Source organism: Xenopus laevis, chromosome 1L, assembly GCF_017654675.1.
Source record: "Xenopus laevis strain J_2021 chromosome 1L, Xenopus_laevis_v10.1, whole genome shotgun sequence".
NCBI classification, from domain to species: Eukaryota; Metazoa; Chordata; class Amphibia; order Anura; family Pipidae; genus Xenopus; species Xenopus laevis.
In genome coordinates, this window is record NC_054371.1 from 215,898,208 (window position 1) to 215,970,296 (window position 72,089).

A 72,089-nucleotide genomic window follows, 5' to 3' on the forward strand; every position below is an offset into this window, starting at 1 on the left:
ACCTCCTGCAGTTTCCACTCCAGTCATAGTGAATGACTTGCATGCGTATTCCTCTTCTGCATATTAGATGAATATTATGCAGAGATGAGAATACACAAGTGACCATGTAAAAGTGGTTTCTTGGAAATGCACCAGCGAGCGGCAATAAGTAGGTCGGGTTCTGTATAAGTCACAGAAAATGAAAGGTACTGAACTCTGACAACTGAAACCTCTTGGTCACAGAGTTCACTGTCTCACTTTTTTATCATTTAAAAGTTTGATTTGGGGAAACAAAAACAAATATGAACATTAATAAATAGCCCCCCAAAGACATATGCAGAGATGATAGTGTCTATGATTTACTTTCACTTTTACATGTTTTACCTGTCACTTGTACTGCATACTGAAATAACAAAATTAAAAAAATGTCAATTTGAACGGACAAAACAAGTGCAAAAAAAATCTTCACATGCACTGTTTAGTAACTTTTAATAAATCAATATACTGAACCCAAAATTATAATACTTTTTTACATATAATACAAAAAAGCCATGAATATCTTGTAAATTATATAGTGAATAAAGTACCCCCTCTTGTAAAATATAAGGATATTATATTACCGAGGAGTATCATGACCATATAAAAGTACGAGGCTGAAGGTCGAGTGTTTTTATACAGGTCATGGAACTCCGAGGTAACTTCTAATATCCTCATATTTTGCAACAGGGGCTACTTTATTTATTATAATACACAAGTTTCAGTAAGTCATGTGACAGAAATAACATCACTACTCTCCGTTTATAACTGATGACATCACTACTCACGGTTTATAACTGATGACATCACTACTCACCGTTTATAACTGATGACATCACTACTCACAGTTTATAACTGATGACATCACTACTCACCGTTTATAAGGATATGATTTACAAGATATTCATGGCTTTTGTGTATAATATCCGTATAATACACAAAAGCCATGAATATCTTGTAAAATATATCCTTATAAACGGTGAGTACTGATATCATCAGTTATAAACGGTGAGTGGTGATGTCATTTTTGTCACATGACTCACTAAACCGTGTGTATTATAATAAATAAAGTACCCCCAGTTGCAAAATATGAGGATATTAGAAGTTGAACCTTGGAGTTCCATGACCTGTATAAAAGCACTCGTCATGGAACTCCTCGTTAACTTATAATATTGATTTTTACAATATTTTATTCACTATGTCCAACATGCTATGCTGCACTTTACAGACATTGTTCATCATTCCCATCAATGGATGGGAATGATGGAGTTTAAAATCTAAGGTCCCTATCACAGCCACACAGTAGGGTCAGTTTTATCAGGAGCCATTTAACCTGCCTGTATCTATTTGGAGTGTGGGAGGAAACTGGAAAACCCAGGGAAAAACTCACGTACAAACTCCATGTAGACAGTGTCCTGGTTTTAATGAAACTCAAGACCCCAAAGCTAATAAGTCAGCCACAGAACTGACCATTATTTTTATAATATGCACTCAGCTTGTATTGAACATCAACAATTATGAACTATATATATATATATATATATATATATATATATATATATATATATATATATATATATATATACACACACAGGTATGGGACCTGTTATCCAGAATGCTTAGCACCCAGAGTTTTCCAAATAAATCTTTCTGTAATTTGGATCTGCATACCTTAATGGGCAAGTCAACCCCTAAATAAAAAATTACCTAATAAAAGAAAACATAATTCTAAGCAACGTTCAAATATACATTTGTCAGTGCTTTTAAAGTTATAAAAACGATTTCTATTGAAAGCAGCATTTTCTAAACTGCTGGGTGTTACCTTTTAAACAATGTTGCAAAAGTCTTAATTCCCCAGCAAAGACAGTTCTGTTAATTAGCTGCCTTGTCTTACATTGAATGAGCCATCAGGACAGATAATAGAAAGGGACAAACACTGATTTCAATAGTAATACATATACATATATTTTAAAAACCTAGAGAATTTGTAATGAATGTATATTGAAAAGTTGCTTAGAATTATGTTTTCTTTTATTAGACAAATTTTTATATTTCGGTTGACTTGCCCTTTAAGTCTACTAGGAAATCATGTAAACATAGGCTGGTTTTGCTTCCAGTAAGGATTAATTATATCTTAGTTGGGATCAAGTACAAGGTTTTGTTTTATTATTATAAAGAAAAAGAAAATCATTTTTAAATATTTGGATTATTGGGATGAAATTGAGTCTATGGGAGACAGCCTATCTGTAATTCGGAGCTTTCTGGATAATGGGTTTCTAGATAACCAATCCCATATCTGTGTGTGTGTGTGTATGTGTATATATATATATATATATTGTGTGCCAAAAGAAAGTGCATTTTTCCATGGCATTGTCCCTTTAATAGGTACTTGCCCTTTAAATCATGTTATTGTTTTTGTAGCAATAAAAGAAATATATTTTAAAACAAAGGAAGAGAGAAGATAAAAAGAAGTTCAGGTGACAGCCATCCTCTACCTCCAACCTACCAAAGAAACTTTATTACTTCCTGAAACAACAATTTACTTGCAGTGTCAGGAAGTGGGCAACGCAGCACTACTATTGTGGTAAATATTTTCCAAACAAGATTAAAAAGCTAAAGCGCCTGTAAACTTCGCGTTTAAAGCTATATATATTAAGCTATATATACCTAAGCCTGCACATGCATTTGTATCTCAGCAAAGAGATGCATTTATAAATACACACGTATGCAGCTGTATATATATATAGATAGATATATATATATATATATATATATATATATCGTTTTTATTACTAGTCGTATCTGAAGTATTATAAATGCTTTTTAGTATCAATATTCTGTTGTTACTTGTTTAATAAGGAGGCTTGTGCCTGAAATTCATGGTTCAAACTCCCCTCTTTGTATTTCAGTGCTGTTCCCCTTACCAAAGAGCTTACTAAACACCCTCTTGCCAAATAGCTCTGTAATTGGTTCATTTTTATGCTACCTGAAACCCCAAATTTCACAGCAGATTCTTTTGCAATCTCCATTAGACTGAGCGGTGAATATTGTAGGTTATTTAAGTCTTTTACAAATAGCCGGTTTCATAAGTGCTGTACTGCGGGCCATGTTAAAGGGGTGGGTCACCTGTAAGTTACATTTTAGTATGTTATAGAATGGCCAATTCTAGGCAACCTTTCAAATAGTCTTTATTTTCTCTATTTTTATAGTTTTGCCTCTTTCCAGCTTTCAAATCAGGGTCACTGACCCCATCTAAAAAAAACAAATGCTTTATAAGGCTACAAATGTATTGTTATTGCTATGTTTTATTACTCATCTATTCATTCCCTCTCCTATTCATATCCCAGTCTCTTATTCAAATTGATACATGGTTGCTGGGGTAATTTGGACCCTAGCAACCACATGGCTGAAATTGCAAACTGGAGAGCTGCTGAATACAAAGCTAAATAACTAAAAAAACACAAATAATATAAAATAAAAACCAATTGCAATTTTTCTCAGAATATCACTCTCTACGCCATACTAATTTAAAGGTGAACAACCCCTTTTAATGCATGGTGTAAATCAGAGATTGAATGAGTAGAAAACATTTGAGATACAACCTTCACTTAGGGGCAGATTTACTAAGGGTCGAATATTGAGGGTTAATTAACCCTCGATATTCGACCAGGAACTAAAATCGTTCGACTTCGAATATCGAAGTCGAACGATTTAGCGCAAATCCTGCGATCGAACGATCGAAGGATTATTCGTTCGATCGAACGATTAAATCCTTCGAATCGAACGATTCGAAGGATTTTAATCCAACGATCGAAGGAATATCCTTCGATCAAAAAAACGCAGGCAAGCCTATGGGGACCTTCCCCATAGGCTAACATTGAGTTCGGTAGCTTTTAGCTGCCGAACTAGGGGGTCGAAGTTTTTCTTAAAGAGACAGTACTTCGATTATCGAATGGTCGAATAGTCGAACGATTTTTAGTTCGAATCGTTCGATTCGTAGTCGTAGTCGAAGGTCGAACTAGCCCATTCGATGGTCGAAGTAGCCAAAAAAACACTTCGAAATTCGAAGTTTTTTTAATTCGAATCCTTCACTCGAGCTTTGTAAATGTGCCCCTTAGTATTTATATGTTGGTTATATAACTTAAATTCTATGTCCATAGGATGGTTAAATGCATAAACTTTATAAACTGAATAACTCTCTGTGTCTAGGTAATATGTGGGTCTATATAATGTAATTGTTTGGCTGTGTCTATAAACTTCGCTTAGGGGATTGGACAAAGAGGGGATTAAAGCAAAAAGAAAGATAGTCGAATATTTTGCCATAATGGCAAAAATAGGGGTTCTAAACAATTATGTTTAAAGTACAAGGCATGATCCCTGTCCCAGTTCTGTTCAGCTGCACCAATACCTTGTTCCTACAAGTCTCTTATTAAAGGGAAAGCTTCTCGGGGCAATCGTGCTTCTTATATCTAACCAAATTATTTTGCATTCAAATGCAATAACTCACCATGTGTCACAGTCACAAATAGCAGATATTCAGTCTAATGTACATTGCACTTTATAAAAAGTACAGCTGTATCATATTTTATTGAAAAGCCAAAAATATCAAGGAATCTGTACCATAGATATGGTCCAAAATCATTGTTATCAATACTGATATGATGATGTAGACCTGCAGCACTTCAGTAAAATGTGCTTTATCCAATACTGTTTTATTATATTGGGCAACAAAGGCCATCCAAGGATTCGGCTAAAAGTGATACAAGTATGGGACCTGTTATCCAGAAGGCTCGGGACCTGGGGTTTATATATATATATCAGATATTTTTGTAATTTCATACCTTAAGTCTACTAGAAAATAATTGAAACATTATATGAACCCAATTGGCTTGTTTTGCTTCCAGTAAGGATTATTGCTAAGTTTGGATCAAGTACAAAGTAATGTTTTATTATTACAGAAAAAAAAGAAAATCATTATTAAAATGTTTGATTAGTTTGATAAAATTGAGTCTATTGGAGACAACCTTTCTGTAATTCGGAGCTTTCTGGATAATGGAACCAATAGCTGTATAACATATTTTACCAACACAGGATACAGCAGCCCTAAAAGAATTAGGGGTCTCTGATATTTAATATTTATATGTTTTTTTTCTGGTGCTCAATGATATACTGTATATGGCACTGCACATGCTCAGTGTGTAATTCCTAAATTCTGGCCAGCACACTGTATGCCCTTGAACTGTCAATAGTGATAATGGTTAAAGGGGCCCTGTCATGCAAAAAAAATATTACAAATCCTATTTTATCACGTTACGCAAAATAAACTTTAATTACACTGTATAAATTATTTGAATCTTGTTCCCTTAGGTCTGGGAAATAATAATTAGGAGCCATTTTTGGACAAGCCTTTCATCATGTCAAAGTATTGTTTGTGCACCAGAATGGCGGAGCTGATGTCCACCCCCCGGCACTGGTTACACAATTAAATGGTGAAAATGGTGAATGTGGGTAGAGCAGTGATATCGAGGAAGTGCTGAATGGAAAGTGAAAGTAATTGTCTGCCTAAGGCATAGAGGAGGGGCAGGCAATATCTTATAGTCAGCTGAGATTTTAAACAAGTTTATAACAGCATACCTCCCAACTGTCCCGTTTTGAGCTGGACAGTCCCGCTTTTCACAGCTCAACCCGCTGTCACGGATTTTTACTGATAAGTCCTGAGTTTCTCTTTGATCTGCTGCACTGAACAGCCAGAAACAGATACAAAGTTTATAACTTAATTGGGTCCTGGCAGACAGCCCAGAATAGATACTTAACATACTTTTGTAACAGTTTGATAAGATAAGAACGAAGAACATGGTAATTAGGGGTGTGGCCACACAAATGGGCATGGCCAACAAAAATTTGATGCGCTACGCACGACAAATCTTTTTGTCCCTCTTTCTGTTTCCTAAATGTTGGGAGGTATGCAACAGCTATGAATGCTTTAATAAAAAAAAGAATTTGGATTTCATGTTTAATTTGAAAAGGACTATTTTATATACAGATTTTTATGTCTGGGTGAGAGGTCTACTTCAATGCACTAGCACACAGGCCATAAGAATATGGAGCTTATGGGGACAACTTCATGTCATGGAACTTCCATTTCAGATTATTATTAGGCCTGCACAGTAGCCCTATACAAAAGGTGATCAAATAGACTGGTGCCAACTCATACAGCACTTATAATTTGTCTATCAATGACTGACTGCTTCATAGTACAGGACAGATCTTACAGTGTAATTCCGTATGGGGGTATTCAACTGTATAACTAGAGCAACAAAAGCTAAGCTGTCTTTACAGTGGACTTTTGGTGGTTTTAGCAAGAGACCTTGAGGCAGTTGGATATGACACAAGAAGCAGTTTCATAAAGCAGCACCAACAGCCATCAAGCATGTGCTTTATTAAAATGTGTTTATTTCTCAGTGGAAAAAGCATGATTTCTTTTTAATTTAGCATTAGGAATTTAGGTGCAGCCCCTCTCTTTTCCAGATCATGCACCATACACATACTCATAGGAGGCAATTTGCAGATTACACATTTTGTCGAGACAGACCAATTGTGATAATTCTAATAGACCAGTGGTGTGCTGAAAATTCCAAGGGGCTTATATGTGCGACAGTTAACTTTATACTGTAGATATACCTTGATGCATGTACGATCAATTGTATTATTGCTTTTAGGCTCTCGTCTGTGTCTGTGTGTGAGCATGGAGCTGAAAGACAGTTCTATTGTAAGAAATCTACTAGAATCCAAAACAGTGGCTCTTTACCTTTTTGTCTCAGGTATCCAAAATTATGCTGCAGATATGTTTTAAGTGGCTTATTTGTCCTATATGTTTGATTGCAGGAACAAAAATCACATTATTTAAGAAGATCATGGAGACCCAACCTAAATAGCTAAGACCCATCCTACCCATCAGGGGACTCATTTTTGGTTCCCTGATCTAAGGATACACCACACAAAATTAAATCAACATAGCAGTCAGTAATTGATAAGGGAACACCTTTTATTTTGACAAATAAAAACACGGTAGCAGCAGTCATGTCACTCAGTTAAAACCGTCAGCTGTACCTTGTATTCTTCGTAATCATTCTCATCTAACAGACTCTGCTTCTCCATATCTTGCAGTTGCTCTGGAGTTGGCTCAGGAGGGAGGTCATCTATGGGAGCTTTGTCATAAAGCGGATATCCAGCGACAAAAACTTCTTTCCATTCTCGCATTAATTTAATAGGGATAAGTCTGAAATAAGAATAGGAAACACCAGAAATAATATATATATATATATATATATATATACACACACACACCAATTAAAGACTATAAATAACTGTTTCAGTTCAGTTGTTTTCAGATTCTTCACCAGATATAAGGCTTTTTTCAATTACTTTCCATATTTTATTTTTTACCACTTTTCCAAAATCTAAGGTTAAAGGGGTTGTTCACCTTCCAACACTTTTTTCAGTTCAGATGGTTTCAGATAGTTCAATAATAAGAAATAAAGAAATAAAGACTTTTTCCAATTTCTTTCTATTTTCTATGTGTGACCGTTTTTCTAATTTTGAAGTTTAAAGTTTCATTTTTCAAAAACAGCTCTGGGATGGGGGGGTCGCTGACACTGTAAATTGTTCTAAATTGATACATTTAGTTGATACATTTCTTATCTTTTGTCCCTGCTGCGCAGAATCCCTGAGTTTCAGCAAAGGCAGCTGTTAGAATTGATGCAATAGTTGCTAATACTCCAGAGATGCTGCTGAAAAATGGATCAACTAATGGAGCAAATTGTAACAGTTTAGAGTCTGCACCTGAATTACTGAGCTGCCAGACTCAAACACCTGAGACAGGAACATTAAACTTTAAACTTTTTTTGGAAAAATGGTAAAAAATAAAATGGAAAGCAATGGAAAAAAGTCTTTATTTCTGGGGAACAATATAAAAACAACTGAAAAAAAGTGTTTGGAAGGTGAACAACCCCTTTAAAGGAACGGTAACACAAAAAAATTAAAGTGTCCTAAAGTAATGAAAGTTGAATGTACTGTTGTGTTGCACTGGTAAAACTGGTGTGTTTGCTTCATTAAGACTACTATAGTTTATACAATCAAGCTGCGCTGTAGCCATGGGGGCAGCCAGTCAAAGCTGAAAAAGGAGAAAAGGCTCAGGATACACAACAGGTAAGAGATAAGCTCTGTAGTATACAATGGGATTCTTCAGAACTTGTCTGTTAACTTCTGTGTATCCTGTGCTTGAATGGCTGCCCCCATGGCTACACAGCAGCTTGTTAATATAAACTATAGTAGTACTTATCTGTTATCTACTGTGTATCCTGTGCTTGAATGGCTGCCCCCATGGCTACACAGCAGCTTGTTTATATAAACTATAGTAGTACTTATCTGTTATCTACTGTGTATCCTGTGCTTGAATGGCTGCCCCCATGGCTACACAGCAGCTTGTTTATATAAACTATAGTAGTACTTATCTGTTATCTACTGTGTATCCTGTGCTTGAATGGCTGCCCCATGGCTACACAGCAGCTTGTTTATATAAACTATAGTAGTACTTATCTGTTATCTACTGTGTATCCTGTGCTTGAATGGCTGCCCCCATGGCTACACGGCAGCTTGTTTATATAAACTATAGTAGTCTTTCTGAAGCAAACACACTAGTTTTGCCAGTGTATGGCACCAGTACTTTATATTGTCTTTCCTTTAAAACACTTTCATGTTTTGATGTTACTGTTCCTTTAAAGTTGAATACTGAAAAACTGAAAAAAACGGTTGGAAGGTGAACAACGCATCTAAGGGTTAACTCTCCAACCCTGCTGACCCCATCCACCACTGCTACAGTGCTGGTGGCTGATTTCTTAGTAGAAATGATCCTGATCAGGGTTGGCACAAATGTTTTTTTTCTGATTTCGCAGTATGCATGCTAGAGCGTCACTCAGCACTATGGATTCCTACAAAAGGTAAGTAAAGTTATCTGAGTATAACAGGTAGTGATTGGATTCACTGGGGGATAGCTAATATATTGTCACCCCAATGAGGAAGCCTTTCATTGTCCTTTTATAACTTTATTCAAAATTTTTCCATATGTCAAACTTATTGAATGTGCAAAAGACTCTCCTGCAGAAGGGGGATGGTTGGAAGTTTGAAAGTCCTTCATATAAAAACATGGCTATGAGATGTAACCTTTTCATAAAAAAGTCAGAGACACGCACATAAAAATTCGAACTAAGTCTCAACCAAGATTTGGCTTAATTACTAAAAAATATTAATGAAAATTTTTTTTTTTATGTTTGGGAAGAAACTCGACAAAATTGCGCTACAATTCGTGTTATAACCACAAATTTTTCGGCTTTTCGGACGAAAATCCGCGTCAAAATGCCCAGAACCCTTAAAGATCACGAAGGCAAGAAACATTGCCCCAGTTGCGGTCTCTTCATCTTCACCTGGTGACACCTGGTAACACCCAAGTAGTTGATGGTCAGACTAGTGGTGATTATAGACAGAAGACTTGACCGGAATCCAATCACTCTTCTGGGGTTTGGTTTGCCTTATGTGACAGGAATTCACTTTAAAGGATAAGTAAACCTTAAAAAAAGTGAATATAAAATTGACCATGGTGCTATTCTCAGCAATGTTGCAATATACATTCATTATTTATTTATATTTAATTCCAAGATATTAAAGGATACATGTACTGTTAATAGGAATGAATTTTGTTACAACATCGTCACCTGCTGGTCATTTTCCCACCAGTCTGACCACCAAGTAGTCAAGGAAGTTGTCAGGAGAAAGAAAGAGGCTGCTCTGATGTTCTTCTGCTTAGGAAAGATTTGAGAAAGGTTTCTAATTGTTTTCCTAAGCAGAAGAACATCAGAGCAGCCTCTTTCTTTCTCTTTCAGAAGTGCTTAGAATAGCACCCTCGTTTATTTTACATTCACTTATATTTAAGGTTTACTTATGCTTAAAATGTACTTTTCATATGATCAGTACACTTACAGATCATATGTACAGTCTTCCTATCTATAGGCTTTGTAATCGCTCCCCAGTTTGACATTAAAACTGTATTCTGGTTGCTTAGGACAAGGGCATATAGAGATTTGTTTGAATGTCCTTTTGAAGCACAAGCACTTTAATTTGGAACTTCATACCTTAAGTCTACTAGAAAATCATATAATCATTAAATAAACCCAATCGGCTAGTTTTGCTTCCAATAAGGATTAATTAGATCTTTGTTTGGATGAAGAACAAGATACTGTTTTATTATTACAGAGAAAAAGGAAATCATTTTTAAAAATTTGGATTATTTGGATAAAATGGAGTCTATGGGAGTTGGGCTTTCCGTAATTCAGATCTGAATTGGGATTTGAACGATAACGGATCCCATACCTATAACAATAATAATAATATTATAACCTACAATCTATCTGCGACCCCAGCAATCAGTACCATAAATACATCAGTTCCTTAATTCTGGGCTTAGCCTTAGTCCTAACATTTTTAAAATACCGTATTTAAAACCAAGTCAAATATAGGGTGTAGCACCATATAATACTCTGCAGTATTGTTACTATGCCTCATAATTTGTCTAATTCTCACTGTTTCTTTCCAACCTGCAGACAATTTCAGTGACAGTGAGGGGCATTTTACCTGTATATCTGTTACTAAAGGCTTTACCTGTTTGTTAGCTCTCTGTATTCCCCTGTTTTAGTAACGAAGTCTAAAATCTGATTCATGATTTCCTGGCACAGGTTATAGTGCTTTTTATAGCGAGCCTCTGCACGCTCCGCTGCTATCTGGTCGTGGAGCTGCTGCACTTTGCGAATCTCTTCTTCACGGTCGAGCTTAGCTTGCTTCTGCAAGGCCTTTAAATAAAAGAATATAAAACACATCAGAATACTCTCAAAGGCAGTGGTGTTGTTTACTGTTATATGGACAATAACTATTCTTCACTTGTGTCTACAGTCCTACTGGAAGTTCAGTGGCAGCCCCATATATAATATTTTATTTATTTAAACTCTGTTATAGCTTCTGAACCAAACATGCAATACATTATAATTAAAAGCATGAAATGCCTTTCATTTCATATGGTTACTTGCCCTTAAAGGATAAGTAAACCTTACAAATAAGTGACTGTAAAATTCATGAGATTGCTATTCTAAGAACTTTTGCAATGTGCATTCATAATTTTTTTTAACTCCAAGATTTAAAAGGATACATGCACTGTTAACATGAATGATTTTTGTTACAACAGTGCCACCTGCTGGTCATTTTCCCACCAGTCTGACCACCAAGTAGTCAAGGAAGTTGTCAGGAGAAAGAAAGAGGCTGCTCTGATGTTCTTCTGCTTAGGAAAAAAATTAGAACATTTCTCAAATCTTTCCTAAGCAGAAGAACATCAGAGCAGCCGCTTTCTTTCTCCTGACAACTTCTTTAAAGGGGACCTGTCAACCTAAGAAATAATTCCAAATGCTTTGCCTCAGGCATAGAGTTTAGAATTTGTTCCATGTTTCATTTGCAAAGGACTTTCGCAGCATTTTATGTGTAGGTGACAGGTCCACTTTATCTACTTGGTGGTCAGACTGGTGAGAAAATGACAAGCAGGTGGCGCTGTTGTAACAAAATTCATTCATGTTAACAGTATATGTATCCTTTAATATCTTGGAATTAAAAAAATAAAAAATAATCAACGTACACTGCAAAAGTGCTTAGAATAGCAGCCTCATTAATTTTAAATTCACTTATTTTAAAGTTTTCTTATCCTAGCTGTAACATGCTCAAGATAGAAATGTTTCAGGCATTAACTGTATACAGAATCAGTTCAGCATGTACAGTATTGTAACACCAATAGTACAACATTCCCCAGCACTGTGGGCACTAATAAGTGTGACTAGATTGTAAGCTCTTTACCTGTCAATTTCTACTTGTACGTATGATTTGCACACTTCTATTTCACAGCACCAACAATTGCAGGGCTTATTACTGGGCCTCAAAGCAAAATAATTGTAGAGCACCTCTCAAATGTTTTCAGAAACTATAAATGTTGAAACAGTCAGTGCCTCGCTGGCCCCTTATACCTCCTTGGCCCTCAAGCAGCCACAGGGTCTGCTTCTAACATTAATAATAGTTCAGTCACTCTTATGCACTTGATGCACTATTAATGAGATTTGTGAATCCCGAACCAAACCCAAACTCTAATTTGTATATGCAAACTAGGGTAACAAAGAGTTAAAAAGAACTGATAGCAGGGTGGCTCCCTAAATAGCTTCTGGAAGCTGTGCTATGGGAGGTGTTAAGCCATATAGTTGCACTGAAGATGAAAGACAAGAGATGAAGACATGGTAAGTAGGGAAAAACGAGGGATTTCTGACCAGAAGTCATGTGATTTTAAGGGTTGGGATAGACAATTGGGGGTATATTTATCAAAGAGTGAAGTTAGAGGTCGCCACAGTCCTTTAGAGTGAAATTCTGCTACTCTCCATTCATTTTTGTGGGATTTTTAAAATAGTATTTATCAATGGGTGAAAGTGAAAGTTCATCCTTTGATAAATACACCTTTCAAAATCCCATAGAAATGAATGGAGAGTGGCAGAATTTCACTCTACCAGACTGTGGCGATCTTTAACTTCACTCTTTGATAAATATACCCCTTGCTAACAAACGCTCAGATTCGTCCAAACCTCTTCTTTTGAGTCTTGGATGAGGCGTTTAACGATGGCAACTCCCAGTTACATAATAAAGCCAAATGCACATAATTCTGTATAATAGCTCCCTCCCCATGCAGGCAGCCTAGCGCTGGTGCGGGTTATTTTAAAAAAATATATAAACTATTGATTTCCCCAACTAAGGGCAGGCTCTATTAGCCAGCACCTATGGTGGGGAAACAAATGCAGGTGATAGGGGTCCTTTAAACTACTAATTTAAAAAACACTACTGTACGCAATATTTTGGCACTATATAAATACATGTTAATAATAATACCGCTTCTCTGTCCAGAGATTCTTGGAACTCCCTCTCACGTCTCTCCTGATATTGCTTCTCTCGGAACATTCGGTTCTGTTGCATAACTTCCTTTTCGTGACGGGCATGCATAAGCTGAACTGCAATTCTCCGCTCTTGCTGGGACTGTCTCATTAATCGGTTTATCAGTTGTTCCTCCCGAAAAGCCTCCTGGAAGCAAGATATGTTGTTATTTAACATGGTTCCCTCTGTTGCTGTCATTAAATCATAACATGTACAGGTATAGGACTTGATATCCAGAATGCTTGGGACCTGGGGTTTTCTGGATAACAGATTTTTCCATAATTTGGATCTTCATACCTTAAGACTACTAAAAAATGCAATAATAAACCCAATAGGCTGGTTTTGCTTCCAATAAAGAAGAATTATATCTTAGTGTGGATCAAGTACAATTTTTATCATTTTTTAACAGTTTTATCATTACAGAGAAAAATAAATTATTTTTTAAAAAAAATGTAGAATATTTGGATAAAATGGAGTCTATAGGAGACAGCCTTTCTATAATTCAGAGCTTTCTGGATAATGGGTTTCTGCATAACGGATCCCATATCTGTACCATGTTTCAAAGAATTGCTATAGCCACAAAATGCTCATTTTTAATGTTAAAAAAGTACTACAGCCAAAAAATTGCACCACACATACACACACAAAACAATCTAGAGGATTACTCTTGTATGTTCCTATGTATTACCAGTCACACTTTTTGAAAGTTTAGTTCCATATATATAAGCACTGCGTATCTTGTCGGCGCAATATAAATAAATGATGATGTACATGGGTGGGTGGTGGAGTTAAAAGGGTTTGTTGATCTTTGTCAAAGGGCTCTGAGCCCGAAACATGTTGTGGTAATAAAAAACACGTTTTTCAGCAGCTAGTACTGCATCAGAAGCCTTTCTCTCAGCAACTCTAGATTAATTGCTTATTACTTTGCACCTGAGGTGGGGGTGTAGACTGAGAGCGAGAGGTTAACAAGAATCTCCAGAAGAGCAGTCATCTGTATAGAGTGGTAAAACAGCTCATATGTAAAACCCTGCTTTGTGTAAATAAACCATTTAATAATAATAATAATAATATACTTTTTTTAGTAGTATGAGCCATTGGGTAATCATAAATAGAAAAGTGTCATTTTAAAAAATAAGGGCCGCTCCCTGGGATCATATGATTCACGGTGCACACAAACAAACCAACAAACTATACTTCTTAGGTCACATGAGCCAATTAACAGACAGACTTGTTCATGTTACAGTTAGAGCTGCAGTATTTCTGGTCAGGTGATCTCTGAGGCAGCACACAGACCAGCTCAAAATGGTGCTTCAAGACTAGAGATGTAAAAGGGCAAGATTTACTTAAAATATATTAGGGATGCACCTTTCCACTATTTTAGATTTGGCCGAACCTCGGAATCCTTCACGAAATATTTGGCTGAATACCGAACCAAATCCGAATCATAAGTTGCTTATGCAAATTAGGGGTGGGAAGGGGAAAACTATTTTACTTCCTTGTTTTGTGACAAAAAGTCATGCGATTTCCCTCCTCGCCCCTAATTTGTATATGCAAATTAATTTCGGCCTGGAAGAAGGATTCGGCCAAATCCGTATACTGCTGAAAAAGGCCGAATCCTGTCCGAATCCCAAACCGAATCCTGGATTCGGTGCATCCCTAAAATATATATACCATTCTGGTAAGATTTTTTAATTTGATATAAACTATCTGTTGCTTAAGTATTCATTTTGGAGGTATAGTTTTCCTTTAAGAGAAAAGTGACACGTGGCCCAGTGTGAGTCGGGTGTCCTCGCTGCTGCCTTTCACTAATAAAGTAAGATGATTCAACTGCTCCTACTTGGGCTAACTGTCTTCTGAATCAACGTCCAGCATTTGCTAGTAAAAAATATAGCCGGCTGTTAGGCAGTGAGTCCTTTATGCATCTGAAGTAACCACGGAACACTGAGGCTGTTCTACAAACTGACCAAGTCACAGTGACTGTCACTGATTTTACAGTGCAATGTACTACAGAAATTCTCACTCACCAGCTACTTCCATAGGCTGGCAGCACAGAAATCCCAACCACCTGCAGTACTAGGTTAGTTGCTGCAGTCTCAGAGCATCTCATTCCTCTGCATATCTGAAGGTACAGTGCAGTTCAACCATACCTAAATGCCAGCTCAGCTATTCCTATTTACATTTGGCAGCAAGATTCAAGAGTTTCAGGACAGCGGGCTGGTAGGGGATGCTGGGAGTTGAAGTTTGCAGGCTGTAGGCTGTGTATTTATAGGTTGATATGGTAGATGTATGCATCAGCATCATCAAACATATAAAGGGCAATATGCAACTACCTTTACCGATACAATAGAACTATCAATTTCTAAACAAAACCGAGGATGCTGTTATTCCTGGCTCTGTGTCAAAATGATGTGTGCGTCTGACTCTTTAAAGAGGTTGTTAACCTTTACAGCGCCACCTGCTGGTCATTTTCCAACTTTTCTGACCACAGAGTAGTCAAGGAAGTTGTCAGGAGAAAGAAAGAGGCTGCTCTGATGTTCTTCTGCTTATGAATAAAATTAGAAACCTTTCTCAAGTCTTTCCTAAGCAGAAGAACATCACAGCAGCCTCTTTCTTTCTCCTGACAACTTCCTTGACTACTTGCTGGTCAAACTGGTTATAAAATGATCAGCAGGTGGTAACAGTACATGTATCCTTTAATATTGCGGAATTAAAAAAATATGTATATTGCAAAAGCGCTTAGAATAGCACTCTCATTCATTTTATATTCACTTATTTTTAAGGTTTACTTATCCATTAAGATTATCCCTTTTTATTACTTGTTTTCTTAGGTTCTATTCATCTTTATGACAAACCACTGCCTGGTTGCTAGGGTTAATAGCAACCAGATAACCACAGAAATTGTAAACTTGAAAGTTACAGAAGAAACAGCACAATAATTATTAATTAACACAAGACATTAAAAAATGAAGAACAATTGCAAATTGTTTCAGAATATCACTGCCAAAATCATGCTACCTGGTTAATTTATAATGTAGGACAGTGAATTCTCTATATCTTATAATTAAACTACATATAGAAAGTTATCACTTTAGCTGTTCAGTTCCTCAAGCATTGTTGTGCTATGGATTACTGACATCTACTGGTGATGGAAATTAAATGTACAGTTCTCTCTTTTGCTCCCTATGAGCAGAGCAAGGGGAAGGGGGGTGCAAGGGCAAGGGAGGGTGCAAAGGCAAGAGGGTGAAAGGGGACGGAGGGGGTTCAAGGGCAAGGGGAAAAGGGGGCAGCTCAGAAATAATAACCTATGTTTTTAGTGAGCAAACTAATACATCTGGGCATAGCCGAACCAAAGGCAGTCAGTGAACTGTACTTCTCAGAATGTGAGATACTGCTGTTTTTAGTGCCTAATGTAGGATTCTGGGAGTTGTAGTGCAGTTTTAGTTGGATGACTAATTATAAATCCTGTATGCGGCTGGTAACGTTTCTAACATAATAAGCTGACAATTGGGTTTATCAGTACTCAGGGCCGCCATCAGGGGGTACTCCTGTACCGGGCCAAGGCCTAAAGGGGGGCCAACTGTGCTGCACTCTTCAAAATAGCTGGGCCCCCCTTGACAACACCAAAGCCGTGCCGCCTCTGCCAAAGTCCTGAACTGCCAAAGTCCTGAAGAGCCGAAGAGCCCGAACAGCTGAAGTCACATAAAAAGAGCCGAATTTGAAGTACCGAAGCCGCGAAAAGAGCCAAAGTCATGAAAAGAGCCGAACTTGAAGTCCTGAAGCCGCGAAAATAACCAAAGTCATGAAAAGAGCCGAACTTGAAGTCCTGAAGCCCCTGACACCAATATTTTTTTTAAAAATATTCTCAGGGGCCCCAATGTTTTTTTTTTTTAACTTGTAAAGGTGGCCCTGGCTCCAATGTTTTTTTAAAATACTTTTATGGGGGGCCCTGGCACCAACCTTTGTTTTTTAACTGGGGCCCTGACCACCAATGGTTTTTAAAAAAACTTTTATGGGGGGCCCTGGTGCCAGATTTTTTTTTAACTTATAGGGGGCCCTGACCATCAATGGTTTTTTATAACTTGTGTTTGGGGGGTTTACAATTTTTAGCGCTTAAGTCTGTGTGGTGTTTTAACTGTGGTGTGGGATCTAGGGTGGGGCATGGGACTGGGGTGGACGGGGCCCAGGGGGCCCCAACAATTTTGTTGTACCATGATTTCTAATGGTGGCCCTGTCTGTACTGAGCAAACCTCTAGCTGAGACACAGCCTACTAAATGAATTGTGTCTGAATGAAAAGTAATTACGTCTCCAGGGTGCAAAATTAGTCATAGCGATTGAGGTCAGTGCCGTGGAAAAAGCACTTGCTGCTAGGCATTGGGGAAACAAAGCAGTGACATAGGGTAGAGCCGTGTATCTGGTGCCAGACGTCTGTTGCCAGCTCATCTCTGTACACAAGCAGTGCCATAGGGAATAGCTGTACATTATGTTCTCACCTTCAGCAGTCTATTATTGCGTATGACTGTGTTTTCATGGTTATAGAGTGCGCATTTAAACCAAACCAGGGTTCAGTTACTTGTGATGACATTGTATAGGTTTGTTCTGGCAATAGGAGGATCACTTCATCTCACTGTGCCGCAATTGCCACAGCAATTGTTCCTAAGTGGCGGCCTGTCACTTTGCTCTGTTAAGGGGCAGATTTATTAAGGGTCGAGTTGTGTTTTCGACAAAAAAAATTTGAGTTTTCGTGGTGATTTTTCAGGTGTAAAAAAAGGAAACTCGAAAAATTTGAGTTTTTTCATAAACTTGAATTTTTCGAGATTTATTATACCCCGACCCTGGAAATAGCTAGAATCCGAAAAATACACCATCTAAAACCTGTGAGGTCATGTAGGAGTCAATGGCAGAGGTCACTTGAACCACTGGAAGATGTTAATAGCCTTCATGATGTTTTTCGGTGAGTTTCGCTAAAAAACGCAAATAATTAGAGCAATTGCGAGTTTAGTTGCGCGAAAAACTGGATTAAGTCGAGTTTTCGAGTTGTTAACAACGAACTCGTTGATTCAAATTTTTTCCATTCAAGTTTTTTCTTAAATAAGAAACCATTTGAGTTGTGAGTTCATGAAAAAGCTCACATAACTCAAAAATTCGACCTTTGATAGATAAAGGTTTGCACTAGTAGTAACTATGGGAAGCAGGAATAGGTGGATAGGAGCAATTTAATGTTTTGTCTTATTACAGCATACCTCCCAACTGTGCCCTCTTTTGACAGCTCAACCCGCAGTCACTTGTTTGTAATGGAAAGTCCAGATTTTCTCTGCACTGAACAGCTTAATTGGCTTTTGGCCGAGAGCCCAGAACACAGCTGCAGATAAGATACTTTTGTAACAATTTTAAGATAAGCAAATAAGTAATTGTAGCAATATAAGATAACAGGTCTCTTGGGAGAAGTTAGACTTATAGCTTAAGGGCTGGGACACACTGGGCGATTTGGGGAGATTTAGTCGCCTGGCGACTAATCGCCGCGACTTTCCACGACCAATCTTCCCCGAATGCTTCCCCTCGCTCTGCGCCTGGCTAAAATGAAAAATCGCCTGCGCTAATCACACGCGGCGATTCGTTTTCCGAAGTCGCCCGAAGTTTCCTCGTGAGGCAACTTTGGGCGACTTCGGAAAACGAATCGCCATGTGTGATTAGCGCAGGCGATTTTTCATTTTATCCAGGCGCAGAGTGAGGGGAGGCATTCGGGGAGAAAAGTCGCTGCGATTAGTCGCCAGGCGACTAAATCTCCCCAAATCGCCCAGTGTGTCCCTACCCTAAAGGGCAATTCACCTTCATTAGCAAAACTGTAATAACTGGAAAAAAAAAACAGAAACGTGTTCAAACTTTCATAACCTGCCAAATTTTGTAAAATGAACATGGTAATTAGGGGAGGTGATCAAAAAATGGGTGTGGTCAAAAAATCATCGCACTGCGTTCGGCAACTTTTTTGTCCCTCTTTTTATTTCCAAAATGTTGGGAGGTATGTTACAGTGGTATCAAACTACAGTAAAACTGTTGACTTGACTCTTACAGCCTAAGTTGGACGTTTTTGTCGTGTTACAGGATGTATTGTTTGGACAACAGTATTATTTAATTACACAGTGAAAAGGTTCATCAGCAGTAGGAAAACAAATCCTCGGCAAGCAGAATGTTTGCTATGCCTGTTCTGGGGTATTAATAAATGTGATACTCATTTTACCTCTTGTGCCCCATGAGCCACAAGCTGTTCCATAAGAATCCTCCGTCGTCTCTTTTCCCGTTGCTCACGTGCTACAGAATCCTCCTCTAAACGTTTCTGAATTTTCCTGATGTAGTCGTCGCTAGTATCCAGTTTTAACAAAGCCGTGCCAATGTTAACTGATGACCTTAATCTCTGCAGTGTTGGGCCCCTACAGGAAATGTAAAGTATAATGAACTGCATAGTTATAATATGTGCAATATATGTGGGTACCAGTACTATATGGGTACCAGTATTATAAGCTTCTAAACATCTTAATGCCTAAAAAGACCTGAGCAACCTGTATAAACACACTGAGCTGCATGGTCACCAAAATTCTTATAATTAACAGAAGGGGTTGCATTATCACATAAACAATCAGTTCTCAAAGAATAAGTATAAGGGTTTTATCAGTCAATTGGCAGGGAACACTAGGCTGACTTTCTAAAGTATGGAGGATCATGCAAAAGCCTACAACAGTTTACTTGCGTATACAGTATGGGATCTGTTATAAAGAATTCTCGGGACCCGGGGGTTTTCCGGATAATGGGTCATTGCATAATTTGGATCTCCATACATTAAGGGGCAGATTTATCAAGAGTCAAGTTTTGAGGTGATGGGAGTTTTTTTGTACTCCCATTAACCCGAAATTCAAATAAAAAAAGACCAACCAAAATTTATTTAAAAGAATAGAATTTTTTAACTTTGAGTGAATAGGCTGTATTCGATCGTTCAAATCGAATTCGGATCGTATTCGATTCGAAGTATTTTCAAAAGAATCTTAGATTTTTCAAAGTCCACCAAACGACTCCAAAGGGCTTTAGCACACGGGCAGATTCGGGGAGATTTAGTCGCCTGGCGACTAATTGCCTCTTCTTCGGGGCGACAATCTCCCAGAACTGGCTTCCCCTGCCTTCCGCCTGCGAAAATGAAAAATCGCCTGGGGCAATGCACTCACGGCGCTTCGATTTCCGCGTTCTCCCGAAGTTTCCTCGTGAGGCGACTTCAGAAATCAAAGTGCCGCGAGTGCATTGCCGCAGGCGATTTTTCACTTTAGCAGGCCGAAGGCAGGGGGAAGGCAGTAAGGGGAGATTGTCGCCCCGAAGAAGAGGCTATTAGTCGCCAGGCGACTAAATCTCCCCGAATCTGCCCGTGTGCTAAAGCCCAAATAGGATCTAGGATGTCCCCAATAGGCTAAAACAGCAATTCGGCAGGTTTTAGATGGCGAATAGTCAAAGTCGAAAGAGACAGTACATGATAAATTTCAATATTCTAATTTTCGATTTGAATGGAATTTGAAGTATTCCCTAGTCAAAGTACACTAAAATGAACTCGAAATTCTAGTTTAAAAATTTGATTTTCAATTCGACCCTTGATAAATCTGCCCCTAGATCTACTAAAAAATTATTTAAACATTAAACAAACCCAATAGGATTGTTTTGCCTCCAATAAGAAATAACTATATCTTAGCTGGAATCAAGGACATGGTACTGTTTTATTACTACAGGTATGGGATCTGTTATACAGAATGCTCGGACCTGGGGCTTTCCGGATAAGGGATCTTGCCATAATTTGGATCTTCATACCATAAATCTACTAGAAAATCATTAAATAAACCCAATAGGCTAGTTCTGCTTCTAATAAGGATTAATTATATCTTAGTTGGGATCAAGTACAAGCTACTGTTTTATTATTACACAGAAAAAGGAAATCATTTTTTAAAAATTTGGATTATTTGGATAAAATGGAGTCTATGGGAGCTGGCCTTTCCGTAATTCGAAGCATTCTGGGTAATGGGTTTCCTGGATGATGGATCCCATACTTGTATAGAAAAGGAAATCATGTTTAAAAATGTGAATCATTTCATTATAATGGAGTCTATGGGAGATGGCCTTTCTGTAATTTGGAGATTTCTGGATAACAGGTTTCCGGATAACGGATCCTATATCTGTACATGCTATTTGACAGTGGTGTCACGAACATTGGGAAACAGTGTTAGTTTGACACTACGTGGCAAAATACAAACTTCTTAAATTTATACTGTAGCTGTTTTATGTTACCACTGATTTAGAAACCATTTAATGCAGAATAGGATGAATGCTATACTATTCTCTGTGTGACAAAATATAATAATTTGATTTCTAAAAGTAAAAGGCAATGTCAGGTAATAGGGACCATTTACAAAATGCAGACAGGGAGCAAAGTGCAGAAAATGGGCACGGGTCTTTACGATCTGCAATGGAAAATACAAATACGGTGCTCCCAGAAATCACAAATTTTTGGGAATTTATTAAACCCTAAGGATGGAAAAGTCTGAATCTGAAAATCCGGCATCTCAGACCTGTCAAGGTTACATATAAGTCAATAGGAGAAGTCCCAAAGACTTTTTGATGTGTGCTCGGTTTCGTGCAATAGCGCGAAGTTTTCCGAGTTTTCGGGTGAAAATTCTGAAAAAATCGGATGAAAAAATTTGAAAAAATCAGATTTTTTTTCCCACAAACTAATAAGAGTAAAAAAACAGATCAGATTTGAGCGGAGTTCGTAGCAGAAAATATTGAGATGAATTCGGACTTTGATAAATAACCCCCAAGGTCTTAGTGATTGAGAACTAAAAGGTGAACAATAGTTATTGCTACCTTAAAGTATGAGTAAACCTTAAAAATAAGTGAATGTAAAATGGATGAGGGTGCTATTCTAAGCACTTTTCCAATGTTCATCGATTATTTATTTTTTTTAATTCCAAGATAGTAAGGATACATGTACTGTTAACATGAATGACTTTTGTTACACCAGCGCCACCTGCTGGTCATTTTCTGACCTGTCTGACCACCAAGTAGTCAAGGAAGTTGTCAGGAGAAAGAAAGAGGCTGCTCTGATGTTCTTCTGCTTAGAAAAACCTTTCTCAAATCTTTCCTAAGCAGAAGAACATCAGAGCAGCCTCTTTCTTTCTCCTGACAACTTCCTTGACTACTTGGTGGTCAGACTGGTGGGAAAATGACCAGCAGGCGGTGCTGTAACAAAATTCATTCATATTAACAGTACATGTATCCTTAATATCTTGGAATTAACAAAATAAAATAATGAATGTACAATGCAAAAATGCTTAGAATAGCACCCTCGTCAATTTTACATTCACTTATTTTTAAGGTTTACTTATCCTTTAATATCTTGGAATCTAAAATAAATAAATAAATAATCAATGTACATTGCAAAAGTGCTTAGAATAGCACCCTCATCAATTTTACATTCACTGATTTTTAAGGTTTACTAATCCTATAAAGTTTTCTTCCTGCAGGCAATGTCTCCTGCTCCAGCCCCCCTGGCACCATCCTCCCTCCTCAAAATAGTGGAGTTCTAAGAGAGGCCAAAGTCCTCACGGAAAGCCAAGGACAGCGTACAGAACAGCACATTAACATAACCAATTCAGAATTTCTACACGGCAGTAGTCTCACCCACTGCTCTACAGAAATTCTGAATCCATATTATGTACATGCACAGGAAACATAATAGCAGTGTTTCTTCTGTTTGCTATGAATTCAGAAGGTGCAGCTCATTTATAACTACATTTCAGTGCCTTATTATACAGTCTGAGCATTTCCTGATTTAAATATTTTCCTGTAAACGTCTACATAGTGTCTTGTTAGTAACGCAAAACACTTACTGCATTTCAATTTTGTCTGAATATATTTTCTAAAACGGGGGAATTAAGGAATAAATTGCTATTCAACATGATTTTTTAAGTGGTTGTCTCACAAGATACAAGCCCTTAATGTGACTAATCAGCTCTCTCCATTAAGCCCATGGAAATGGAAATGTTGTTTGTGGATTCAGGTCAACCCATGAATTGATTTTGCTTGTATTAAGCAAACAAAAGGCATCTCAGACTAATGGCAACATAGGCTGGCAGCTGCCAACTTGCATAGTGAGGGGTAGGAAGGGGAAAACATTTTTTACTTTTTTGTTTTGTGATAAATAGTCATACAATTTCTCCTAATTTGCATATGCAAATATGGATTCGGATTCGGTTCGGCCGGGCAGAAGGATTCGGCCGAATCCGAATCCTGCTGAAAAAGGCAGAATCCTGGCCAAAACCCAAACCGAATTCTGGATTTGGTGCATCCCTAATTCCCACTGCAACTGTGATTTAGATGCAGCTTCCGGATTGGCTCTGATAAATAAGTAATTAAATAATATTTTGAAGAGAAAGATGATTTGATATGAGACTGGATCTAATGTGTTGCATGGAAAACATTTGGCATGCAGTTTCCTTGCAAATTCACAGATACATAATAGAGATTCAATTCTGCGTTTACTGTATGTATTGAAGTTGCTGTACGTGGGCAATTAAACCCAATACAGGTATGGGACCTGTTATCCAGAATGCTCAGGACCTGGGGCTTTCCGGATAATGGATCTTTCTGTAATTTGTATCTTCATACCATACTAGAAAATCACGTAGACATGAAATAAACCCAATAGGCTGGTTTTGCTTCCAATAAGGATTAAATATATCTTAGTTTGTATCATGTACAAGCTACTGTTTTATTATTACAGAAAAAAAGGAAATAATTTTTAAAAAGTCAGATTATTTGGATAAAATGGAGTCTATGGGAGACAGCCTTTCCGTAATTCGGAGCTTTCTGGATAATGGATTTCCAGATAACGCATCCCATACCTGTACTTACAACCACATTTATATTGTGAACATTGTCTCCTTCATATTAATGTGCTGGGAGGCAAAGAAACAGTTGTTTACATGATATCAGCAATGGTGGTGCTTTAGTCAGTTGGATCAAAATTGCTCTAAAATTTTTATTGCGCTTACAGTTTAAAGGGGTTGTTCACCTTTAAGTTAACCTTTAGTATGATGTAGAGCGTGATATTCTGAGATCATTTGCAATTGGTTTTCATTTTTTATTACTTTGGTTTTTAATTATTTAGCTTTTTATTCAGCAGCTCTCCAGTTTGCAATGTCAGCAGTCTGGTTGCTAGGGTCCAAAGAAGAAGAAGAAGGCAAATCATGAAAAAACTATAACAAAATAGATAATGAAGACAAATTGAAAAGTTTCTCAGAATTAGCCATTCTATAACTTAAAGTTAACTTAAAGGTGAACCCATTTACATGAACATATGGATTAAGTGAACATGAATATACATATAACAACCCCTGTTTCCACAATAGGCTTTAATTGTTGAGCAGTCCTAGAATAAGTGTAGAAAGTTGGGGTCAGGTATATTTTCTTGTGGAGACAAGGAAAGGTTAGAGATTAGATGTGACTTCATCCCAGTCATCTCCATTAAAGGATAAGTAAACCTTAAAAATAAGTGAATGTAAAATTAATGAGGGTGCTCACTTTTGAAATGTACATTCATTATTTTAGTTTTTTGTAATTCCAAGATATTAAAGTATATATGTACCAAGTAGTCAAGGAAGTTGTCAGGAGAAAGAAAGAGGCTGCTCTGATGTTCTTCTGCTTAGGAAAGATTTGAGAAAGGTTTCTAATTTTTTCCAAAGCAGAAGAACATCAGAGCAGCCTCTTTCTTTCTCCTGACAACTTCCTTGACTACTTGGTGCTCAGACTAGTGGGAAAATGACCAGCAGGTGGCGCTGTTGTAATAAAATTAATTTCTATTAACAGTACATGTATCCTTTAATATCTTGGAATAAAAAAAAACTAAATAATGAATGTTCATTGCAAAAGTGCTTAGAAAAGCCCCCTTATCAATTTTACATTCACTTATTTCAAAGGTTTACTTATCCTTTAAAGGAGGGATGAGCGTATTTTTTCGCAGAGTTTCGCCGCTGAAATGAAGACCATAGACTCCAATGGGGAAAAAAAATTTTGCACCTCAAAAAAAAATGACTCACGTGAAAAAAAATGTAGCTGAGCGTCAAAAAAAAATTCTCACCCATAAACTTTAACAGCATTCCTGCAAATGTAAGGTGCTGGGAATTGTAGTCAGAGCTGTTATAATTATAAAACAAAGATTATAGTAATCTCACCTGGTATTAGCAGACAGACTTCCAACAGATCCATCTTTCGTTCCCTTTTCAAACTTTGTGATTTCTGTATAAACTTCCTAACAAATAAAAAAAATTATTTATTATTTATCTCTCAACATTTGGAGGCACATTTATCAAGGGTCGAATTTCGAATTCATGTGAGTTTTTTCAAACTCCCTTAAATTCAAAATTCGACTAGGGGAAATGTTTTAACAAAATTGAATTTTAAAAACTCAGACGAATTTAAACGTATTAAAACTCGAATCGAATTCGATCAAACTCGAAAAAAACTCGAATGTCAGGAAGACTACAAACATCTCCAAATTGGTCACTGGACCTCTCCCATTGACTTATACAGCAATTCGACAGATGTCAGGTGACGAATAGTCTAATTCTACTTCTCAAACGGCCAGGGTATGATAAATCTCGAAAATCAAATTTGAATTTTTTAAAGTTTGTATAATTCCCTAGTCAAATTTGACAGTAGCAAAAAAAATTGAAAACTCCAATTTTCAATTTGACCCTTGATGAATCTTTCCTTGAGTCTTGGATAGGTAGCAAATGAAAACGGAAAGAGTGAGCTCATGTTATTTTGGTTCACTTGCAGGCTAAATGGGAAGGCTTTAGAATGAGCTGTCACTTGTTCAATAACACAATTTATAGCACATGGTGTGGAACTGTAACTGACCTCCGCTTCTTTCTTCTTTTTCAACATCTTTTGAGCTTCCATGGCCTTCAGTGTGCGGTTTTGAGGTGGTTTTGGAATCTGAACAATTGCTGCTTGAATCCGTGCCATTATTTCGGTTTGTCTCCTTCTAGCTCGTCGCAGCTGATGGGGAAAAAATGTAGCCTTACTTAACTTCGGTGTTTTGAGACTGTATTGTCGTTATTAGTCATAACTAGGGTTGCCACCTTTTTTGGAAAAAAATATATATTATTCCTATATATTAATCTTTTTTCCCTATTAATAACATTGGAATCAACCATCATATTTACCGGCCAGGCTGTAAAATACCGGCCAGGTGGCAACCCTAGTCATAACTGGCTTAGTCATCCATTTGTTCCTTATAACAGTTATTTGCAATAAAATAAAAAATGTTCCATATACAAAGAAAATTCTATAAAGATTTTACAAGGTTTATTCCACACAATGTACATAGTGTGGAATAAACACACCATGTGCTGAACTCACTAGGTTCAAATAAATAAATCTTAACAAAGTAGTAGGCTAGAAATGCCTAGGTCCTAGGCATTTCGAACCTACTACTTTGTTAAGATTTAGGTTAGGGGCTCCCTAAATCTCCCGCCCGAGGAATCCAAGCCTGGTTAGGTTGCAGACTACAAGGGCAAGCAGGAAGAGCTTGGCCTGAACTCGCCAGAAGCCGGAATACTTTGTGCGAGTGCTGGCCTGAACCTGACTGGCCAGTGACGTAACTAGGCAGAGTCAGGCCCAGATGCAGGCTGTGCAGCCCCCACCTCCCACCGAAGTGACTTCCTAGGTGGCTTTGAGGGTGTGCAAATCACCGGCGGGCCCCCAGGGGGTGCGCAACCTGGTACAATCGCACCCCCTGCTCCCCCGGTAGTTCTGCCACTGCAACTGGCCCATAGATTTCAGGCCAGTCTGCACATCACTAATTCCTACAGTTCCTGGGCATCTGAGGAAGTGACTAGCGCAGTCACAAAACGCGTTAAGCCGTGCTCTTCCCTGCCTGCTTCATGTGTCTGTCCTGATGTAACGATTTTACCGGAATACTTTAATAAATTTGGATTTTTAACTATACACTCCTGCAATATAGTGAGCCATTAGGTGCGCTTTTGATGATTGACCTAGATCCTACAGCAGCCTGTGTCAAATGCTGCAGCAAAAGAATAAGGTGCGCATGCATCACTTGCATACTGAATGGAGAAAATAACGGCTGAGAACATTTTCAGGATTGAATCAGGAACAAATTTTTAGTGCAATTTGCGTCCAATTCCTGTCGAAGTGTGAGTGCAGTTTTGCTATTTTTAGCACAATACCTGTGGCTGCAGCAGGTGCATCTCCCCCAGTGACTCCAATGACGGAATAATGGAAAAAAAATCAGCATTGTAAAGTCTGTAAAAATCAAGTGCTTACAACTTTGCACTTGCTGTTTTACTTCTTTGGCTTCTTTACTAACCCAAACAGACCACAGAACTTAAGTGTGAAGTGTACCTCCCTATATCTCATTCTCTGCTCTGAACTGCTGTCAGTAACCTAAGCTTGGCTTTCAATATATAGTGTGCATACAATTTAAAAGTCACAATATCAGTTCATTCAAATTCTCATTATGTGGCAGCTCAGAGATCAGTGCATTCTGCATCATAATGTAAAAGTCAGCTCTGAAGCATCGTATTTTATGACAGATGACTAGATTATTTCCAGCAACCACTAAGTTTTACAGGTTTAAATTATGTAAATGTAATTACAGTACAACCCAGATTTTAGGTTTCTCAGGGAGCATCGTCAAAATGGTGTAAATTAGAGGAAACTGTAAAAAAAATGCTGCTTGCTTGTATGGCACTGCAAAAAATGGTGTAAATTCCAGAAAAACCTACTGTCTACTGTCCTATTTGTAGGGGCTTTCTCTTCGTCTACACTTTGTGGATAGGGAGAAAAGACATATGGCAAGTTAAAGGATAAGTAAACCTTAAAAATAATTGCATATAAAATTGATGAGGGTGCTATTCAAAGCACTGATGTTCTTCTGCTTAGTAAGACTTGAGAAAGGTTTCTAATTTTTTTCCTAAGCAGAAGAACATCAGAGCAGCCTCTTTCTTTCTCCTGACAACTTCCTTGACTACTTGGTGGTCAGACTGGTGGGAAGATGAGCAGCAGGTGACACTATTGTAACAAAACATATTCAAGTTAACAGTACATGTATCCTTTAATATCTTGAAAAAATAATGAATGTACATTACAAAAGTGCTTAGAATTGCACCCTCATTCATTTTACATTTACTTATTTTTAAGGTTTACTTATCCTTTAAAGGGAGATTTGGGTTGATTGCTTTTTATCAATCTAAAATCTTAGTGGCAATCACATTACCTGTTTTTACTTTTGTGAGACCACTGGTCTGGTATATAGATACCTAGAATTTCTAGTTATTAAGAAGTATGAGTAATGCCATTGTTTCCTGGAAATACAACTCTGTTCTGAAATGGAAAATATGACTTCTTAAAGAAAAAAAAAAATCATTGTGTTTCTAAAGTATAGTTTACTACTCTATCTCAACTTTGCACACTGGTTCCCTGAACAAATAAAAACATCACTTTGACAAGTTCCCTTTTGAATACATTTAAAAAAAAAGGAGCAAAAAAACGAGGATCGGGGAGGGAAACAAGCAGACATGAAAAAAACTGAACAAAGAACAAAATGAGAGAGTTGGTAGCAGAAAACATAATCAAATAAATAAGCATCATTTTCAGATATGTTAAAGAAGTAAAGAAGGATAATTCAGATATAAAAGTAATGTCATTTTGAAATAACCTTTTCGATATCCTGAATTCTCAGCTCTTCTTGTATTTTCTGTATTTTCCTAAGTTCATCATTTTGAATTTGTGCCACTTTGTCTTCGATTTCTTTTGCTTTCAGGTCAAATTGTTCTGACACCCTCTGCAGGCTGATTTCACTTTGACGAGGCACGATGGTTTTTAAGCGCTAAGAAAAGATAACAGAGAAGAACATGTTATTCCTATATATATATATATATATATATATATATATATATATATATATATATATATATATATATATATATATATATATATATATATATATATATATATATATATACATATATACAGTATATATATATATATATATATATATATATATATATATATATATATACATATATATATATATACTGTAAATATTTCTTATAATACTTATTTAGCTTATTAAATGATAAACGTAAATTAGCTTGAGCTAAGCACTGTGGCTTTCCCCGAGCTCTCGCTCCTCTTGCTCATCTTGCCCTGGTGCTGCCTCAGTTCTGTCTTATTCCTGCCTGGCCACTCAATCCAGTCCTGTTCCTAATTGTCAATCTTGCCTACTTGTAGTACAATAGAACCCCCATTTTAATTTTTTCAAGGGAACAAGAAGAAACTGGTGTAAGATCCAAGGAGAATATAAAATCAGGGAACTGGTGCCCCCCCCAAAAAAATGCTGTAAAATGAGGGAAAAGTTAAAGAAGGAAAGCTATGACATTTTATTGTCAATAGATTAGCTTCAATAGTGCAGGCTAGAATGCTATATTTATTCTGTAGAATGTTTTACCATTCCTGAGTAAAAAGCTCTAGAAGCTCTCTGTTTGTTTAGGATAGCAGCTGCAGTATTAGCTTGGTGTGACATCCCTTCCTGCCTGAGTCTCTCCCTGCTCACTTACAGCTCTGGGCTCAGATTACAGCAGATAAGGGGGGGGGAGAGGAGCAAGCTGAGCGTGCTCACACCCGGGACAAGGAGGTTTAAACTGAGGTCTGATACAGACTGTACACAATAGAAGGAAAGAAATGTGGTGTTTCTTTTGACAGAGGACACAGAGCAGCATTACTTTGAGGGTTTACTGGTACCTTTCTGATAAGGCTTACTTAGTTTTAACCTTTCCTTCTCCTTTAAAATCAGGGTATGTTAAATTGAGATTTCACTTTAGTTCCTTTTTAGTCCTTTTAGTAACTGTTCCTTGCCTAAAGGACTCATTAATTTCCTTTGAATTTACCTTACAGTAGTGCAGCCAGACACAGACGAGACATGGGAGGCAAGGTGCAAAAAGAAAAAGAATTATGTTTTATGTTGGTTTCTTTTTTAGTTTGCACTGTGCCAACCCGTACTATACGCACGGCTGTGTTCAACTTTTTGAATAATTCCTACCTATAGTAGTTCCAGATTTTCAAATAACACATCTGATTTCAACAGAATCAATAGAGTCGGTTTCTAGAGTATAGAAGTTATTCTGATTACCCAGACATGTGCAAGTCTAACTGTAATAGAGCCAAACTCCTGAGTCTGAACAAGCAGTTACGCTTTTATTTCTCTCGGCTGTTTGTGTGACCAGCCACTCGTTCTAGCAAGATCGTGTTACAGGCAACTATTATCTTGTTGAGGCATTATTGCCATGTATATTTTAGGATAATCAGTACAGGTATGGTATACTCTATCCGGAAACCCATTATGCAGAAAGCTCTGGATTACCGAAAGGCTGTCTCCAATAGACTCCAATTTATCCAAATAATCCACATTTTTAAAAATGATTTTTTTTTCTCTGTAATAATAAAACAGTAACTTGTACTTGATCCCAACTAAGATATAATTAATCCTTATTGGAAGCAAAACCAGCCTATTGGGTTTATTTAATGTTTCCATGATTTTCTAGTAGACAAGATATGGAGATCCAAATTGCTGAAAGATCCATTATCTGGAAAACCCCAAGTCCTAGGCATTCTGGATAACAGATACCATAATATGTATCAGAACACATTCTGCAAAACATTGTTTCCTACCTCTCTGTATATCTCGGTGCCGATGCTCTGAAGCTTTGCTGGAGCAGCCGCTCTCAATGTCTCCATGGCTACTCCTGTCAATCCTGCCTTCTTTTTCTTCTGTAGTGCTATGTACATCTGATACAGAAGCCGCGTAGCAACTCCATGCTGTTCTGACATAATACTATGAGCCACATTCTGGTCGAAAGGAACACCCAAAAGCTGCAGCGTCGGTTCAATGCGGGTGAAGTTGTTTAGCTTGCCATTGGCCACTCTACAGGAAGAAATAATTGTGTTAAACATCGCAGGATCATGTATTAGATGTTACAGAATTAAACCAATACATACTACTATAGACCCGGTATGGAGACTTCAGGAACCACACCGGTTCCCTAATCTCCTTTGGGATACTGAAAAAATGGACTGCCAAAGTTGACTTATCTGAAATAAACGTGAGGCTTTTTTTGCAAGTTTACCAGCCAGCTTCTTCCACACTTCAAAAGTCACAAGCAGCAGGGTAGAGAATGTAAAGGTAAACACAGATACTACTTCAATAGTAATTACATTTACACATTACTTTACAATCATTAAAAAAATCATATATATATATATATATATATATATATATATATATATATATATATATATATTAGGGATGCACCGAATCCACTATTTTGGATTCGGCCGAACCCCCGAATCCTTTGTGAAAGATTCGGCTGAATACCGAACCGAATCCGAACCCGAATTTGCATATGCAAATTAGCAGTGGAAAGAGGAATTTTTTTTTACTTCTTGGTTTTGTGACAAAAAGTCACGCAATTTCCCTTCCTACCCCTAATTTGCAAATTAGGGTTTGGATTCGGTTTGGCCGGACAGAAGGATTCGGCCGAATCCGAATCCTGCTGAAAAAGGCCGAATCCCGAACCGAATCCTTGATTCGGTGCATCCCTAATATATATATATATATATATATATATATATATATATATATATATATATATATATATATATACACACACACATACAGGTATGGGATCTGTTATCTGCTATACAACCAAGATGTACAGAGAGGTAGGAAACAAAGTTTTGTGTTCTCTGATACGTTATAGGTATGGGACCTGTTATACAGAATGCTCGGGACTTCATGTAAGCATTAAATAAACCCAATAGGCTGGTTTTGCTTCCAATAAGGATTAATTATATCTTTGTTGGGATCAAGTACAAGCTACTGTTTTATTATTACTGAGAAAAAGGAAATCATTTTTAAAAATTTGGATTATTTGGATTATTTTGGATAAAATGGAGTCTATGGAAGAGGTTACTTCTAATTAGGGATGCACAGAATCCACTATTTTGGATTCGGCCAAACCCCTGAATCCTTTGTGAAAGATTCGGCCGAATACCGAACCGTATCCGAATTCGGTTTGCATATGCAAATTAGGGGTGGGAAGGGGGAAACATTTTTTACTTCCTTGTTTTGTGACAAAAAGTAATGCGATTTCCCTCTCCTGGCTCCTAATTTGCACATGCAAATTAGGATTCGGATTCGGTTCGGCCGGGCATAAGTATTTGCCCAAATCCTGCTGAAAAAGCTTAATCCTGGATTCAGTGCATCCCTACTTCTAATATCCTCATATTTTCCAGCAAGGGGTACTTAATTTATTATAATACACAAGTTTTAGTGAGTCATGCGACAAAAATGACAAACAAACTACTGGATAGGTGCACTCAGAAAACAATGGAAATGCCTAGGTGCTGGAACATATATCAAAATCTATAGGGCAAAGAAATCCGCACTCATAGGTCTTTTGTGAAGAAAAAAATGGGTTTATTCAACGTTTCGGCTCGAGCCGTCATGACCTATGAGTGCGGATTTCTTTGCTATGTAGATATATATATATATATATATATATATATATATATATATATATATATATATATATATATATATATATATATATATATATATATATATATATAAAGAAGAAATGACCAGCAACACCGAGTTCTTTGGTGAAAAAAATCAAAGTGTATTAAAAATACATGTAAAGTAGCTTTACATGTATTTTTAATACACTTTGATTTTTTTCACCAAAGAACTCAGTGTTGCTGGTCATTTCTTCTATATTATCCACTTAATTTACCCTGCACCCGAGGTAAGCTTCAAAGGCGGGGCGCTGCCCATTCGAAATTACTATATATATATATATATATATAGTTCACAGGAAGAAAGCACTCACGGCTACATTTTCATAAAAAAGTATACAAGATCTTTATTTCATCAACCACATATCTACGCGTTTCGATCCCTGAGGATCGTCATCAGGATCCTGATGACGATCCTCTGGGATCGAAACGCGTAGATATGTGGTTGATGGAATAAAGATCTTATATACTTTTTAATGAAAATTTAGCCATGAGTGCTTTCTTCCTGTGAACTGTAAATACATTGGGGAGCACCCGGCACTTACTACATCGATTGGTGTGTGCAGATAGATGGAGATTATATATATATATATATATATATATATATATATATATATATATATATATGTATATATATACTCAGCTGGACCACAAGCACAAGCCTAACTAATCCTGAATGTAATCATTCAAAAACGCTTATTTGGGAGCCTTACATGCAGACATAATTGCTTTAGATGAGAATTGTATGTTATGATTAAGATCACAATCACTAATGTGAATGTCATAGTTTTATTGTCTGGCTAGAAAATGCAGTTAATTTGTACAGTTTCCCTTGTATGCCCACTCTGATGTGACGCACCATATAAAGGAACACATTTTATACATATCGTGAAAGAATTAAGACTTATGAAAGAGCCATTAACCTTTTTTCAAAATTGATTTGGATGAATATTTCCTGGACGGTGTGTTATAAGCACTTATGCGCTACTTTTGTCAAAACAGGAAATGTGTGACGGTACAAGGGTAATGTTTGTGCACTTAAGCACCAGAAACAGGACACGCCATAAGGTTTAAACATTCACCCCTCTAACAATGAGACGACTGTGTGAGTGAAGAAACCCCATGTATGTAGTAAGAAGAAAATATTCAACGTCCTGCCACTTATACTACATTTATATTCAAACATATTTCACATAAAAAAATATGCAAGTTGTCAAAGGGTGACGACTGTTCTCACCACAGGTCCCAAGCATTTATTAGTTAGTTATTTAAGTCTCTATATGGGCCCTGTACAACTATACAAGCATTCCTTTGTGCTTTTGGTTCCACTATGTGCAGCATCAGTAATTTTGTGGAAAGAAAGTCATATAACTTTTTTTTTGTCCTCCTTTGGTTTTATATTCCAATATTTTTATTGAGTTTGCACAAAATGTTTTTTTACAGTAGCATGCAATCTTTACAGATTGAAACCTCTAATACACCATATTGTCTCTTTTACACAGTTACATCAAAATAAAACACAATTATTTTAGCTCGTATCTAAACTGTTATCTTCCACAGTCAATTTACACATAGGGGCCCATTTACTTTGCTCGAGTGAAGGAATAGACTAAAAAAAACTTCGAATTTCGAATGTTTTTTTTAGCTACTTCGACCATCGAATTGGCTACTTCGACTTCGAATCGAACGATCCGAACTAAAAATTGTTCGACTATTCGACCATTCGATAATCGAAGTACTGTCTCTTTAAAAAAAACTTTGGCCCCATAGTTCGCCACCTAAAACCTATGAGGTGCAATGTTAGCCTAAGGGGAAGGCTTCCTAGCAATTTTTTGGTTGAAGAACAATCGTTCGATCGATGGATTAAAATCCTTCGAATCGAACGAATAGAAGGATTTAATCATACGATCGAATGATTTTTCGTTTGATCGTTCAATCGAACTATTTGCGGTAAATCCTTCCACTTCGATATTCAAAGTCGAAGTATTTACATTCGGCAGTCAAATATCGAGGGTTAATTAACCCTCGATATTCGACCATATGTAAATCTGCCCCATAATGTAATACTATAAATCTATATTCAAGCCAAGGAGTCCAAACCAGGAGGTATTTGTGATGGGAGTCCAATAATATAGTGGACATCTTCTCCTGGACCATAATCCAATTGATTTTACCTTTGGTGGCATCAATAGAAATATGTTTTCCAAGCTTTTGCGATTGTTTGTTTTGCAGCTGTCATTATTAAAAGGAATAATTGAAATTGGTTCAATGTTAGTGCGCCTGGTTTTTTACATAATAGAGCTGTACTAGGGTACTTTGGAATAGGGATATTAAAAATGGAATAAATCATATTATATATTCTTATCCAAAAATCTTTGGGCAAGCGGACATTGCCACCAGATATGATACATAGTTCCCTTATGATTACAACCTTTAAAACATTGATTATCAGCTGAGGGTATAAATTGTGCTATTTGTGCGAGAACTAGGTACCACCGAAGCAAAACCTTATAATTTGTTTCTGGAAGTGAGACATTCCTAGAGGATTTCTTTATATTAGACCATATTACTTCCCAGTCCTCTGTATTCATTTGACAGCCTACTGTATATCCTCTTGCCATATTTGAGTGTATGAGACTTGTTGGGCTTCCTTTAGATCATGAAAACTATTATATAAAGTTGATATTACAGTACCTTTCGTGCTTTGGGAGCCTTACTACACCTGTGTTCAAAAAAGGTCTGGGAACTATTCACTACACCTGAGGATCTCCATAATGATTGAGTGTAGTGCAGCACTTGATTTACTCTATAGCTTTCCATCTGTGGTACGCCAAATTTCTTGGTAAAGCTCTGAGTAATATAGGGCCCTAATAAAGAAAAGAACTGACCAAGAAATAAAATATTCTGATCTTGCCACCATTTAAAAGGTTTATGTTGGAGGCCCGGTGGAAAGAGTGGGTTGTGCTCCTTTGGTTTTAGTGTAATTGTAGGAAGCAATGTACAGGCATTATTGGTGTGTGTTCATCTGTATTTACTGCTAGTGTGAGATATGGATATGATTATGTTGGCTGTGTGGGTTTACCATGCAATAGCATTAGAAGCAAGCAGACACAGTCGCACAAAAGGTTATTTTGCTAATATGTTGCAGGTCAGTTTCATGTGCACAGACATGTATACTGTATGAGCCATGTTCTTGTACTGATGGGGGATCCAGGTGTAGGAGCCATTATCCGGAAACCCGTTATCCAGAAAGCACCAAATAATGGGAAGGCCATCACCCATAGAGTAATCCTTATTGGAAGCAAAACAAGCCTATTGGGTTAATTTAATATTTACATGATTTTTATGAAGATACAAATTACGGAAAGATCCGTTATCTGGAAAACCCAGGTTCCAAGCATTCTGGATAACAGGTCCCTTACCTGTATTAATAAAACTGTACTTGCTACTTGATCCTACCTAATTTGCATGAATGCCCATTCAGTTCTATTAGGTTTATTTAGGGGCACATTCACTAAAGGGCAAAGCGTCTAACGCTAGCGCAAATTCGCCAGTGTGACATCATTTAGTTAATTCGCTGATTTACTAACCGGCGCTGGACCTACTCTAGCGCTACTTTGCACTATGGCGAAGGGACGTAACTACGCTAATTCACTAATTTGAAGATTTTTGTGAACGTTACCTCTTGCGCCAGACTTGCTTTCGCCACCTCAGACCAAGCGAAGTGTAATAGAGTAGATAGGGTTTGCTTCCCAAAAAACGCTGGCGTCTTTTACTTTTTTAAGGGTGATAGGCTGAAAAAGATTGTACATTTTTTTGGGGGCACCCTCCTTCCCCCCTACATTTCCTAACATATAGCACTTAAACTATACACTGGGCACATGTATAGGGCAACATAACAACTCTATTTTTAATTTATGAAGCTTTCCCAGGCTTGTGTAGTGTAATGTATTTGCTGCTACATATACGTCCATTGTACTGCCCCTTATGCAAATTAGGCATCGCTAGCTTAACTTCACTTTGCTTGATGAATTAACACTAGCGCAACTTTTAGTGAATTAGCGGCGCCTTGGCGAAACTTTGACTGGCGAATTTTCCTCCTAACGATTAAATGTTTTTTTAGTATGGTGATCCAAACTACATAAAGACCCCTTATCCAGAAAACACAGATCCTAAGCATTCTGGATATCAGGTTCTACACTTGTATTAAATTTTCAGCAATTACCTTTTACATGATGGGTGCCAGTGGTTCTTGAAAAAATATAACTAACAGGTAGCAGCAAATATTTCTCAATATTTCATGTACAGTGATGCACAGAGACATAGGGTTTTGGGGTATTACTCACACACCAAAGGATTACAAAGATTACAAACAGAATTTCCTGAGTTACGACCCACTTGGTAAGTATCCCCTTGGGAAGTAAAATATGCCTTATCCATAAAATCCCAGGTCCCAAGCATTCTGGATTAGAGGTTCTATACCTGTATTACATTTTCACAATTACCTTTTACATTATGGGCACATGTTGAAAAAATAATGTAGCAGCAAATACTTCTCAATAAATCATTGTATTAGATACAATGACACACAAAGACAGGGTTTATTTTGGGGTATTACTAACGCACCAAGAGGTGACACACAGAATGTACCCACTTTTTGGTTACCATCAGGGGAAATACCCCATACTATACTCATTTGCCTAATGTGGGCTGAGCCTCCTGCCACTCCTACTGTTGCTCCTCTGAATGGCATGAAAGGTAAAGGGATGGGTGACAATAGGAGGGGCAATGCCTACGTCTCCCTATAGGTTGCTATAGGTAACTGGTCATGAGCAAATTTGCCCAGTGTTGATAAATGAACCCCAAGTGTCTGTAGTGTAAAAATGTGTCAGTATTCACTTGGCTTGCCTTCACTCCAGGGTTATAGGTGATAACTGTTAGTACTGACCTGGTTTGAGAAAACTGATCAAAGTCCTCTTGCAGCTGAAATTTGTGAAGAACTTCACCAATGAGATATCCTGTCGAAAACTCCTTGGCTAAATACTTTGGTTCTAAAACAGAAAATAGACAATACGTTGTAATATGCTTCAATCTATAGAAACAACCATTTAAAGCTGCGTTGCCCTTAAAAAACTACGGAAGTACAGATTATTTTTCAGAAGAACCCACAAAATGCCTTATACACTGCCGAGGTTGAAGTAGCAGCAGGCTGCAAATACACTAGCATTTCTGCACCTCCCATTAGCACATCAGCTTCAAACTGCTAAATCCTTAGAGGTATTAATGTTTGTTTCCTTACCATCTCCCCAAAGGGATTTTTTATTACGTGCCAAAAGGGCGGTTTGGGGGTGTAAGACATGAAAACATATTCACAGCAATTTTGTTCTTTGCCCATTTTTATTTTACAAAATCTTGATTTTTATTTATCTAATCAGGTTTATACTGCACATATAAAACAGATATGAGTGTGCAGGGATGGTTTCTGTCTGGGCTTACACTCTATACTGGCTTTCAGCTCTCAGCTAGAGACAGGCTCCATGACGTAGTGGGGTTACCTGCCATAAATGTGCGTCTAACACATCATGCAGAGCAGATGTTTTCAACCAAGAATCTGAATTTGATTTTTTTTTACCCTTGTGACATTAATTTAAGCACCCCTAAAAGCACAGTCTGAGAAAAAGAAACTAAAATAAACTAGATATGACATTTAAATGCCTCACTGCTTGCATTCTGCTCCATTAGTAGCTCTTAGATGTGCAGAACAAGAATCTATCCCACTTGCATATAAATGAAGGGTTGGTATTTCCAACCATGGTCCAAGTAATATATTTAAGATTCCTAATCAGCAACAGTTTGGAAGGAAATATACTTGAAATAATTGTATATTTTAACCCTTTTGCAATTTGTGAGAACAATCTAGTCCCAGGGGGGCCCGGACCACAGGGTCTGCTCCCTCTACAGTTATGTAGAGCGATTATCTTAACTTTGGACAGGGAAGGGGGTGCAGGCTGCTCCAGCGCTGGGTGGGAGGGGATGTGGAGAGGGGTGATTCTGGGGCTTCAACCCATAATTAAAAAACCCTCCCCCCTACCCTGGGTAGACCCCCCTCCCTCCTCCTGGCTGCCCCCCAGGGTAGGTTTTCTATATTACGGGTTGAATTCTCCTTTAAAAATCAGCGTCGGAGCATGTCAAAGGGGGGCCGCATCACTAGTGCAATTAGCTTAATTATGCTCTCTGCACTAGGGGAGACAAATTTCCGGGTTAAAACATTGTTAGTGCAATGAGATCAATAGAACTCTCTACACTAGTGGAGCTGCAGTGCACTGAGCCCTCCGAAGATTTTTTTTGCAGGGGGGCCCGGCACACTGTAGCAGGGTTGCCAGGTTGGCGGGTTTTCAGCCAATTTGGGCTACTAATTTAAAGTCTAGGAAAGTAAAAACTAGCCAAGGTACGGAATTGGGGTACTTTCTGGGTCTTTGGCTGGTTTGTAATTTGGAAACCAGCCAGAGTTTTTTTCTTGCCCTAATGTGCCAAGTCTGCTTCTCCCAGGCATGTTGGGTAATGTATTTTTTGTTTAACAATTTGCCAACTGCCATGTTTAATGTAAGACTACAATACCCAGCATGCAATGGGACTGACTTCTGTAGAAGTCAGGAGTTACCAGATTTTGGGCTCTGTAAGTCTCCCGTCACTCATACTGAAGTAAGAAACTTTCTAAATACAATAAATGAAATATTATGCATCATTTCTGAAATAATGAAGCTTATCTTCACTATTCCTCTCTCAGCATCTGTATCTCTTCATTCAGTCTTCATTCAGGAGTTGGGTATCAGATGAATGATCCTATCTATCTTATGGGGGGGGCTCCTTTTGCATATCAGATATATTAGAGCTCACTCAAATAACTGATTCCAGTACAAACAAAATCTAACAAAATAACTGCCTTTTGCACAAATTCAGTATGTAGAGAGACATGATGTCTGGTGATTTTAATAGAGTGAGCTCTAATACATCTTCTAGGCAAAAGGACCCCCTATAAGATATATTGGATCATTCATCTGACACCCAACTCCTGAATGAAGACAGAATGAGGAGAAACAGATGCTGAGAGAAAAATAGTGACGATAAACTTGATTATTTCAGAAACGCAACAGCATTTTTAATTGATTGTATTTAAATAGTTTCTTTTTTCAGAATACTGAAGCTATACATTTTCATTTTCGCGATAGTTGCCCTTTAAAGGAGAACTAAACCCCCACATTGTAATAAGTCCCCACTGGCCCCACTCCCTGCCTCCCCCCTGCAAAGTCTTACTCCTGAATTTTGACCCCTCTAGAAATAGCGAACGCACATGCAGAATGAGCGCAGCAGAGCTCAAGGGCGCCATCTTCTTCTCTTCAGTAATCTTCTTCCTCCCCTTTGGCAATTTCCGTCTCTTTCGGGGCATGCGCAGTTGTTGCGAACCGGAAGATTGCTCCAACTGCGCATGCGCCAATACGCTGTCATGCGCCAATACGCTGCTCACTTCACGAAGATTACTGAAGAGAAGAAGCTCCTCTGAAATCACTCTGCATGTGCAATCGCTATTTCTAGAGGGGTCAGAAATTCAGAATTCAACGGTAAGACTGTGCAGGGGCGAGGCAGGGAGGGGGCCAGTAGGGACTTATTACAATGTGGGGGTTTAGTTCTCCTTTAAGCACTTTTACGTTTTCCAGTGACTTTCCTCAATTTCAGGAGAAAAAATCTGCTGGCTGTCTAAAAGTTGAGCTGTTTTACCAATAATTATTTAAAATTGTATATGTATTGGGGCCTTATGGCCTAATCCTCCTGGCCCCCCCTCTGTAGTTACACCCCTGGTGAATGTGTACCATTTTGCTTCATGGGAAAATGGGAAAATTTCACGTAAATTCATACATTTTTTTATTGTGCTATTTTGAGCTACTTTTGAAGTGCCTCTTGGCTAGTTTTGGGCTTATTTTGTAGTTGACTTTGGCTGGTTTAGAAAATTAGACCTGGCAACCCTGCACCAGTGGCAGAACTACCGGGGGAGCAGGGGGAGTGATTGGGTCAGGGCCTGCCTCTACTCAGGGCCCCCCAGCAGCTTGCGCACCACTGATTCCTGTCGGAAAATCGCGTACAGAGGGGGCGTGGGGGGCCAGACTGCACGTCTCGAACCAGGGCCCGCCCCCCTCTAGTTACGTTACTGCCCTGCACTGTAGTTACGCCACTGGCTGATGGGATGCAGGTACATCTTTTAATGTATGTAATTTAGGGATGCACCGAATCCAGGATTTGGTTCTGGATTTGGCCAGGATTCTGTCTTTTTCAGCAGGATTTGGATTTAGCCAAATCTTTCTGCCCAGCCGAACTCAAGCCGAATCCTAATCTGCATAAACAAATTAGGGGCAGAAGGGAAATCGTGTCACTTTTTGTCACAAAACAAGGAAGTAAAAAATGTTTTCCCCTTCCCACCCCTAATTTGCATATGCAAATTAGGATTCGGATTCAGTTCGGTATTCGGCCGAATCTTTCGCAAAGGATTCGGGGGTTCAGCCAAATCCAAAATAGTTGATTCGGCGCATCCCTAATGTATTTAATTTCCACTGAAGACACAACCCCGTTAGAAAGACCCTGGTCTGCTTGCATTGCCAGGGACTAGTGGGATGGCCGCCCGGAACCCAGGCAGGACTCCTGCACCAAATCTTCGGGTCACAGGCAGGTCCGATTCCAGCTCTTCTCCTGCTCTCCCCGCCAGCGACCTAGCACTTCCCGTGCCTACATTTATAGACTCAAGGCCGCCCCTGCCAATTTTGTGACATCAATAGGGGGCCGGGTGCGGATTGGGAGGGGGCAGGTTAGGGTCGGGCGCGGGTCGAGAATTCTCCAAAACCTCAGGAACGTTCCACCAAGCAAAGAAAGGTGGGATTTATATTTTAGCAGCAGCTCAGTCAGGTCTCTGAATCCCTCACTGAGAGCCTTTCGGTGAATTAAATGGGATGTAAACCCCAAAATAAAAACACATAAATAGTCAATGGTTTTAAAGTTGTTTGTAAAAGCTCCCTCTGGTTCAGCCTGGCACGGCTTCTGATGCTTTGTTTCATTAGTCAGAACCAGCAGTGCAGGTGATTGCTTTCAGAAATTACATTTTTTACAACTTGATTTAATTAAACAGTATTGCCTCTTAGAATACATTTTCCTTCATTAACTAAAATATTATTGTTGGGTTTGCTTTCCCTTTAAATCTCCAGCCATACTTGGATATCAATAGGAAGCAGAAAGACCCGACACTCACCCACACGCTTGGAGAGTTTCAGGTCCTCATTAAGCCACTGACAAATAATCTCCGACATGGTGACCGAGTCTCAGCGAGCCCCGCCGCCCGGTTTCATAACACTGATTCGCCGCCTTCCCTTCTGCTCAGTGCTGCCTGGTCGCGTCGCGTCTCCTAGGGCAACCTGTTACTATGCAGCGGTTACCAAGATCCCTGACGGAAGCCTGGACGGGTTCATAAAGGATAGAGATGCGCGCAGGTTGCAACCAGGAAATTCACTCGGTACGAAACAAACAATGAAGTCAGCCAATCATTTTGTTGTGTGAGCCGCCCAAAGCGCTAGCAGGTTAGGTTACGCTGATATGAAGCTTTCTACTGCCTTTTAGTTGCTGAGGGCCTGCACTGTACTGATGCATCTGGCCAGTGTTACTTTTAGGAAAACTGACATTGGATGTGGTAACTTTTGGTGGTACTTGTTGTTATGCTTTTGACTTCGAATTTGCCTTTTAATGGGCTGGTTCACCTTTAAGTTGACGTTTAGTATGTTATAGAATAGCCAGTTCTACGGAACGCATTTTAGGACATCCTCTGTCAAAATACCTGTCCTCCATGCGATGTCCTACGGCTTAGGAATGCCGAATCGGTTGCTTTTACCGTCACTCATCCTTAGGGTTGCCACCTTTTGCCAAAAAAAATTCCGTCTGGTGGGGGCGGGTACAAAAAAGGGGCGTGGTGTGACGTCAAAGGGCGGGGTTGTGCGACAAAGGGACGGGGCCACAGCACGGCCAGGACAAGAACCGAAGGACAAGGTAAGTTTACAGGGGATTGGGGGTGGGCCGAGGGGGTATTTTTAAGGGTATTAAAAATTTACCGACAGCTACATTGCCAGTAAATTTGTAATACCGGCTCCAACCTTGGCAGGTGTTTTACCGGCCGGGTGGCAACCCTACTCATCCTCCAAATCTGCAGTCACTAGGGTTGCCCCCTTTTTTAAAATGTTTTACCGGCTGCTGGGGGGCGGGGACACAAAGGGGCGGGCCGTGACGTCAAAAGGGGCGGATCGTGATGTCAAAAGGGGTGGGGCCACAACACAGATGCTAGAAGAAGTAAGAGAAAAGGTAAGTTCCAGGGGATGTTCCAGGGGATTGGGGGCAGGCCGAGGGCTCCTTTTAATAGTATTACAAATTTACCGGCAGCTATATTGCCGGTAAATTTGTAATACCGGCCGTGGCAGGTATTTTACCAACTAGGCCGGTAAAATACCAGCCGGGTGGCAACCCTAGCAGTCACACCTCCGTCCTCCACCCTCCCTTCTCAGCCATACGAACTCAGCCCTCCGCCTTCTGCCCAGCCCTCTATCCTCAGCCTTCTGCTTTACCTCTTCATCCCTCCACACTTCGCCAGTTCCGGACAGTTTCCAATTTCTTGGACTGAAAATGCTCGCTTGCCACTTTAGGAGCTTAGAGAGAAGACTGACGGATAAAAAGAGAGTTCTGAGGGTGGAGAGCAGAGGGCGAAGTGTGAAGGAATGATGAAGTAAAGCGGAAGGCTGAGTGCTGAGGAAAGGGGGTAGAGGGCTGAGCAGGGAGTGCGGAGGACTGATGGCAGAAGGCGGAGGACTGAGGGCAGAAGACAGAGGGTGAAGTTCGTATGGCTGATGGCTGAGAAGGGAGGGTAGACGACGGAGGTATGACTGCAGATTTGGAGGATGAGTGACACTAAAAGCACCCGATGGCATTCCTAAGCCGTAGGACATCGCATGGAGGACAGGTATTTCGCCGTTGGATGTCCTAAAATGCGTTCCGTACAGTTCTAAGAAACTTTTATGTGGAATATTTGGGTTATACATCACAGATTAATAACAACAGCTGCAATTCCATATATATAGTTCTCCATTAGAAACAGCCAGTGCAAAAGAAATAAAAAAAAGGGAGAAAAGAGGATAAAGTTCAACTTATCCATGAAAGTATCGCAGAAGATTCAGTGAGATTCACAAGGTAACTTAGGCCAAATTCAGAAAACGAAGCGATACGAGTGCCATCCCGCCGCCGATTTAGATTGGGAGATTAGTCGCTTGAAGAAGAGGCAATTTGTTGCCAGGTGACTAATCTCCCTGAATCTTCTCGTCTGTCTCTGCCCTAAAGGAGAACTAGACCCCCAATAAGAAAAGCCCCATCTACTACCCTAGATAGTCCCCCTCCCTACTCCCCCCATGCATAGTTCATTACCCCTGAAAGTGTCCCTAACAGCGTCCAGATCTTCTGTCTTCTTCATACAACAGCCCCACCTGCTGGTCATTTTCCCACCAGTCTGACCACCAAGTAGTCAAGGAAGTTGTCAGGAGAAAGAAAGAGGCTGCTCTGATGTTCTTCTGCTTAGGAAAAAATAGAAGCCTTTCTCAAATCTTTCCTAAGCAGAAGAACAGCAGAGCAGCCTCTTTCTTTCTTTGGAGCTTTCTGTAGGACGAGTTTCTGGATAAGGGATCCCATACATGTGCTTGTTGCATTAACTAGTCTGCACTCCTGCAGGTAGAAGCTGGGGGACTGACAACCATGAGAGTATTTAAACAGATATCACTGGCAACATAGAGCATTACAGCAGGAGATACTGGAGGTACATTATAAATGGTTACTGATGGGGAAGAGGAAAAACCCAGGCCTCTGTAAGTTAGACATTAACAATAAAATTGCCTGTAATGTTTACATAAAGAAATCTGTATACAAAGGAAGCACTCTTGAATAGGGATGGGCGAATTTGACCCGCTTCGTTTCGCCAAAAATTAGCCGCCGGGTCAAATGTCGCCGACGCCCATTAAATTCTAAGGGGGTCAAACATTTTGTCACACAGCGAAATTTTTTGGACGTGCATCTTTTTTTTGACGCACGACGCCATACAAGTCTATGGGCGTCTGTTCTGCGAAAAAATTCGCCCATCTCTACTCTTGAACCAGAAAGGCAGTACTGGGTCTAGAAAGCTGTAAAATATAGAATATTATTTTAGTGAATGGCTGGCATGCATCCAACTAGATTGCATCTTTCCAGAGTCAAGTTAATAGTTTGTTGAGCCAACCATCCTAGGGAGTTAGACTCTCTGGTGAAGGTGAGGTTTGGGGTGAAGGGTAACATGTCCCTTGCTGTCACTTGGCTTGGGCTGCTTACATTACGGAAAGGTAGTCTCCCATAGACTCCATTTTATCCAAATAATCCAAATTTTTAAAAAGGACTTCCTTTTTTCTCTGTAATAATGAAACAGTAGCTTTGATCCAAACTAAGATACAATTAATCCTTATTGGAAGCAAAACCAGCCTATTGGGTTTATTTGGGGGGTTATTTACTAAAATCTGACTTTATCTAATTTTTTTATTAAACAAAGCTGGACCAAATCCTCATCCATGATTTTGCCTTTTCAGATCAGGGGAAAAACTCAATAAAATCGAACGCAAACCCAAATTGTATGTTTTTTTCTGACTATTCTCCTAAATCGCTCAACCCAGAATTTTTTGAATTCTCGCTCTAAACCCGGCACAGACCCTGATATCTTCAAACTGGGACATGGACATCTGCCCAGGCCCAGATTTGTGGCGAGGCCACAAAGGCCCGAGCTTAGGGCGGCAAGTTGGTAGGGATAGCATGCCGCTCAGCTGCTTAACGCGCAGCTTCCCAGTGCTCCGGATCACCTTCTTTCGCTAAAGCGATGCGGACGGAGGGGCACTTGGACCGTGCGGCCTAGGGACACCCAGCGCTGAAATCCAGCCCTGCATTTTCATTGACTTATCCATGGCCTCCACAGGTTTGAGATGGCGGATTTTTGGTTTCAGGCTTTTTGCACCATCTGGGTATAATAAATCTGGAAAAATATCAGTTTTTGGGCAGATCGAAGTTTATTGCAACATTAGGGTAACCGAATCGCCTTATGCGTTTCAGGAAACATGGTCTATGGTTAATGGAATGTTTCCCGAAACGCGTAGGGCGATGCTGTTACCCTAATGTTGCATAATAAATTTCTCCTAATTTTATCCGGAGTGCCACCTGATCTGCTCATTGGACCTATATTACAGCTGGGATGCTGGTGGCTGAACACGGACTCCGTGGGACTGATTGGAGGGATACGGCTTGGTGGGGTGAGTCTAGAGCGGTCATATTCTATTTGCCCGAAAAAGCATGACCAGAAAAAAATTGAGTTTTGGTAAATAACCCCTTATTGTTTACATAATTTTCTAGTAGACTTAAAGTAATATAGGATCGATTATCCGGAAAACCCCAGGTCCCGAGCATTCTGGATAACAGGTCCCATGCCTTCACTTTAAGGTGCAGATTTATTGCGAGTCGATTTCAAAATTCGAATTTTCTAGTTATTTTTATGGTCAAAATTGTCAAATTCGACTAGGGAGTTATTCAAATTCTATTTGCGTTTTATAAGAAGTTAGAATTCGATTTTCGAGATTTAACATACTCTGGTGCTTTAAGAACTCAAATTTGACTATTCTCCACCTAAAACCTTGCCGAATTAGTGTTTAAGCCAATGGGAGAGGCCCAGGGATCAATTTCGAGTAGTTTGCATCCTTCCTGACAATTGAGTTTTTAAAATTCGAATCAAAGTTTTCAGGTCGATTACATTAATCAGAGTTTAAAAAATTCTATTTTTTTATTTCGATTGATTGAATTTCGAATTTATGGGAGTTTAGGGGAGTTTTTAAAAACTCACATGAATTTAAAATTCAACCTTTGATAAATGTGCGTGTAAAACCAAAGTGGTGAGGACTCCCAGCATGATGCCAAAATTTACTCCTGACGACTTTGCCTGAGAGATGTTTCTGTTGGCAGAGCAGATAAAACCTTTTGCAGTACATTTTTGGAGATGAGTTTATGTCTTGGCCGTCATAGTGAATGCTTCCTCTGCTTCTCCCTTTTGCTGCAACTTTGATTTGGGGATTATCCAAGCCTTTAACATTTACCACGGAGAATGTCTTGGCAGCAGTTCCTTGAGTGAACTTGAACATGGCAGAGCTCTGAAGGAAATAAAAATAAACATGACTGATGCCTAGCAGTACACTGCATTTGCTTGGAATCGGATCAAGCAATCTACATCCATTAGCGGCTTCCCACAAGGCTGGCTTTTATGGTGACAATGAAAAAAGCAGCTGACGAGACTTCAGAAACCCAAGAAGAAAAGAATGAAGATTTGAATGTCAACTGGGAACAGCTGCACAAAGGAACAATGTTTACCAACTTTGGGAAAAGGACTTTCATACGCCCACATCTTGGGAGGAAATTTATAAAGCGGTGCAAAGCATTAGTGTAAAATGTGTGGTGTATTTAGAAAACTCTGTTGTGCTGTAAAGGGGATGTTCAACTTTAAGTTAACTATTAGGGACAGATTTATCAAGGGTCGAAGTGAAAATTCAAAGTAAAAAAATTCGAATTTCGAGCTATTTTTGTGTACTTCGACTATCGAATAGGCCAAAATTTGATTTGAATTTGCAAAAAAAATGGAAATTCGAAATATTGAAATTTATCATGTATTGTCTCTTTAAAAATTTGACTTAGACCATTCACCATCTGAAATTTGCCGAATTGCTATTATAGCCTATGGGGAACCTCCTAGAATCGATTTGGAGTCAATTGGTGGACTTTGAAAAATCAATTTTTTTTGGGGCAAATACTTCGATTCGAATTCGATCAAATGCACTAAAACCTCGATTCGAACATTTCAAATACAGAAGGTAAAAACTTCGATTGTTTTAATAAATTTCGATTGGTCTTTTTTTATTCGAATTTTGAATTTATGGGAGTTCAAAAAAACTCCCATTTCTTCAAATTCGACCCTTGATAAATCGGCCCCTTAGTGTGTCATAGAATGGCTAGTTTGAAACAATTTTTCAATTGGCCTTTTTTCTTTTGTTTTGTTTTTGAATAATTTGCCGCCTTCTTCTGGCTCTTTTCAGCTTTCAAATGGGGGTCACTAACCCCATCTAAAAACAAATACTCTAAGGCCACACGAGGAGATTCAGGGAGATTTTGTCGCCTGGCTACTAATCGCCTCGTCTTTTGAGCAACTATCTCCCTGAACTGCCTCAGCGTTTTTCCCCATAGGCTACAATGAAAAGTCGCCTGCGCTAATGCACACACGGCGATGCGTTTTCAATAGTTGCCTGAAATTGCCTCACTGAGGCAACTTTGGGCAACTATTGAAAACGCATTGCTGCGTGTGCATTAGCGCAGGCGACTTTTCATTGTAGCCTATGGGGAAAAACGCTGAGGCAGTTCAGGGAGATAGTTGCTCAAAAGACGAGGCGATTAGTCCCAGGCGACAAAATCTCCCTGAATCTCCTTGTGTTGACTAGCCCTTAAATCTCCTCGTGTGGCCTTACCCTTACTCAAATCATTACACAGTTGCTAGGGTAATTTGGACCCTGGCAACCAGATTGCTGAAATTGCAAACAGGAAAGCTGCTAAATAAAAAGCGAAATAACTCAAAAGCTACTCATGATAAAAATGAAAACCAATTGCAAATTGTCTCAAAATACCACTCTCCAAATCATATTAAAACTTAATACAAAGGGGAGGTTCCCCTTTTAGTTAACTTTTAGTATGTTCTAGAATGGCTAATTCTAATCAACTTGGCCTTCATTTATTTTTTTATAGTTTTTGAAGTTTGCTGTCTTCTGACTCTTACACATTTTCAAATGAGGGTCATTGACCCCATCTAAAAAACAAATGCTCTGTAAAGGTGGCCATACACGGAGAGATCCGCTCGTTTGGCGATGTCGCCAAACGAGCGGATCTCTCTCCGATATCGGGCTGATCCGATCGTGGGCCTTAGGGCCCAACGATAGGATCCTAATGAATAGTAACGGGCGGTTGGATCGCGGGACCGCATCAACGAACAGATGCGGCCGCGATCCGACGGGATTTTTAGTCCCATCCGATCGGGCCAGATCTCAATCGCGGTCTGTCGACAACTTTTATCGGCCTGTGTATGGCCACCTTAAGGCTACACATGTATTGTTATTGTTACTTTTTATTACTCTTCTTTATATTCAGTGCTTCTCCCATTCATATTCCAGTCTCTTGTTGATGCATGGTTGCTAATTGCAAACTGGAGAGCTACTGAATAAAAAGCTAAATAACTCAAAAACCACAAATAATAAAAAATGAAAACCAATTGCAAATTGCCTCAGAATATCACTCTCTACATCATAGTAAAGGTTCATTTGGTTCACCTTTAATGTATGCCATGTATCAGATCTGCAGAAATTACAGAATATAATTCTGCATGATTAACTAGTGCTGGTCTGTACAAAATATAGGATATCTAAACATGCCTGTCCCCTGTACAGTTCTGAAGCAGGTTATAATTAAGGAGTGAATGATGCAATTTAAATCTTGGCAGGAGGCACAAAAGTGAGCACATTATACCACCTGGGCACAGTGAAAGTTTGTTGGCTTTCAGCCCAGGCAAAGGCCTTTACTGTGCAAAACACCAGGGACTTTATAAGGTTGTTTACTTGTACGTACAGCAACCTCTTTAAGGAGCGGAATTCCTTTAGCATGAAACTTGTAAGATGAAACCCATGCAGGGCTTCCTCATCTGTTGTTCCTATAGTTTCTAAGCACTGATTACAGCAGCTCAGGGATATTTTACACCGGGTATGGACCTGTTATACAGAATACACAGCACCTGATGTTTTTCAGATAAAGGTTTTATCCATAATTCGGATCTACATACCTTAAGTCTACTGCAAAATCGTTTAAACATTAAATAAACCCAATAGGCTGGTTTTGCTTCCAATAAGGATTAATTATATCTTAGTTGGGATCATGTACAAGCTACTGTTTTGTTATTACAAAAAAAGGAAATCATTTAAAAAAAAAAAATAATTATTTGATTAAAATAATGATTAAATAATGAGCATTCTGGATAACAAGTTATTGGATAGCGGAATCCCGTATTTGGAGGTGCATTTATAACCATTTATTTGAGCATAGTAATCCCCAATATGCATTATCTCAGAGAAAGCAGAAACAGTGGGGTTATCAAAATATTAACTCAGCTTAAGGAGTCAAGATCTGTCCTATTCCACTATAAAGGCGTAGAACCACTAGAAATTACTAATGGGGCAGGCTTACTGAGGTCACCACTGCACTGTTTAGGTGCTAGAAGATATATGTTTAATGCCAGTGACAATTGCATGACTAGGGAGCCCATTAGTAACTAGTTATTATTTAGGACAGTGTGTGTCTTACACAGAGCACAGAAAGGAAGTTCTGTCTAAATATTGGGAAGGGGTTTGTTACAGTGAGAGCAGTGAAGATGTGGAATTGTCTCCCTGAATCAGTGGTACAGGCTGATACATTAGATAGCTTTAAGAAGGGGTTGGATGGTGTTTAGCAAGTGAGGGAATACAGGGTTATTATGGGAGATAGCTCATAGTACAAGTTGATCCAGGGACTAGTCCCATTGCCATTTTGGAGTCAGGAAGGAATTTCTCCCCCTCTGAGGCAAATTGGAGAGGCTTCAAATGGGTTTTTTTGCCTTCCTCTGGATCTCCAGAGGAAGGCAAAAAAACCCATTTGAAGCCTTAGCAGTTAGGAAGGTTATATATATAGACTTAAAAGGTTGAACTTGCTGGACGTGCCTCTTTTTTCAACCTAACTTACTATGCTGCTATGTAATCCCTACTCGAGCATTGGTTTATTTAGATTGCATGGGAGAGATATACTCGTATATATATTCCTTACTCTGACAGGTCCTGCTACATAGTTGGCACGTATATGTACTGGGGAACAACCAGAAAGCTCTGCATTATGGTAAGGCCATCTCCCATTTTATCCAAATAATACAAATTATAAAAAAAAATATTTCCTTTTACACTTTAGTTATAAAACTGTACTTTGTACTTGATCCCAACTATATCCCAAAGATATAAGCATCCTTATTGGAAGCAAAACAATTCCACTAGGTTTTATTAAAGGATAAGTAAACCTTAAAAATATTTGAATATAAAATTAATGAGAGTGCTATTCTATGCACGTTTGCAATGTACATTCATTTTATTTTTTTTTATTTCCAAGATATTAAAGGATACACGTAGGGGCACATTTACTAAGGGTAAGAATATCGAGGGTTAATTAACCCTCGATATTCGACCATCAAAGTAAAATCCTTCGACTTTGAATATCGAAGTTGAAGGATTTACCGCAAATACTTTGATTGATCGAAGGAAAAATCGATTAAATCCTTCGAACCGAACGATTCGAAGGATTTCAATTCATCGATCGAACGATTTTCCTTCGATCAGAACTTGCTTAGAAACCTTATGGGGAAGGTCCCCATAGGCTAACATTGGTGCTCGGTAGGTTTAAAGTGGCGAAGTATGTAGTCAAAGTTTTTTTTAAAGAGACAGTACTTTGACTAACGAATGGTCAAATAGTCGAACGATTTTTAGTTTGAATCGTTCGAGTCGAAGTCGTAGTCGAAGGTTGAAGTAGCCTATTCGATGGTTGAAGTACCCAAAAAAAACTTCCCAATTCGAAGTTTTTTTACCTCGAATCCTTCACTTGAGCTTATGAAAATGTGCCTCATACTGTTAACATGAATGAATTATGTTACAACAGCGCCACCTGCTGGTCATTTTCCCACCAGTCTGACCACCAAGTAGTCAAGGAAGTTGTCAGGAGAAAGAAAGAGGCTGCTCTGATGTTCTTCTGGAACAATTTGAGAAAGGTTTCTAATTTTTTTCCTAAGCAGAACATCAGAGCAGCCTCTTTCTTTCTCCTGACAACTTCCCATGCATTCTGGATAACAGGTCCCATGTCTGTAGAAAACGAATTACCCAATGCTTATGAATTTGTTCAAGAGCAATGTATATCACGGTAATCACACCTGTCAGTGTTAAATCCTACAGCCAGTGGAAAAAAAAATCCATTATTTACAGTATCACCAGTGCTGACAGTCTTATCCGTTGATTTTTTCAACTGTTACTCAAAAATGTTCTGATCGAGATGCAACCTGGTGACAGGCTAAGTAGCTGTCGATTGATTTACCGGTCGTGCTTATTTCAATCAAATTTTTTACTATAAAAGCTTGTGTATAGAAATAAATAACAATGATGAGGTAGTACATATAAGATCACAACATCTTGTATTTATTCCTTTTTTTTTTAATTATGTTGTCTGTTTCTCTAAACAATCTTTATAAGTCGTGTGCTATTTTCCCATCAATTAGCTACATTTGAGTGGAGATTCCATAGGGCTCATTTACAAGCATAGGGGCGCAAGTGCACCCCTTAGTGCTCATTTAAAAGAACTTGTGCCCCCCAGGGTTGTTGCTCTCTGCACAGATGCTGGATTGAAAATATGGCACTCAGTTCTATTAGGGAAGCCAATCCCACACCTACTCCGGCAATCACAAAAATTGGCTAACCATTTCCTCACTGCAGCTAGACTGACAATTGCCAGGAATTGGAAGTCCACTATATCCCCTACCATCACTGAAGTACTGCAGAGAACCAATGCAAACAGGGAATTTGAACTTAGAATTGCATGGATACAAAATCAAGTCCAACAACATCTGGACATTTGGGAAATTCGTGGACTGACGGATGTTCGCCCTCCATTGGCCTCAACCCCGGCTATCACTTGTTGACTCTGCAATCTCCATAGTGATGTTCTCTTAGATTGGTGAACCTATCATTTTGTCCTTACCTCTCATGTATTTCATTCAAAACTGGGCGCATACCTGTTCTATCTTTCTTTCCCCTTTCTCCCCCCCTTTTTTTCTTTGCCTCTTATTTCTTCCCCCCCTTTCCTACTCTACCTTTTTCACATTTCCTTTCTTTGCCTTTGAATTTGGATAAAAATTAGAGCCTCCTCAGCTGTACACACAGTTAATCTGTTTTGTGATATTATTGACTATCCTTCGGTATGACATGACATATGCTTATCCTTAACAATGTTGATGATCAATGCAATACATGTACGACTGTATCTTTTTTTTCTGCTCTTTCTTTAATAAAATTATAAGTTACAAGTTTTTTTTTAAGTTACAAAAAAAATAAAAAAATCTGGCACTCAGTGTAGAGAGCAGTGTCAGAACACAGCCCAGTGATGTCCTTACCGCCTATAGTAGTAAATTGGTCATGCACACCATAATACAGTAATAGGAGTTCTTTGGTGCTCACTGCAGGGGTCCCCTGTCCTGTGAGATCCCCTAATAGTGTACGAAATATCAAGATGAGCAAGGCACTCAAATTTGAAAAATAATGTTTAGAACACTTTTACTAACATATAGATACCCAACACGTTTCAGCCCCCCCCTAAAAAAGATGGGAGTCTTTGTCAGACTATATTTTGTCTGTGCCCCTGATGCAGACACCCATATTTTTTAAGGGGGTTGAAGCACGTTGGGTATCTGTATATTGGTAAAAATTTTCTAAACATTGCCCTGCTTTTCTTAATATTAAATCCTTACCGCCTGACATTCGAGCCAACTTTGGAATTTTTTTACAAGAAGAGGCATAAAGGAACCTGCATTGTGCAGCACATGAAACACCGAAAATAAGACCGCTCCAACCACGCCGTATTACCTCTGTCCCCTCTTTGTTATTAGGTGATTCCGTATAGGAGTGCTGGTTACAAGTAAAGTTGCATGAATCAAATTAGGAAGAGTGTAAACCGCACCTCCATTAAAAACGTATTCTTTATTCTTTGGCTATCATAAATACAAGATCAAAGACCAAATCATTGCCTGGTCTTTTCGAACTACACTAGTCCTTAATCATAGGCTAAAAAATGTCTTTTACAACAGCACATCTATGAGGAAGTGTAAGAAGCTGCTCTATACACAGTAAAAACCAGATAAACATTAGATTAGCTGTCTTCATTTTTTTCTGACAACTTCTTGACTACTTCGTGGTGGGAAACTGACAAGAAGATGGTGCGCTTGTAACAAAATTCATTTATTTGAAAGGACAAGTAAACCTTAAAAATAAGTGAATGTAAAATTGAAGAGGATGCTATTCTAAGCACATTTGCAATGTACATTCATTATTTTTTTTTTTTAATCCCCAAGATATTAAAGGATACATGTTCTGTTAACATGAATGAATTTTGTTACAGCAGCGCCACCTGCTGGTCATTTTGACACCAGTCTGACCACCAAGTAGTCAAGGAAGTTGTCAGGAGAAAGAAAGAAAGAAAGAAAGAAAGACTCCTTTATTGCATACACTGAAGAAAAGAACTGATTTAGCACATTTTCCTTTTTCTGTATGTTACAACTAGTGATGGGCAAATTTGTCCAGTTGTGAAAAATTCACGAAACGCATTGAAGTCAATGGATGTCAAAAATATTTTGACGCGCATCAATTTCAACGATTGTTATATGCGCACATATTTTGGCCAAATGCATTGAAGTCAATGGGTGCTGACGCTTGCCCAAATTTTTTCAATGAGGCGGATTTTTCCCTGGCAAATTTCCGTGAATTTATTCACCACTGGCGAAACAGAAATTCACAGTGAATTCGCACCTGATGAATTTATTCGTCCATCACAAATTACAACCATACTGGTACCATTATTTAAGGGAGTAACACTCTCAACCCACATTTTTTTACTATTAATATACTTTAAAAACATTTTGGGGTTAGCCTCAGCTGCAATGCACTCCTCATTTCCTTTCTTTGCCTTCCAGATTGCAATTTTACAACATTTATTACAGTGTTTATATTCATTAAATGCAGCTTCTGTCCCAACAGATTTGTAATTTTTAAATGCCTTTCTCTTCTTTCCTATTAAACTTCTTTACTTCTATATTAAGCCACATAGGTTGATTCCTTAAGGGAATAAATTGAGAACAGTAATGATTTAATATCATTTTAAATGACAACCATTTCTGTTCTGTGTTTTTAGCTGAAAACATAATCACCGATCCACGCTCTGTATCAATGCCCTCAAGGCACTAAATGAGCTTTTCCAAAATTCATGGTTTTTGTTGCCCCAGTGTATATTTGTTTTTTGCACCAGACATTAAATGATATAACATTATGGTCACTATTACCCAGGGTTTTAACAACTTATACATTTGCTATAAGTTCTGGGTCATTAGAGATCACTAGATCTAGAATATCATTTTTTCTGGCTGGCTCCTCAACAACCTGTGCCATAAAATTGTCGTGCAATAAGTTTATAAACTTGTTCCCATTAACTGATCTGGCAGTACTGTTGCTCCAGTCAATATCTGGGTAATTAAAATCCCCCATTATCATTACTTTAGCCAAACTAGCAGCCTTTTCTATTTGCAGCAGGAGCTTCGCCTCCTCCTCGCCACTTACATTAGGGGGTCTATAGCGACACCTACAATTAATTTGCTGGACTCTTTACAATTGGTGAAGAACTCCACCCATACGACTTCTGCACCCTCATTTTCTAACATAACCTCCCAAACAGACATACCCCTCCTCCTTTTCTATTGCCTCTATCCCTCCGAAACAAATTATAGCCACTGATATTTACTGCCAAGTCATGCGACTCATTCAGCCATGTTTTGGCCACACCAATCACATCATATTTTCCCTCCAGCACCAATATGTAATTCTGTATGTTCTTAGTATAAACACATTTATTTTACAGCACTGCAAAATATGTTGGTTCTCTAAAAATACAAATTAATAATAATACTGTATTTTATATACAGAATTTACTGGTCCAGACAAAAGGTTCAGCATCTCTATAGTAGTAATGATCCAGGCCTTCAAAGTCACAGGAGCTCCCCATCTTGGGTCTTGTTAGGAGCGCCAATGACAATGCACATGCTCAGTGAGCTCTGGGCCTCTGTTTTGAAGCTAAGTTTAGGGGCCATTGCAAATCATCCATCAGAATATTATGTTTGCCTGTCATCATCAGAAGCTAATGCTACACTGCTGATTATTGGATTCTGCTTCAAATTACACTTGTTTCTGAGCTGCCATGTAAAGAGATTCTAAATGAATTTCTAATCAGACTTCTATATATACTGTATATTGTGAGTTGGTCCCTTAGCTCAGGTAAAGACAGCAGCCCAGAGCATGTGCTGGGTATCAGCAGAAAGTAGGGATGCACTGAATCCAGGATTCGTTTTGGTATTCGGCCATTTTCAGCAGGATTCGGATTTGGCCAAATCCGTGTGCGTGGCCGAACCGAATCCTTAAAATCATGTGACTTTTCGTCACAAAACAAGGAAGTAAAAATTTATTAGCTGCGCGCTTTTCTTTTTGCCTCCCCTCACTGATTTGCATATGCAAATTAGGGTTCGGATTCAGTTCAGTATTCGGCCGAATCATTCAAAATAGTGGATTCAGTGAATCCCTAGCAGAAAGGCAAATAGGGAGCCACTGGAGGCATATGTTGGGGCATAAATACTCACTACTAAGGGACTGTGGGTTAGTACAGAACCCATAAATATAATGTGCATGATTTCTAGTTTTTGGTGGAGAGCAGTTTATCATATGATTGTGCTGTTGTATAAATTGACAGGTAGAAATATTTCCCATTTGCCACTTAGTATCTTGCCAATAGAAGCATGTAAGTAAAATAAGTTCTAAAATATTGTCACTGTAATGGATCTTAACTATATGTTGGATAAGGTCTGGAAGTCTGACTGTCACCAAATGAGATTGCAATGCAGTCTATGGAAATAGAAACTGACCAAATTGCCTGAACACATTGATCAGTTTTTGGAACACTTTAACCTTCAGTTAAGGAGTGAAATAATGTATGAAATCTGTTAGCAGTGGAGGCATAGTAACGGGAAAAGATAAATCAGAACTAAGCATTGAGGTGCAATAGTTATTTCTATGTGTAACCACTAGAAGGCGCTCCAGACACACTGAAATATGTTTTCAACAGCAGTGAACAGTTCGAATTAATAACCCTCCTACCTACTGGAAAGAGCTTTGGAACAATAATTATCTGTGCAAATATGAACTTTGAAAATACTGTGAGAAAAGGCAGATCCTGGCCACAGTGCGTATTGTTTTTGGGTTATAAAGAAAAGGGATCCATACTGAAGGGATCACAGTGAAAGACAAAGCTGCGATACATATGGGGCCATAATCAGCAGCTCCACAGGCTTCTATAGTGATTGAGAAAATTGCTTCACACATGAGAAAAGTGACCCCACAATATTTTGGTGGCGGTGTCCTAGATGTAACAGAATTATAAATCCCATGCAGTGCTGGGCAAGACTAGCACCCGAGTCAAGTATCTCTTGCGACCTCTCACCACCGCAACAGCCCTAGTCTGCCTGCTACTCCAGGGATTTGATCATGCTAAAGCTCTCAGGAGTAAGATGGGGCAGATGCAGGGTCAGACTGGTGGGCCCCAGACATGCTCCCCCCAGCTGCCCCAGAAAGGAAAGTTGTTAAAGCTGCAACGCATGTTTTGCACATGCTTGGAGTCTTTTGCGTTGGATCCTTGCATCTTTTGTGCGCACAGCAAGTTCGTGGAGGTGTGCGGCGTGGGCAGGGGTCTGGAGTTCAGGAGGGGGCCCAGGACTGCCGAGAGGGGGGCCCTGAGACAGCAGCCCCGGTGAGCCCCAGGCCCCCCAGTCCGACCCTTGGCAGATGAGTGTATATTATAAGGGTCTGACTGGGCTGGCGGGACACTGGGAAAAAACACGGTGGGCGCTTCCTGCACTGCAGCTCACCACCCTCCCTTATCCCAGTTCTCTTCCGACGCGTGGATGGGGGCGGGGGCTGAAGGGGATCCTGGAGGGGGGTTGCGGCTGGGGGGCCCAGGACATGGTGTGGGTAAGCCCCTGAGGCTGCATGCCCGGTGAGCCCTGAGCCCCCCAGTCCAACGCTGGTTACTATGCAGTTATTTTTATGGAATTGTGCCCCCCTGCAGCTGCACCGTAGGCCATTGCCTCGTCTTCTGCGTACCCCTAGTTCTGGTCCTGATGCCATGGAAGCTGGGACATGAACAGTGTCGGACTGGGGTTTGGGGCCCACCACACCCATCCCCTTTGTGAACTTCTGCTCCCCTCCAACGTCTTATTGCGTACTTACTGTATATTTTTTCTGCTCTTGGAACTTGCTGATATTAGCTAGCAGGGTGGGCTGGTGGGCGCACAGATCCAGTCAGCAGGGGTATGTGGGGACCTGCTGATTCCAGCCAGTAGGGGGTATGGGGGCCCACAGGGAGGGATTGCAACAGTCTTGGGTTGTCGTGGCCCACAAGGTTTTCCTGGGGCCTTGCCAGCCCAGTCTGACCCGGGACATGAAGCTAAACATCTGCTAGGCTACCAAATTCTGTAACCACATTAACCCATTGTTTGGATTTATGGCTCTCAGTGTATTGTAAAGCAGTTGTTATAAAGTACCACTAGCTAGTGTGCCCCACCCATATACACCATATCAACTAATTTGATTTCATTGCTTAACTTTTGTAGACTGATGAACAGTTGTTATAAGTTACTGGACCTGGTCTCCTTTTTTGCCATGTCATCTATATAACCTGCTCCCCAGTATGCGGGCGCAAAACTGTAAATATGAGTTGTTACACTCCCCCAGCAACTTATTCTACATGGACACATGAGGTCAGTGCTCACTGGGACACCATATATATATATATATATATGTCCTGGGAAGGTGTTTGGTATTGTGCATCAAAATAATGGATATACCACCCAAATAGCAGTTATGGTTTGGTTAGCATAAATCCATCCAATTAAAGATGTTAACAAGTACATCAGTAATTGGACAACACAAATAAACATGCAACAATTGCAATAATAAAGTCTGACACTGTCTGACTCATCTGATTTAGGAACCCCATCAGCAATTTCGCATGAAACTCACCTCTATAATTAGTGGGAGGCAGATAATTAAAGGTAGCAGTTGCTTCATTGTATGAACAGGAGGATAAAAACTGCAGGATAAAGAGAATAAGGCAGTGATAAGAAACATTTCCCCGGGGGAATTGAAACGTGACTTAAAGTGGCCTCAATACAGAGAGACAGAATACAAACAAGAACAACTTGGATAACAGTCGTGCCTGTGCTGCTCCTTCTCCCGTGTAATGAATATCCTGTTTTCCCACATACCAAAGATTTAGCAGCTCAATGAGAAATTCTTTGGAGAAGAAAGTCATGGGTGGACTCACTTGCGGGTCCTTGTGTCTGTTCTAGTCTGACTGTGTAACAGCTTCATGCCAACTCCATCCATTGGGCAAGGCACATACAGGTAAAGTGGCAGGAACTTGCTATTGGCCGTGTTTAAACTCTGGGATTTGCTGACAACATGTTTCCTAGTAAGAGATGACTTTGAGAAATTAAAATGCACTCTCGGTTTTGAAAACCCTCAATATGATTCGCAAACACACTGCATATAGGGGGCCCTGATGGCTGTGGTGCCTGTATCTGGGAGCCTAGGCAGTACTTAACGCATGCGTGCACTTCCTAGCTTCCTACAATAGCCTTGCACTACATAGCACAGGGCCGGGCCAAGGTATTTTGGCACCCTAGGCAAGGGCTTCAATCAGTGCCCCCCCACCTGGTCCTGCATTACCTTTTCCCACCTTACCATTCATATTGCCCCATGTACCTGTGCCAACGGCAGTCAATCCCTCAGATTGCCCCAAGCCCTGAATCTGTACCTGTGTCAGCATAAGCCAAAACATTCATCATATTGCCCCTAATTTGTACCTGTGCCAGCAGGAGCCAAAAATCCATCATATTGCCCCAAACATCTGTGTACTTGTGCCAGCAGCCACCATATTGCTTCATATACCTGAGCCAGCAGCAGCCAATCCCTCATATTGCCCCGAATCTGTACCTGTGCCAGCAGCAGCCAAAAAATCCACAAAATTGCCCCTAAATATGTACTTGTGCCAGCAGCAGCCAAAAAATCCATTATATTGCCCCAAATAATCTGTTAACCCGTGCCAGCAGATCTGTACCCGTGCCAGCAGCTGCCAAGAGGAAGGTGGGGAGTGCTTCTGCCTGTAGTACGAATCATGGGCAAGAGGGGGTTGGAACAGGTGGTTTATAAAATTGAAAAACTATTAAAGATCAGGGTTCAAAAAAGAAAGAAAATTCCCCTTAAAAGTGCGCCCCCCCCCCCATGATTGCGCCCTGGGCGGGCGCCTACTCTACCTGCCCCTAGTTCCGACCCTGAGCCAGAGATCCACTGAGTCCCTGGCACTTTTGGAAGCATGGTTGGTAGGCCAACTTTAATTGGACAACCCAGTCGAAATTCTAGACACCCAATGCCTAATGCTTTTAAAATCTGTCATGGCCCTATCAAGAATTCTTATACAGTAATCTGTTTCTAGATGCAAATTCACAATCAGCTTTAGGGGGCCTCTATCTGCTTCCCCACCTGTCTGCACAAACCTATACTCCAGGCACCCGCTGCCTATCCCATGGGTAGCAGTTCAGAGCCCATACTCTAGGTATCCACCATCCATCCCAAGGGTGGCAGCACAAACACATACTCCAGGTATCCACTGTCCATCCCAAGGGAGGAATTTCAGAGCCCATACTCCAGGTATCTATGGTCCATCCCACGGGTGGCAGCACAAACACATACTCCAGGTATCCGCCGTCCATCTCAAGGGTGGTAGTTCAGAGCCTATACTCCAGGTATCCTCCGTCCATCCCAAGGCTGGCAGCACAAACACATATTTCAGGTATCCACTGTCCATCCCAAGGGTGGCAGTTCAGAGCCCATACTTTAGGTATCCTCCATCCATCCCAAGGGTGGCAGCACAAACACATATTTCAGGTATCCACTGTCCATCCCAAGGGTGGCAGTTCAGAGCCCCTACTCCAGGTATCCACTGTCTAGCTCAAGGGTGGCATTCCAAAGTCCATACTCTAGATATTCAATTTCCATCCTATGAGTGGCAGCACAAAGCCCATAATCTAGGTATCCACTGTCTTGAACTCTTGTAATGAGGACACATCTATATTCATGTTTTCATTTGTCATAAAGTCATCCCATTTCAACACAAATATTTGATTTTTAGTGGGTAAATATTTAGACTGTTTTGACAGAGATTTTAACAAAACATGTCCCTCTAGTTTGTTCTCTATATAAATCCATGATTGTTGGAGGGCAGGACCAGATTTACATAGATATATAAACAACCTTCTCTTTTCACATTTTAGTGTTTTATGGCCCGAGTCATAAATATTTATCATCTAAAGCTCTACCAATGGCGGAACTACCCGTCCCGTCAGAGCCTCGCGCGCTGCAAAATTTGTAAAGAAGATTGTGTCTGGAGGGGGGAAGGCAGAGGGCCCGGCTACATTTTCTGCACCCAGGCCCTGTCAGCACTTGGTACGTTTACAAAAAGTGAACTTGGTAGGCACATGAATGGGCACAACATTGTACCCATTACAAGGCCATTTGGGTAGCACTTGCACAAAAAACCAGAACTCCTTATACGAGGGTCAGCCAAAAGGTAGATCGGGATCTACCAGTAGACCTTTAGCTGGTGATCAGTAGATCTCAAGACACTTTCAACAAACAGCTTGTCTAGATCACCCTCCTGTTTCACGTTTTTCATTCAGATATTTATTATGTTAAGGTTACCTTGAAATATTGTTTGTTAAATATAGCAATATACACTTCCCAGTATTTAAGTAATATTTTCCATGGAACAGAATGCTAACAATACTATTATGGCTGTAGGTAATAATGGGACAACATCACTTAGGGGCATATTTATCAAGAATCAAATTGGTGAGTTGTGTGAGGGTTTGTCTAACTTGGATAAACCGAATTTCGAATGGCTGCGTGTTTATGGAAAAATCTGAATGTTTGAAAACTCGCATGAAAAACGACGGGAGAAAAACTCTTAACGATCGCGTTCATGTCCTGAAATAACTCGAATTGATTAAAAACCAAATTTTTACATTCAAATTTGTTTTTCTAATTAACTCACAGACATTCAGGTTTTCTAAAATATGACTGGGTGCAAAAAAAATTTGAATCATGGATCATCACATTCAATTTTTGATAAATCTGTCCCTTAAAGTAGACCTCTTAACGATCGCGATTCTGAAAACTTGAATTGATCGAGTTTTCAGATAAAAAACACATTTTTACATTCAAATTTGTTTTTCTAATTAACTCACAGACATTCAGGTTTTCTAAAATATGACTGGGTGCAAATAAAATTTGAATCATGGATCATCACATTCAATTTTTGATAAATCTGTCCCTAAAAGTAGACCTCACCTTAGTAAAGTATGGGCACTCCTGCCTTATACTGAGGCACAATGGATTTCTGCCCACCATAGAACCAACTACTAGTAAGGGGCATGGGGATCTTATGTCAGCTTGGATAATCCTTTGTTTTTTTATGGCTGTGGTGTTAAAGTCTAAGTATATAAATATGTTTCCACATTTTCTTGCCAGCCCCTAGTGCCTGTAGTATCCACTATAATGGAATAACCAGACAGCCTTCAGCTGATACGTTCCTCATCACTGGCCTACATTACAGCAGCTTTCACAAGTAGGCTGATTTGTTCTTTGTACGCTATTAATCACTGTAACCATCTCCGAGTGATGTGATCAACAGTGTGGAAATGATGCCCACAAATCCCAACTCTGACAAATGCCATCATCCGCCGGCAGCCGACTGTCCTAGACTGGTCTGCAGCCAAAGATGCTTTAAAAGGGATTTATCTGACCCATTGTATCAAAGGACATTTTCTTTCAGCTTGCCCAGCTGTTATCAATCCAGCAGGCAATTGCATCAACAGAAGATTACTAGGGGATAGAATTAAGGATTACATTTGGTATGACAATATTATTAGTTGGTGTAAGTCCCGTGTTACAAGGGACAGATCATATTAGACTAATCTACCTGCTTTATATAGGCAAACAAGCCAGCGTTTGGATAGCCAAAGCCTGCAATATTTGAATGTTGCTACTAATAGATTATTGTTGGCCTGCTTATCCCAGCATCACACAGTTGTTGCAGAACTACAACTTCCAGAAGTCCCTCCCATTTGAGCAAACTACGTTGAATTTAAAATCTTACTGATAAGGGGGTTGTTCAACTTCCAAACACTTTTTTTCAGTGTTTGGAAGGTGAACAGATTGTTCACCAGAAATAAAGACTTTTTTCAATTATTTTCCATTTTTTATTTTTTACTGTTTTTCCAAAATCTAAGTTTAAAGTTTAATGTTCCTGTCTCTGGTGTTTCAGTCTGGCAGCTCAGTAATTCAGGTGCAGATTCTAAACTGTTACAACTTTGCAGCATTTGGAGTATTAGGGCAGAAACGCGTGGAGATTCGGATAGATTAGCCCGCCGACAAATCGCCTCTTCCTCGGGTGACTAATCTTCCATTATTGCCTTCCCCCCGGCTAGAATCGAAATTGCCAGCAGGATGGCACTCAGAGTGCTTCATTTTCCGAAGTCGCCCAACGTTTCCTTCGGGCAACTTTGGAAAACGAAGCGCTCCGAGTGCCATCCCGTCGGCAGTTTAGATTATAGCAAACGGGAAGGCAGTTCGGGGAGATTAGTTGCCCGAAGAAGAGGCGGTTTGTCGCCAGGCGACTAAATCTCCCTGAATCTCCATGTGTGTCTCTGCCCATAGCAACTATTGTATCAATTCTAACAGCGCCTTTACTGAAATTCTGCTCAGCAGGGACAATAATAAGAAATGTAATAACTAAATGCATACTGTAAGCTAACTTATAGTATGTTATAGAATGGCCAAGTCTAAGTAACTTTTTTATTAGTCTTTATTATTTATTTTCTGTAGAATTTGAATTATTTGCCTTCTTCTCCTTCCAGCTTTCAAATGTGGGTCACTGACCCCATCTTAAAACAAATGCTCTGTAAGGCTACATATTTATAGTTATTGCTACTATTACTCCTTTTTCTCTCTCAGGGTCTCTCCTATTCATATTCCAGAATTTTATCAATATCAATGCATGGTTGCTAGGGTAATTGGGACCCTAACAACTGGATTTTGAGAAGCTCAAAAGCAACATGTAATAAAAACTTCACTAAGTTCGAGTGAAGGAATAGAGGAAAAATAGTTTGATTTTCGAATGTTTTTTTTGGCTACTTCGACCATTGAATTGGCTACTTCGACCTTTGACTACGACCTTCGACTTCGAACCGAACGATTCGAACTAAAAATCGTTTGACCATTCGATAATCGAAGTACTGTCTCTTTAAAAATTTATTCGACCCCCTAGTTTGCCACCTAAAACCTACCGAGGCCAATGTTAGCCTATGGGGAAGGTCCCCATAGGCTTTCCAAGTTTTTTATGATCGAAGGATAATCCTTCGATCGATGGATTAAAATCCTTCTAATCGTTCGTTTCGAAGGATTTAATCGTTCGATCGAAGGAATAATCGTTCGATTGAAGGAATTGAGCAAAAACCTTCGACTTCGATATTCGAAGTCGAAGGATTTTAATTTGCCAGTCGAATATCGAGGGTTAATTAACCCTCGATATTCGACCCTTGAAACATCTGCCCCTAAAAGTTAATTCAAAAGTGAACAACCCCTTTAAGCATCTGATCACATTTTCACCAATGGGGCCTTTGATCTAAAATAGACATGAAAATAAAACTAATTTTTGATTTTGAATGGGTGCGGTGTTGTATACTGGAGTAATAGGCAAGTTATACAGTCTCAATAGTAATATATATATATATATATATATATATATATATATATATATATATATATATATATATATATATATATGTGCAGAAGAACATAAGAGCAGCCTCTTTCTTTCTCCTGACAACTTCCTTGACTACTTGGTGGTCAGACTGGTGGGAAAATGACCAGCAGGTGGCGCTGTTGTAACAAAATACATTCATATTAACAGAACATGTATCCTTTAATATCTTGGAATTAAAAAAATAAATAATGAATTTACATTGCAAAAGTGCTTAGAATAGCATCCTAGTTAATTTTAATTAAATTTTTCACTTATTTTTAAGGTTTACTTATCCTTAAACCTTTGCTATTCTGTTCACTCTCATATCCCCCCCCCCCGTTTGTTGTACTTAGAAATGACCTTCACAACTGTTCAATAAATCATTTTTTTTTTTGTTTAAAAGTCAAAAGAGGCTCATGTATTGCCAGTATGTCAGTATCACTGAGTAAGCCGTTTATAATCTGTGCCTAATACGATGTGTATAAAGTAAATATAAAACAGGCTGCTCAGTTTGATACAAAAACTTGGTTTATTTTCAATAATGCATGTTTAATAACATGGAAAGAATGAAATGCTTCAATTATCCTTATTTATTTAGATCCAGCGCTCTATAATCAGCCGCCCTACTCACCAGCACAAACACTCTACTGTACAAAGATTTATTGCTTACCAGATCTGCCATCAGCTATCTTTAATAATAAATGGGACCTTGGACAGTGTTCAGCAGTTCTGAGCCTCACTTGCATTTAATGAGGCAGATCCATACACAGGCACCTTCATGTATTCCAGTAACGTCATTATATGTGGATCCCGAATAATTAGTGGGGCACAGGCATTCATCAGGTTAAAATAAATAAACAAATATATATATATATATATATATATATATATATATATATATATATATATATATATATATATATATTTATTTCATACTATTTATCTTTATTGTTTCTATAAAAAAAAGCTTGACCAAACTCTGATCCCACGATTTTTTCCTTATTTGTAATTAAAATAACTCAATTAAATTTTGCCCGTAAACCCCAAATTATCAGGCTAAACCCAGCACAAACCTCATATCTTCAAATTGGGATAGGGACATCTGCTATTGACTTATACATGACCTCAACAGGTTTGAGATGCCAGGTTTTTGGATTTAGGCTTTTTGCAGCATGGGGGAATAATAAATCTCTAAATATTCGAGGTTTTTTTCCCACAAATAATTCGAGCTTTTGCCCCATAAAGGCAGAACAGAAAAATTCAAGGTTAAGTAAATAACTTATACTACCAAAGAGAGCAAACAAGTTCCTATAACAATCCTAAATCTGCAAGTTAGCCAAATCTATTGAAACTGCTAATACCAAAATTGCAACAAACTAAGATGAAGGGGCAGATGTATTAAGGGTCGAATATCGAGGGTTAATTAACCCTCGATATTCGACTGGCGAATTAAAATCCTTCGACTTCGAATATCGAAGTCGAAGGATTTTGCGCAATTCGTTCGATCGAAGGAATAATCGTTCGACGAGTCGAAGGATTTTAATCCATCGATCGAAGGATTATCCTTCGATCAGAAAAAACTTGGAAAGCCTATGGGGACCTTCCCCATAGGCTAACATTGACTTTGGTAGCTTTTAGGTGGCGAACTAGGGGGTCGAAGTTTTTTCTTAAAGAGACAGTACTTCGACTATCGAATGGTCGAATAGTCGAACGATTTTTAGTTCGAATAGTTCGATTCGAAGGTCGTAGTCGAAGGTCGAAGTAGCCAAAAAAAACATTCGAAAATCAAACTATTTTTCCTCTATTCCTTCACTCGAACTTAATGAATGGGCCCCGAAATGTATCTAGAAACATTTCCTCATGTTGTTACCAGCAAACCATTTCAGATAACAATTGTTACAATGTTGCTGAAACTAAAGCTCCCCATAGACGCGACGATTCTTCTTGCCGAACGACCAATTTTGGAGAAGTCCGACCAATCCTTCGAAATTATCGTGCGGTTAGTGGGATTCGAACAATCGTACATCTTATGATGGCTTTTTGGCCGACATCTGTCAGGAAATTGATCGGCCAGGTTAAAAAATCTTTGTCGGTCCCAGTGCAATCTATCTATGTTTCCAGGGCCAAGCAGGCAGCTCCCCTTTGTTTTCCTGGCAAATTGATCTTTTTAGTTGATGGTCAATTTGTAAAATCGTGGTCTCACAATGAGGATCGGATCTTTTAAAAATCTCAACATCTATGGCCAGATTAGAGCTGGCCATAGACAAAGATCAGATCGTTTGAATCCTCAAGCGATCGGACGTCCCCATCTCCCGACCTGCCACTAACCTTCAGTTTAAATAAAGTAGAAAAGATCAGCCGATCTTCTGCCCCTACTGCATTCGTACGAAAGTTATGTGCGACAAAGCTGGTGACAAACTGAAAATCGTCCGATCGGCAATACATGCTGAGATATAATCAGCAGCCGACAGAAATTTTTTTTTGGTTTGAAATATTTTATTTGGTTTTCACAATAAACCATAAATATCAATATGATAACAAATAGTATGCAGAATGAGAAGATTAATACAGAAATTTTTCAAACTGTCCGATCGTCCAAACGACCGGTCTCCATGGGACGAAAAATGTTGGACTTTCCACACACGGTCCAAAAATCGTACGAAAAAAGAAACTACATTTAAAATTTTTTAATTATTTCATTAAATTGGAGTCTAAGGGGCAAATTCACTAAACGACAAAGCACCTAACACTATCGTTAATTCGCCAGCGTAGCACATTTTCGTTAATTCACTGATTCACTAACGGACGCTGGCGTAAATTCGCTAGTGTTACTTTGCAGCCTTACGCCTGGCAATTTGCGCAACGGACGTAACTACGCAAATTCACTGACGCTCAAATTATTCTGAACATTACCTTTTACGCCAGACTTCCTTCGCCACCTCAGACCAGGTGAAGCGCAATAGAGAAGATAGGGATTGCGTCAAAAAAAGTTCAACATTTTTCTAAGTCCCAAAAAACGCTGGTGTTTTTTCTTTTTTATGGGTGATAGGCTGAAAAAGATCGAAATTCTTTTTGGGGCTACCCTCCTTCCCCCCTACATTTCCTAACTCATGGCAACTTAACTATACAGTGGGCACATGTGTAGGGCAAAATAAACATTTTATTTGCTGTTTTGAAGGTTTCCCAGGCTTGTGTAGTGATGCTACATATAACTCCATTGTAACTTCAATTTCGTATGCAAATTAAGCATCGCTAGCGTAACTTTGCTTTGCTTGGCGAATTAACGCTAGCGCAACTTTGCAACCTTACGCTTCCCCTGAGTGCAACTTCGGATTTAAGTGAATTTGCGTAGCGCTGGCGAAAATACGCCTGGCGAAGTGTGGCAAAGCGGACGCTGGCGCAACTACGAAGCTTAGTGAATTTGCCCCTTAGCGAGATGGCCGTAATCTGTCATTCTGAGCTTTCTGGATAAGGGTTTCCAGATAGCAGATCCTATACCTGTATTGTAAATGGGAGACTAATCTAGGTCTCTGCAGACACAGCTGACTTTTATTTAGACATTCAGCTCAGGTGACTCAGCCGACATTCCATTTAATCTGATCCCTATCACATCTTTTAGCATTGGAACAGATGTTGTGCAGCTTATGTGGCCCATCATGTCAAGACAAAGTTGTGCTCCATTTGTAATTAATCTTTCCACATCTGCAGTGTCATGAAATATCTTCTATATTCCATGTGTGTAGGATAAGAACAAAGATATTGTGCAAGAAACAGTTTAACCTAGGTAACCGCTGCCCAGAGAATTAAACCAATCCACAGCCCATCTAAAGCCCAATATGGCCACTGGAACTCCTGGGAGCACAAGGTCATTGGGAGCCATGTTTAAGGTAGTCATTAAAGGAACAGTAACGTCAAAAAATAAGTGTTTTAAAGTAATGAAAATATAATGCAGTGTTGCCCTGCACTGGTAAAACTGCTGTGTTTGCTTCAGAAACACTACTATTGTTTATATAAATAAGCTGCTGTGTAGCCATGGGGGCAGCCATTCAAAGGAGAAAAGGCTCAGGTTACACAGCAGACAGCAAATAAGCTCTGTCTGTCTAATGGTGTTATCTGTTATCCACTATTTAACCTGTGCCATATAGCCGTTTTTCAATTTCCGCCATTGCTACACAGCAGCTTGTTTATATGAACTATAGTAGTGTTTCTGAAGCAAACAGATCAGTTTTACCAGTGCAGGGCAACACTACATGATATTTTCATTACTTTAAAGCACTTTCATTTTTTGGTGTTACTGTTCCTTTAAGTCCTTTCTTCCTTACAGCCTAGCATTGTTTGCTCTGGGCCTTGGACCTTAGCCATTGATTGCAACAAGCAGAGAAGATAATTCATCTAGCAGGGGGAACAGGTAGGCACAAGTGAATCACCCCATTAAAGAGGTGATTCACCTCTATGGCCAAATCTAAGCAACTTTTCAATTGACCTTCATTTATTTCTTCTTTTACAGTTTTTGAATGAATTGCCTTCTCCTTCTGACTCTTTCCAGCTTTCAGCTGGGGGTCACTGACCCCATCTAAAAAACAAATGCTCTGTAAGGCTACACATATTTTTTTATTGCTAATTTGTATTACTCATTTTTTTTTATTCAGACCGTCCCCTATTCATATTCCAGTCTCTTATTTAAATCAAAATGAAGAGCGAAGGCGCACACCCTAAAAATCAAACTGAGGGGTGCTAATCCATAGGGGTCTCCCCATACGGGTCTTCAAGTCAAGCTACAAATATTATAAGTAATGGACACCCAATTTAGAAAAAAGTAAATTTATTACAAAAAAGAAAAAAAATCATAACAAAAAATTATACAAAATAATATTGGTGAGCCCAATATTATATTGTATAATTTTTATTTTTTGTTATGATTTTTTTCTTTTTTGTAATAAATTTACTTTTTTCTAAATTGGGTGTGCGATCCATTACTCCTAATATTCTTATTTAAATCAACGCATGGTTGCTAGGGTCATTTGGACTGTAGCAACCAGATTGCTGAAATTGCAAATTGGAGAGCTGCTGAATAAAAAGCTAAAACCACAAATAATAAAAAAACAAAACCAATTTTTAATTGTTTAGAATCTCACTCTCTACATCATACTAAGAGTTAATTTAAAGGAGAATTCAGCCAGTATTCTGGAAGTATTCCTCCTCCCCCCCAGCCTAGTTGGTACCCGGAGACGACTGCCCCCAAACTTTTTACTTACCCTTCGGTGCAGACTCTGTCCTCGGGAGTTTACGGCCGCCATCTTCTTTTCTTCGTTAAACTTTGGAAGCAGTTGTTTTTGGCACATGCGCAGTTAGAGTAATATTCCAGTCCTGAACAACTGGGCATGCGCCAAAAGTCACGAAAATGTCCGAAATATTGTTGTAAATTTTCGTGACAATTTTCATGGCTTTCGGAAATTTTCGTGACTTTCGGTGCATGCGCAGTTGTGCGAACTGGAATAATACTCCAACTGCATATGCGCCAAAAATGACGGTCTGCTTCCGAAGTTTAATGAAGAAAAGTAGATGGCGGCCGTAAACTCCCCCAGGTACCAGCTAGGTTGGGGGGGAGGAGGGAGAGGGGTCTACATAGGTTAGGGGGGTAGGGGTTTTTTATGTTACGGGTTGAATTCTCCTTTAAAGGTGAACAACCCCTTTAATGGGGGGAATTTTTGCAACTTAACTTCTAGTGGTACTGCCCTTGAATAAGACAACTGGGGCCCCATGATGGCCCTGCAGGAATTTAGATGTAGAAGCAATCAGTATAGAAAGAGGTTTTCTTTTGTACATTGCAATCTAACCATCATCCCAGAAGCTTGACTGGGGCAAAGCTTCATTTATTTTCTAGGGATTCATACACAAAACTGGTTGTTTTCATTCAATACTTTTTTTTAAAAATATATTTATTTGCTGAATATTGTATCTGTGTATACAATTCTAATACATTTTTTGAACTAATAAATGTCATGAAATGCCTTGAGTAATTATGCACACGGCACATTTTGTAGTTATTATAATGGCAAAATCATTACCTGCGACACTGAGCAGTCTTATATATTAAGGAGGTGAATATATCAATAGGAATTCATAATCGGAGGAAAATATCCATTTGTCTCTGAATTGAAATGAATTGGGGGAGATAAGAGAAAGGATTGTGCAGGCAGAGGAAGTTGTACATCTACCAACAAAATGATGTGAATTCAGATTTGGAAGATTGGGAACAAATTGTTCTGTGGTTTCTGGGCTGCCTGCCAGGGTTATTATCATACATTGCGGTTTCACAGGAAAAATATAAATGCTTCTGTCACTGCTTTTTTATTCAAAGACTTGTCATTGTTCTTCTATATATGCCTCGGTGACCATGACTTTTCCTGTTTCTTACATAACAGTCTCTTCAACCTGCAGAGGGCTGGGTCCCCATGATTCAGGGTTAAAGGAGAAGGAAAGGTTAAAACTAGTAAGCTTTATCAGAAAGGTCTATATAAATATACCAGTAAACCCTCAAAGTAATGCTGCTCTGAGTCCTCTGTCAAAAGAAACACAGCATTTCTTTCCTTCTATTGTGTACTCACGGGCTTCTGTATCAGACTTCCTGTTTTCAGTATAAACCTCCTTGCCCTGGGCGTGAGCATGCTCAGTTTGCTCCTCTTCCCCCCTCCCTTCGCTGCGGTAATCTGAGCCCAGAGCTATAAGTGATCAGGGAGAGACTCAGGCAGGAAGTGATGTCACACCAAGCTAATACTGCAGCTGCTATCCTATACAAACAGAGAGAGCTTCTAGAGCTTTTTACTCAGGTATGGTAAAACATTTTACACAATAAATATAGTGTTATAGCTTGCACTTTTGCAGCTAATCTATTGGCAATAAAATGCCTCCATAGCTTTCCTTCTCCTTTAAAGGAAAACAATACCCCTGAACAATGTAGGTCTCTATAAAATATATCGCATAAAACAGCTGATATGTAAAACCCTGCTTCATGTAAATAAACCATTTTTATAATAATATACTTTTTTAATAGTATGTGCCATTGGATAATCATAAATATAAAATTGGCTCCCCCGATTCACGGTGCACACAAACAAAGCATATATGTTCGGTCACATGAGCCAATTAGCAGACAGAGTTGTGTCTTTTGCTTTCACACTTCTTCCTGTTACAGCTAGAGCTGTAGTATTTCTGGTCAGGTGATCTCTGAGGCAGCACACAGACCATCACAAAATGGGGGTTCAAGGCAAGAGATGTAAAAGGGCAATATTTACTTAAATAGACCAGTTTGATAATATTCTTTAATATGTCACTTAATATGATATAAAATATGATCTGTTGCTTAAGTATTAATTTTAGGGGT

General features: G+C 39.1%; 1 protein-coding gene across 1 annotated transcript; it reads right to left on the reverse strand.

Moving 5' to 3' along the window:
* Window positions 1-7,042: 7,042 nt before the first annotated feature.
* Window positions 7,043-42,216, reverse strand: spef2.L (sperm flagellar 2 L homeolog). The gene is given in 10 exon segments (NM_001095399.1): window positions 7,043-7,294; window positions 10,729-10,916; window positions 13,033-13,221; window positions 19,311-19,500; window positions 25,333-25,409; window positions 26,021-26,161; window positions 28,842-29,012; window positions 30,854-31,106; window positions 37,707-37,809; window positions 42,051-42,216. Coding segments are annotated over 10 exon segments (1,566 nt in total). The 5' UTR covers window positions 42,109-42,216; the 3' UTR covers window positions 7,043-7,098.
* Window positions 42,217-72,089: the final 29,873 nt, after the last annotated feature.